The sequence below is a fragment of the Triturus cristatus genome, chromosome 8 (genome assembly GCF_964204655.1).
Source record: "Triturus cristatus chromosome 8, aTriCri1.1, whole genome shotgun sequence".
In the NCBI taxonomy this organism is placed as follows: Eukaryota; Metazoa; Chordata; class Amphibia; order Caudata; family Salamandridae; genus Triturus; species Triturus cristatus.
In genome coordinates this window covers 1049037952-1049110040 of record NC_140591.1, presented here as the reverse complement: position 1 = coordinate 1049110040, position 72089 = coordinate 1049037952, and positions in this window count along the sequence as shown.

The window sequence follows — 72089 nt, the reverse complement described above, 5'->3', positions numbered from 1 at the left end:
CCCTGGGAGCAGAAACGGCGAAAAAAAAACACCGATCTGCCCCCAGAGGGGGCAGAAAAGTCTTCAAATAATATATGGCCCCAGGAAGCGACCCTTACCCAAGGGGTCGCTTCCAAAATAAAAAAAACACACATCCCTGGTGTCTAGTGGGGCATCCCTGCTCCACGATCGCGACGCTGTGCGCGATCGTGGAGCAGGAATGCCCTGTATTGAGACATCAGGGGAGAGGAAATACTCTTTCCTCTCCCCCGATGCCTCAATACACTCAAAAAGGCCCCCGCCGCCCCACCGGAGCAAACAACACTCACCCTGCCTCTGTGGACGCCTGGAAGCAAATGGCTTCCAGGCGTCTGAGCACTTCCTGATGACGCCGGCGTGCGCTGTGCGCCCTGACGTCACCAGGAAGCGTGGGGGGGCTCGGGGGAGGCAGCAGAAACTCTTCCGCTGCCATCCCCGTCTGTGGGGGCACGATCGATGCCCCAGGGGGGGAGCGCCAGCGCTTCCCCCAGGGGCTGTCCTCATGACGGAGCGGTTCTGTCATGAGCACAGCCCAACTGATGCTCATGACGGAACCGCTCCGTCATGAGCATCCAAGGGGTTAAAGTGACCACATATGGCAGTATTTCTAAAAGACCCACATCATTGGGACCAGTAGCCCAGAGGGCATCCGGAAGGGATGACAATTCAGGTGGCATTGCATTTTTAGACAAATACATTGGGGAAATCACTTTCTTACCTAATGTAAGTTGTACTCATGAGGGAGAACAATATAGCGTCGCATGTAATCTTTTTAGCAAATCTAAGCCTAGCAGATTTTCACCACAACCTGTTGTTAGAATGAGGGGTGCTTTTAACTCACAAGGTCCAACAGAAAGTGACATAGGACTAGAAATCGGGTTCCTAACTGGGGCGCCAGAAAAACCTACTGAAACATTCATTTCGCCAGACAAAGGCGCGCCAGGGAGTTTCGAATGCATAAGTGAACTCTTTGCAGCACCAGTATCCAGCAGAAAGGGCTCCGTTACATTTGCTGTAGTTACTTTAACATAAGGTCCGCTCTGATCCACTGGCACTGAAACAACTCCCTCTCTCTGTCTACGGCGGTCCTAGTAATCATTATTTTCTACATTGTCGTCTTCCGCATAATAATCATTATTGCAGTACTGAGCTGTATTGCCAGTCGCATTGGCTTGCTGATCAAAGCTATTTATGGTATTTTGAGGCGGAAGAGGACGCGCGTTCTGGGGAAGATTTCCACGCCCTCTGCCTCTAGGAGCTTGCTGACCACCTCTACCTCTTGCGCCATACGCATTACCGTTACGCTGCATTAATTTAGGGCAACTATATTTAAAATGACCTTCCTCTTTGCAATATGAACATTGGTTGGGACCTACAGGGATTCGCGGTTGATAATACCCATTCATTTGCTGACTATTCTGAAACTGTTGGGGCTGCTGATAGATACCTTGTGTTTGCCTATAATTACTCTGTCCTCCACGTGGCGGATAAGCCTGCTGCAAGAGGACCTTTGTCTTTAGTTCTTTCGTTTTCTTATCTGTTCTATCCTTCTCATCTTTGTCTCTATTCTCATAATACTGTGCAGTAGCCAGTATTTGCGCTGAAGAGGAAACAGCCCAAGAACTTTCTGAATCTTTTAATTTCTTACACAACTCGGGTAGAAGATTCTGCACAAATTTATCAACAAATAACCGTTGGCCACCTTCAGTGCTCATGTCTTTACCACTGTGGTCGATAAACGTTTCTTCAAACCTGGTAAAGAAATCAGACACTGTCTCATCTTTCTTCTGCTTACATGCAGATAGTTTATCCCAATTTACGCGCATTGCAGGCATTATAGTTTTCATGTGGGTAATAATTCTACCAGGGAGCGCTGCTATGAGGGGCTCAGATTTTGCACCACCAACTTGTCTAGCGTCTGCAGCAACGATATTAGCCCATGTATCACCCAATTCTGCAGCGTGATCTACATTACGAATGGATCCCCATAAAGGCTGTGGAACCACATTCCCAAACAGCATATCTATGTCAGCCAAATTCATTACACATGATTCTGCCGTTTGTGACAACTCCTTATAATATCCTGCAGGGTTTTTACGGGGATCAGGTAATGTCTGTTTAAGTGCTAACACCTCAGATCGCTTCCATGGGACATGTACCCAAACACGTTGAAAATGTGCTGGAGCAGCAACAATACCATGAGCGGCATCAGCTGCAACGGCTTCCTTCCATACCAGAGGGACTTCTCTCATGGGGTATTGACGCGCTTTTCCCTTTTTCCCCACAGGGAAATCTGGTTCAAACAACGACTGTTGACAATCATCATTCCTCAAGGCTAATAAGATCGCAACTGCCCTATCGACATCGTGGCCCACAATCATACCTTTTTCAAAATCGAATCTCACTCGGCATAACTCCTGCGGGTTTGGGTTTGCACCATTATCCTCCAATTCCTCACAGAGGAATTCACACATTTTATCAAAGACATACCTCTGTTTTGGGGCATCCCATTGGTGAAAAACGTTAACAACTGATTCCACATCATAGAGTGAAGGGAAATCAATCCACCTACGCGCCAGATGATCTAACACCTCTTTCTCATCGGTACCAGGCAGCTGACTGCGCAATTGCTTACGCTGTAAGCCAGGAGTCGCACTAGATGACCCAAAGAAAGGCGACATTAGACTAGTAACTACATTAGCTAGTCGTTGTCGTGCTGAAGGAGAAGTTGAGGCGAAAACGGGGGGATAGACAGAGGGAAGAAAAACAGGTTCAGATACAGGTACCGGGGTAGTGCAAGAAGGAGCGCCAGAGGAGACCGCTGGCGTGCCAGGCAATGTCGCAAGAAGCGCAGGGACAACAGGTAGCAAAACTGGCGGCCCTTGAGAGGGCTGCACTGCAGGGATAGGAGCCAGCTGAGGAGGAGCTGGCAGCTGCGGGAAGACTTGCGGCATATTTACTGGAGGTTGCGCATTTACAAGCTGTGGAGGTGCGGTGGCATTTTGCGCATACGGGGGTGGCGAACTTAGCAAATGGGACATTAGGATATCTTTCTCTTTCTCTTTTGTCTCATCTTGCACAAGGGGTGACAAAACAGGGTAACATTTATCAATCCCTAGTTTGCGCTGTCTATGTAATTGCTCATTCCTCTGTTCTTCCTCATTATCTTTAAATTGCACAGCTGCTTGCATCACTGACATACCTCTCTCTCTCTTATCTCTCTTCGCTAGCTTAATTTCCTTCTGTTTGGCTTCCTTTCGCCATAGGCGGAAAGAATCAAACATCGCCGGCCGGGCTTTCTTTTTAAACAATTTTACTTCCAAATTATCTAAGATATCTGTATCGAAACTACCATTTTGGGGCCATTTTAAGACACAGTCCTTTCTGGTGTATCGGATCCATACTTCATTATATGCAATGGGGCCCACGCCATGTTTTACGTAAAGCTCATAAGTTGGAGTTCCAATTGGAGGAACCGGACATGAATCCTCTAACTGGAAATCCCTTCTACAACCCAAACAAAACCAATCACCAAATACACTAGCACCAGGCATCTTCGCTCACTAGTCTAGTTTCAAACGTCAAAGGATTATCGTATACGATAGTCTCGTGAATACACGAGTCCTCTGGCTTTGGGACTTGCAAGCACCAAATCAAAATGATCCCGAAGGATACCAAATTCAAACTAGGAGACGCTCCACTGATACTTAACTGAATATTGATGATCGATGGCGTCACCAGAAGACTCTCTCGATTGTTTCGCTCTACCAAAATCGTCAAGGGTCCAAAACAGGGCGATTAATCAGGGCAGCAGTCCTTCGTAGCCGTCGGGATGCGGAGAACCTCGCAGAAAAGACCTTCGGACCACGTCGACATGCAGGGGTCGATGAAGTGGCGGCCTTCCTCCAGAATTTCCACACGAAGCTCCTCACGAACCTCTGGCTTGGACCGGTACCGCTGAAATCGCGCCGAGTTGGGCGCCAACTGAAGTACTGGGTATTTTAAGCCCAGCGGTGCAGGGGAACACACCCTATGACTTCGGGGTTCTTCCTGTTTCAGACCTACAGAAACACAGAGTCTTCTGGGTGAAGTCAAAGATCAGTTTATTGGCTGCAGACCAATTACAGGCGTCCTAGAAGTACAACAGCGTGTATGTTCTCAGGAGACTGCTGAAAATCACAGAAACGAGCTTCTTCTTAAATACAGAATTTCCTGCCTCAGGCATACATTCCTTAGTTTATGGCATGGTCATATAAAGTATACATTACAAACGAAAAAGCAGAGTCATGATGACCATCCCACATTCCAGTTAAGCCAGCCCGCAATTATTTACACAGCAAGGTTCAGATCCCACATCAGATATCGATAGGCCCCAATAAACATGAGCATCTCCTGTTTTGGGAAACAAGCCATAAAGCAGGAACAGTCAGATGTGAAAGAGATTAGCTGGAGGCTCGTGTAGGATGAAAGGACTTTATGGTGTGTCAAGCCCTGATGCTAATCACAGGTGGCCAGAGGACGGGGAACTCGTGAGACCAGTTTGACCTGGGGCAGCGGAGCCAAGCTGCCCAGGTCACAGAAAAGTCAAGGAAAGGCACATGTGCTCTAAAAGGCCCGTATTCGCTTCATGCTATATAGCCTATGTGAGGGCAACCATAAGATGGCCACCGATACAAAATGGAACCCACGTAGTGATGTGAAATAGCGTATACACAGTGCATTCATAGCTAAAACGTTACACAAAGCACTTGTACATACCGCATTAACCATTCGCGGTTCACTATTACCGGGATAGACAGGGGTAGGGCCTTGCCTCCTACGCGGTCCCAAATTCTAAAGTACGACACCACTTCGGATACTGATGTGGGACAGATGGTGATTCCGCCTGTCCACATTAGTGTCCAGGAGGGTGCGGTATTACCGCGACTCCCTCAGTATCGTATTTCCCAGGAGGGGGAGGAGGCACTCATACAGATTGTGCAGGATTTGATTAAGGTGGGAGTAGTGGAGGAAGTTCCTTACAATGTCTGCAACAGCCCTATTTTACCCATTTTGAAGAAGGATACCGATACCAGGGTTTATCGTTTTATCATTGACTTAAGGGAAGTGAATAAGATAGTGATACCTCAGTATCCAGTGGTTTCTGATATCACGACGTTACTCACTTTGGTCCCGCCAACGGCGACCACGTTTTCAGTTATTGATTTGAAAAATGCTTTCTTTTCGATTCCTATTCATCCTGATAGCCGATACCTTTTCGGTTTTACTTTGAATAATAGGTCTTATAGATTTTGTAGAGTCCCTCAGGGTTATACAGAAAGCCCTAGTATTTATAGTCAAGCATTGAAAAGGCAATTGGATTCCTTTGTTCTGCCTGATGGTGTCGCCCTTATACAATATGTCGATGACATCTTGTTGGCGGCCGACACTGCTGAGCTGTGTGAGAAGAGTACATTATCCTTGCTTTCTTTTTTGGCATCGCACAATCACAAAGTGTCGAGGAAGAAATTGCAATTTTGTAGACCAAAGGTGACTTATTTGGGTCACCTTTTGTCTAAGGAGGGGCGTGCACTTACACCAGATCGTATTCAAGCAATTTTGGACACGCCAGTACCGTCCACACAGAAGGATGTGCGTGCATTTTTGGGTCTTGCTTCTTTCTGTAGGCAGTGAATATTGGGGTTTTCACACATAGCTAAGCCATTGTTAGCACTCTTGACAAAAGACACTCTGATTCCCCTTCCCTGGTCAAATGAGTGTGAAATTGCTTTCCAGCAATTACGACAAGCCCTTTGTTCAGCACCAGTGTTAGGTACCCCTGATTATACGAAGCCCTTTTCACTGTATGTGCATGAGAAAGATGGATGTGCATTGTCAGTTTTAGTGCAGATGCACGGCGATAAGCAGCGTCCCTGTGCATATTTTTCGGCTGTACTTGATCCTGTTGCCCGAGCATTACCAGGGTGTTTTCGCTCGGTTGCGGCGACAGCTGTGTCAATACGCCAAAGCGAGGGAATTGTGTTATCTCACAAACTGTTGATATTAGTTCCCCACGCTGTGGATGCCCTGCTTAATCAGACAAAGACGCAGCATTTGACCAGTGCTCGTTTAACGGGATATGAGTTGACGCTCTTGGCTCCTCATATTACGTTAAAGAGGTGTGCAACGTTGAATCCAGCCACATTGTTGCCGTTTCCGGAAACTCAGTCTGAAGCACGGAAAGCACATGACTGTATTCTTGTGACTGAGGAACAGACAAAGGGTCGTATTGATCTCCAGGATACGCCCTTTACAGATGTAGATGGAGAATTGTGGGTGGATGGATCATGCCTGAAGCTACCAGATGGTACGACTTCAGCAGCGTATGCAATTACCACATTACAAACAATAGTGGAGACAGCACGCATACCGCAGAAATCAGCTCAAGCAGCGGAACTGATAGCATTAACACAAGCATGTGAGCTCAGTACAGGATTGTGTGTGAATGTTTATACAGATAGCCGCTATGCCTTCGGAGTAGCGCACGATTTTGGCCTACTCTGGAAGGAGAGAGGGTTTCTAACATCACATGGAGCATAGATAATGTATGGAGAGTTAGTTCACAACCTTTTGACTGCATTAACATATCCAAAGAAGATTGCTATAGTTAAATGTAGTGCACATAAGAAAGTGGTTGATAAAGTTGGAGAAGGGAATGCTTTCGCAGACCGGGTGGCACGAGAGACTGCGATGCAGCCTGATGCTACTGCAATGTATGTTGTGAAGTCACAGGCAGAAAGATGGCACGATGCTAGGAGAGAAGTGCTGGAGATACAGAGAACCGCTTCCAATAAGGAACGGGAACAGTGGTCCAATGATGGAGAATTAGATGACGAAGGGTGTTGGAGAAGTAAGCAGATGGATAAATGGAAGTTACCCACAGCTTTCGTACAACCTATGGTTCAGATGGCACATGGACTAGCGCATGTCGGAGCTTCCGCAATTGTCAAATTACTCACACGAGTTTGGGAGCATCCGGAGATCGCTAGTACGGCAAAGAGGGTAGTACAGACCTGCATGATTTGCCTGAGGTACAACCCAGGAAAGGGTACACGAACTCCAGCAGGAGGATTTGCACCACCTACTGCACCCTTTGAGGTTTTGCAGATGGATTACATTCAGCTTGAGCGCTGTAATAATCTGAAGTATGTTCTAGTAGTGGTTTGTGCCTTCAGTAAATGGGTTGAGGCATACCCTACGAAAGACAATACTGCAATGACTACAGCCAAGATGCTATTGAAGGAGTTCTTCCCTCGATATGGTGTTTTTAGGTTGTTGTGGAGTGATAACGGACCTCATTTTATAGCAGATGTTATCAAGTATGTCCTGAAAGGCCTAGGCATTACTCAGAAGTTCCATGCAGTGTTTCACCCACAGTCTGCGGGATTGGTTGAGAAATATAACGGTACTTTGAAGCTTAAAATCGCGAAGATCCAAGCTTCGACTTCTTTGACTTGGCCAGATGCTTTACCGCTGGCATTATTGTCAATTAGATCGATACCGCATTCTCGGACCGGTCTCACACCTTACGAGATCGTGTTCGGACGCCCAATGAATATTTGGGGTCCACCAAAACCGCAGTTAGTGTGTGATGTACCTTGTGTAATGATGAGTGATTATCTGGCACAGTTAACGGATAATTTGGTTTCTATTCATCAACAGGTTCGAGAAGCGCTCCCTGATCGGTCCACAGGTGAAGGTCATGACCTCCGACCTGGCGATCCGGTTATGATCGAGGTGTTCGAAAGGACGAACAGTCTGGAGCCGAGATGGGTTGGTCCTGAGCAAGTCTTGCTCGCAACGAGGACAGCTGTGCGAGTTTCCAATTGGAAGAACTGGATCCACTCCTTGGACTGTCGTAAAGTGCCGCCTGGATTGGTGGAGCTTGCTGTGTTGACCGACCATCGAGAAATCCTGACTGCGAAGAAAGGCCGTGCTGTGGAACCGAACGACATTGAGGAGCTCTTCCCGGACCAAGCGATTCCTGGAGGAAGAAGATATCACCTCAGACCAAGGAAGTGATTGTTGTATCCAAAGACGTTGTCAGAACGGCCCTTAGGTTAGTGAAACGGAGAGCCAATGAGGCAAGGGGGGGGATCAGCCCTGCATTAGTGTAGTGACACCCGTCTTGGCCCGCTGGTGAAGAAATCAACGGCTGCCTAAGGGGAAGAGTTCTGACAACCTTTTAGTTTCAGGAAGATATTTACTTTTTACTACAAGATGGAAAACAAGAAGATTCTTTGTGCGACAAGCTTTATTATCATTGTAGCTATTGTTGGTATAACCACATGGTTTGTTGAGGATGTGACTCCTGCCCGTGAGTTGTTTGTTTTGACCACTCCAGTGCCTGAGGAGCATTACTTTTATACCCTTCCGTATCAAGAATTGAAGCATCGTCAGTCTTATTTGAATAACACTTTTATCCAGATGTTGCATCATACCCATGTTGCTACAAATGCTACGAACTGTTGGATATGTGGTATGATGCCAGCTCATCAGAAGAAAGGAGGAACGCCGTTCATACCTCTTCCTTTCTCTCATAATGGCTCTTGTAGAGCATGGTACACTTTGCTTTTTGCCACACGGAAACCTACAGTGGGACGATTACTTTTCAGACTTAATAGGGAATGTCATCAAGATAAAGATGGCTATCCACGAGCGAATGGGACAATATGGGAATGGGAAGAATATCGACCAGACAATGAATCGATCCCTTACATTTTCACGAACACCAGAGACACTGCAGGGAAAGAACAATTCGTGATTCAAGTGGCACAAGCTCAAGCGGACCTGTGTGTCCAGAGTGTGGGTTATATTCCTGTTGGTGTTAGCGATTGCATTATTGTATTGAACATAGATGGGTTAAATAATAGTACTTTCTTAGCCTCCCATAATACATACTTTGTATGTGGGAATAAGGGTTATTATCGCTTACCAGCCGGCTGGTCCGGAGTATGTTATGTAGCGTTTTTATTACCTCCTGTATTCTTAGCACCTGCATCTTATCATAAAGATTTGAAGTTGTTGAATAATGTGACTGTAAATAGGTATAAACGTACTCTATCCATTGATGATGTTGATCAAACTGACACTAGCTTACAGCAGTGTATTGATTTTAACTTAGGATTGTTTTTCTTTGTTGGAGCTGCCCTAAATAGTAGGAAGGTTGGAAGGTTAACGAGAGTTGTAGAGGCTGTGACGAATCAGACCGCTGCTGCTCTTGGGAATCTTACGGAAGAATTACAAATTACTAGAATTGTTGCATTACAGAATCGTATGGTATTAGATGTTATGTTAGCTGATAGAGGTGGAGCATGTAAAATTATCGGAAGTAGTTGCTGTGTGTTCATTCCTGACCATACGCCATCAGTTTATAATGCTATTAATAAATTGCATAAAATCGCAGCTGAGATTTAAACAGAAAATGGCACTTGGACCTTTTCTCTGCATTATTGTAGCAGTTCTGTTTTCCTGTTGCATCTGTGTCCAGTGTGGTCCTTTACTCTGTTCTCTATGTGTGTCATTCTGTATTCCTGGTAAAAAGGCTATTGCCAATGTCACCTATCAGAAACATTTGAACAAGGAGGTGGAAGAGATGATGAAAATTGACATATATGATGATTATCCTAATAAGCCGAATGTCTTTAGTAAATGCTGAAAGGGTCGTCTGTTGAAAACTAAAACGGCGATATGATTAAGCATTTACTAAAGACATGAATTCCCCTTTCTGAGAACATGTTTCTTGTCTTTTGTTGACTAATGTCTGGACTCCATCTTGTAATGTCATGTCTCCACGTGCTTTGCACAAGAAGAGTCCTATCTTTTTGTTAGTTGCTCTTATAATCTGCCTAGTAACAGTCCATAAATAGCTCCTTTGTCCGTCTGGCGCATGCCCAGACTTGACCACATCTGTTATCAGTTAGTCCTTGTTTGACCATGTTTTCGCGGGCTCAGGAGATTGTCAACTCCGCCCACATATTGATTCTGTATTGAAAATGTCCATAAAAGGTAATGTTGTTTTGCCTTATGTTGTATCCACCCACTTATGAGCCCCTCTGTTGTGTATAAAAGGGGACCGTGTACGCAAGTTCTTTGTGATACTCTATGCAATACTGAAGAGTGTTGTATAGGTTGTAGGACCACCCTTAAGGGTTAATAAACTTTGTCTTTGTATTTGCAGCTTCCGTGCCAACTTCCTTCTAACTTTTGTTACAGTAGAGCGAACCCTTGTATTCTGCGGGCCTAGCTGGGGCCTGTATTCTTCATTGTGAGTTGCATGATTGTGGATTGGAGGTGTGTGGTGTTGTCATTTAATACTTACCAATGAGCACTGCATTTCCGTAGGTGCCATTCTGGAAGTGCCAGTTGATGATGGATGGTCGGAAGATGTATGAATCATGCACACTGCCTAGGTAGTTGGCGACCACATTGGTGAAGAGTCCCCGGTGTTCCACTATTGCCTGCACATTGATGGAATGCGTGTGCTTTCTGTTGCGGTAATTGTGTGCAGTATCAGCGGGGGGCACAAGTAGGACATGTGTGTAGTCAATTGCCCCCAACACGTGCCAGAAACCAGCTATGGCATAGAAGCCTTACTTGGTCTCCAGCTGTTCCTGTGCAGTGTGGGGAAAGTATAGGTACTGGGGTACCAAGCTGATGATGGTATCCAGGACAGGTTTGAGGAACTTGGATAGGGTGGTGGGTGTTGTTGCCCTGTTGGGGCTCCAAGCTGCATGATGAGTAGCCCCATGGCATCTGTTGTTCTTCCGGTGTGGCTCTGAGCTGGGCTCCCTTTTCTGGTGCAGGATGTTGTCCAACTTTGCACCAGGTCAGAGCAGGTGTTATTTTCCTGCTACTAACGCGCCTTATCGTCTTTTTTGTGGTCTTATCGCCAATCTGGCTGGTTGTTGAGAATGTTGAGGTGTGGTGTTGTTGCGGCTTTTTGCTCGGGAATGCCTACTCTGCATCACATTGGGGATAGTTGCTGGGCTCATTTGTGGCGATGTTTTTTGCGGCTGCTATCACAGGTAAACTGGTGATATCGGCTGTTTGCACCAGCTTCTAAATGGGGCGATAACTTTATCGTGACTTTGGCTGAGATAAAGTGCTGTTAACTCAGCAATGGATCCTTGAGAATATGCCCCCTAGACTTCTATTAATCTTTCTGCTGAACTGGGTTATAGAGAATCCCCTTCCCCAAAGATAGGCAAGGGGGTGGATCCTTTTGAGTGATGTTTTGACATATGAATGGGCAGTGCTGGGTAAATCTCAATTTTCTCTTACTTGTCATGCTGAATGACTGTAATGTCCGGGCCTATGCAAATCTGACACCCATGGAAACTTACTGAACCCAGACATTTCTGAAAATTAGCCTCCCAGTGGTGTCCAGGTTTATGTGCCTTGTGCAGACCCCATAACTTATTCCTACATAAGTGAGGTATAATTTTTAACAGGATTTCAAGTGTGGGATCCATGGGTGGTAGGTCATGTGTGCATCCTCATAGTCTACAGAACTTTCTCTCACACAAATGTGAAGAATTTGTGAGTTTTTATAGCCAAAGTTTGAGGTTTGCAAGTCCTTCCATGTAAGAAAATATCATAGGATCCACACAAGTCACACCACCCTGAATTCTCTTGTGTGCCTATTTTATTTAAAAGTTTGAGTTTTTAGGTTTCCTTAGGCAATAGTGGTGTCTGATCCCAAATTACACATTTACCCACATTGCAAAAAAGGGTTGTGTTTGAGTGGAACAATTTGATCTGTTCATGTTGTGTTTTGGGGCCTTTCATATTTTGGGCACTGGGCCCATCCAGAAAGGTGGGATACTTTTTTATTGGGACAAGTGTGGGAACACTGAGTGGTAGGAAATGTGTGAATCCCTTTAGATTCTGGAACTTTCTCTCACAAAAAAAGAGGAACATTTGTGTTTTTTTCCTATGTTTCAGGTTTGCAATATCTTATGATGGGATCAAGATGAGTCACACCACCTTGGAATCGCCTGGGTGGCAAGTTTTAAAAAATGCATACATTTTGTAAATTTCACCTTTGTAGCACTAGAGCCGCGATCCCCATTTCACAGATACAAAGGGCCATATGTATGAAACGAAATTTTAGTCGCAAACTCTGCTAATCGCAAAAAACAGCATTTGCGACTAAACATTTGCTAAACGCAATGTAAGAGACATTGTCGCATCGCAAAAATAAGGAATCGCTAAAATAGCGATTAGTCATGCTGCGAACCAATAAATCTGCGAATAATAGTGCGAATTCCAAAATTGCGATTTTCATTTTGCTAAAATCGCAATTTGTAAAATTTGCATTTTCAGAAATCGCAATGAAATGTATGAAAAAATCGCAATTTGCGATTACACCAAATTTGCAATTTTGAGAATCGCAATCACCACCAAGTCTGAGCAGGTGGTAACCAGGTGCAAACTATTTAAGGAGGTCCACAATGCAACAGATTTTTCCACAATGGCTGGGCTGTATGTGATAGCCAGGAGGCTGCGACTCAGAGCTGCTGCGCAGAGGAGGAGACGCCAGGAGAGGATCTTTCGTGCACGCATAAACCTGTTCAAGCGGACTGAGGAGGAGACCCATACAAACAGCAGGCTGGATGAAGAGAGCATCCTTGATTTAATTGAGGAGGTCAAACCTATCCTTGCACACCCCACACACAGGACACACACCAGCCCCACCCACATCCAGGTCCTGTGCTCACTGCACCTCTTGGCATCAGGTAGCTTCCAGGGGGTGATAGCCACAGCAGGAGGGGTCTCACAGAGTGCATTGTCGTGCTTTTTCCACGCGTTCCTTGATGCCATGCTACAGAGGCTGCATTACCACATCCACTTCCCCAGCACACCACAGACACTAGACCAGACCAAGCAGGAGTTCTATCAAATAGCACAATTTCCCCACATCATTGGATGCATAGATGGGACACATGTCGACATATTCCTCCCCTTCACAGAATGAGTATGTGTTCAGGAATCGCAAATCCTACCATTCCCTGAACATATAGGTGGCGTGTAATGCCAAGCACATCAACATCAACATTGTCGCAAAATGCCCAGGCAGCACGCACAACGCTTTCATCTTCCGCCACAGTGGGATACACCGTCGACTCACAAGTGGGGAGTTTGGTAAGGGATACCTACTGGGTAAATGCATTTATACAAAGGATACACTAGTAAAGGATAGCATTGGCAGGACAGTGTTTAACCATATTCCTTCCACCCCACAGGTGACAGTGCGTATGCGGTCCATGATTTCATTCTGACTCCCTACCTGAATTCTGCCAACGCTGGGGAGTGGAGGTACAACAGTGCCCACATAGCAACCAGATGTACCATTGAGCTGAACTTTGGGATACTCAAGAGCAGATTCAGATGCCTACATAAGAGTGAAGGGGCACTACAATACAGCCCCCAGACCTGTTGCAAGATAGTGGTAGCATATGCCATGCTGCACAACATCGCCACCAGGAAAGGCACCCCAGTGGAGCTAAGTGAATCGGATTCATCCTATGATGAGGGGCCAGCGCCAGGACGCATGCCAGCAGAGGCGAGATGAGATTACACACAACTATTTCTAGGTAAGAATATATGACACAATGCTAAATATCAGTTGTGAGACTGTGTTTTATTTCCTTAACTTCAGGATAAATGACGGCACACATCCTGTGTACCACACAATGTATCATCCAATACACAGCACATGTTATTATCACAGTGCGATTGTACAATCAGGAGCAAGTGTCCATGTAAACTGGGTTGAGGAACCCATCTCCTGGTCCAAGTTAGTGCACCTCAAGTGAGGCGCTGTCATGTCATGTCGGAGCCCCTGGCAGGGGGTGCACAGTGCCCTCCTCACATGTCCCAGTAGCTCTACTGTGACGCCCACTACTGCGCCTATCCGTGGGGGGTGGGGGGCTGATGCTGCTCCTGCCTGATTATGCATCCTCATCTGTTGGAGTGAGGACTCCTGGTCCAGTAGTGCGAGCTGCCCGTAGCTCATCCACAGCAGATGTGATCTGTACCAAGGCCATTGCCACATCCTGGCTGTTGTGTGCCACCCCACGCTGCATACATATGCTTCGCCTTGACAGCACATTTGTTGCTGAGGACAGCCGGTTAACCGCCCATGTGTAAAGATCTAGGCGCTGCATCTCCCTGTGCCTAGCAGCACGATCTGCCTTCAGTTCCGCACAGTGTGCCTCCAAGGCACCCGTCATGCCCATGAAGCCAGCCCTGATCTCCCTCTGTAATGACTTTATGTTTTTCGCCTGCAGGCGCTATACCTCCAACATGTGCCCCTCCAGCCCGCCGAAGACTGTGTCCTCTCCTGGGGCTGCTGCACTGGTGGATGCACGTGCCCTGCGCCTTGATGGAACTGGCGGGATCGGATCAGCACGGTGTTGTGTCTCTGGCTGTGCTGGGACTGGTTGTACATCGCCATCAGTGTCACTACAATCCGCCTGCAGCGTTTTGGAGGGATTACTGGTCCTCCTCCTCCGTTTCCTCCTCTTGCCCTGGTGCCTCTGGGTTAGGGGATTCGTCCTCTCCTCCTCTGACTATTTCCTGTGTTTCTGATGGTGCTGTGGACGTAAAGGCACACATTAATTTTCTGTCCTGACTTGCATTAAATTTCACTGTTTGGAATTACATGGGTCCTGTCTGTCTGTATTTTGCCTTTCCTGATGGACATATGCTGTTAGGAACTGGCTGGGTGTAAATGCACCACTGTAATGTGCATGTGACTACATCTCCCATAATACATTGCTGTGTGTGCTTGTGTACCTGCACTGGAGTTTTTGTCTTGTTCTGCCCATGGGTCGCTACTGGGTGTGTGGGGGTATTTGGGGGGTATCAGGGGTGTGATGGCATGCTTCTTAACTTGTCTTGGTGCCAGGGGGTCAGAGCTGTCCAGGTCAGACACGCCCATAACACTCTCTGGTAGCAGGGTCCCCTTAACCAGTTCCTCAAGTGTTGTGGAGTCAGTGGCGGTAGAGGTCCCAGCACCAGTCTTCTTGGCTTGCTCCAACCTGGCAGCCACCTTCTCCTTGGAGCGCTGGCGCATATCATACCAGTGCTTTCTTTGATCTTCCACCCTCCTGTGGGTGACGCCAACTGCATTGACTTTGCGCTGGATGTCAGACCAAATCCTCCACTTGCGTGTCTCCGGCACCCGCAGTGACTTTTTGCCAAAGAGCAGTTCGTGACTTATCACCATTTCCTGTATCAGGACTTCCAGTTCAGTTTCAGAAAACTTATGGTTTTTCTTCCTCTGTGTTTCCCCCTGCTGCTGTTTGTCCTGGCTGGCCATGTCTCCAGTGTCTGCCATTGGTTCTTGCACTGCAGAGTTCCCTCACCTCCACTCCTTCTCTCTCACTGTGCTTCAGAAACTCAGGTGCAGCATGGGTAGTCACACTTCCTGGTTGTGATGTCATCATGCTGCACCTGAGTTTCCGTTTCTCTAATTAGCGAATTTTGAAAAATTGCGATTTTTTAGGATAAGGAATCGTTATTTGAAATGTCGCAATGAAATAGCGATTTTTAGAGAATCGCTAATTTATTGCGATTTTTTATATACATCCTGTTTTGCGATTCGCAAAAAATCGCAAGTTGAGAATCGCTAAAGGGGGGTTTGATACATATGGCCCTATGTCATTTTGTATTTCCTTCAGATTTTTTTATGTCTCCACAGCATCTTATGGAGCATTTTGTATGGCCTGCACTATGCTTAACCACAAAAATGGAGCATGGTTTTTATTATTGTGGATCCCTGCAGCTCTTGAAACTTTCTTACATGGGCATGTGAGAATAATGAACGTTTTAGCCGAATTCTGATGTTTGCAAGGCCTTATAGTCAGGGACACATCATGGGAGCTACACAAGTGACACCACCCTTGACTCCCATGTGTGTCAGAAATTCGGGGGATTTCTCTAGGTTATGGGTAAGCTAGGGCCAAAATTCCCATGATACCTACATTGTAAAAAAAGGTGTTGATTTTGCTGGGTGAAATTTGATGTTTCGAGGTCTTGTTTTGGGTTGTTTCATGTGGCGGGCGCTATGCACAGCCAAACAAATGGGGTATCGTTTTATCAAGTAATGAGGGGAAATACAACATAGTACCACATTTAATATTGCCAATTGGATTTCCCTTCTTTACTGTCTTCCAAGCGTAAGGCAGTGTGGAGAAAGAAGACATTTTTGAAAACGCTTTCTAAATCACATGATGATATGTGTAAATCCAAATTCAGAGGTGTCAAAAAGACCGCTGTTCCTTAACTCAGTATCCTGTACACATTTCAGAAATACATAGGTTTTCTTCATGCACATTTTTCATTCATTAAATTTTACCATCTTAAATACAGCTTGGTGAGTACAGGATGAAAAATCCTTATTACCTGCAGCTCAATTGTTGGCTCTGGGTATCATGTGTTTTTGGCAAACCCTACATATTGTGTGACCAGAATGGACTGATGGACATAATGGTATACTGTTTTCATAAATTAGCCAGTGTGCTAAAAAATTAGAGACGAAAAGTGTATCACAAATTGCTGAGTTTAAAAAAATGTATTTACATTTTTTTTGTTTCAACTATCAATTTCTTTGGCAGAGATCTACATAAATGACCCATTGCTGAATTCACAATTTGGTCTAGTTTAAAAATGTTTAGAGATCCAGGAATACCCATGGTTATACACCTGTTTCCTCCACAAACTACAAGTACATTGAAACCCTAAACATTAGGAAAAATTGGCAGCCTCTTATAAAAATGTGGTGAAAAGGTTGTTTTTTGATATTGCTCTGATTGTTCCCGAAAGTTGGAAAGATAGTGATCCTTACAATTAGTTACCATCCCAACTTTAAAGTCAGTACTGGTCCATGGCTGTGACTGGAATTAGAGTTACCAATGATTGATACAGCAGGGTATGAATTTCAATTTGGACGTTTCGTCCAGAGCACCATAGCTGTTAATAATCAATTTCTAAACCCATTTACTGATTTGTAAATATTTTTTTTGAATCAGTAAATATGTAAACCTTCTGAGTTAGGAAATCAGAGTGTTTGTGAACATGAAAACGTTTAGTACAGTAAGCCTCAAGTCTGTTTCCATTATATGTGTGATACCAGGAGCCAAATTGTGCACCAAAAGTTTCCATTACTAAAAAAAAGCCATGCCCCTTTATGGGCCTATTGCAACGCATAAAACCTTACACAATTCCCTGGGTTAGGCCTTTAGTCTTTGTCAAGCCACTCACAATATAAAAGGAGAGGCCTAATGACTTTGTCACCACATTTAATATTACTAAAGGAAACCTATAAGCTGTAATATGAAAATAAAGATGACCATGTGGTCTCTACATAGAGAGACACATCAAACATTTTAGGGATATCAGAGTATGTCTGGACAAGATTATTAGGTCACCCTTTAAGACATCAAGCGTTTGCTGTGGTCACACCTAAAAATGCTCCTATGTATTAAACTATTCCTGTTACATTCGTCAGAGAGTTCATAGTGTAAAACCCTTCAAAATGTTTTTGTGATTCATTTCAAAATGAGATGCTCCTTTCAAGGTTGTTTTTCATGTCAATCACACCGGTCACAAGTAACTCCCTTTGCATTTTCCAGAGGGTTCACAATGTAAAGCTCTTTACTTTAGTGTTTGGTAAAAATTTATAGTGCAAAATCCTTCCCTATTGTATGATTCAGAGAATTTCCTAACGTAAAACACCTTCCTATTGTATTTACAAAATCTGGCTTATGAAGTGCCAGAGTATTTGGAAGTTACTAGCCGCAAATGTGTCAGTGGAGGGCTTTCACCAATGGTGTCCTGAAAACTGAGTACCTCAGATGCTCAAACTGTACCTAATTTAGCATTTCTCTCTAAGGGTATCTAGGCAGAGAGGTCCAAGGCTAAATCAGTGAGGTGCTGCCGGCTGGAAACTTGGAAAACGGGCAAACATAAGATAAATGCTAAGGGGCAGATCTACATGGACGTGCCACAGCGCGGCACCGCAAGCCCTTTGGCTGCGCTATGGAACTTTCAGAGCACAGGAATGCAACATATCCCCATTGATATGTCGCACTCCTGTGATCTCCCCTGCACTAGCGCACAAACAGCTGCCATGCGTCGGTGCAGGCAACCTTGCACCCCTAGAGTGGCGTAGCAAACTGATGCATTTCCAGGTTTGCGACTACTCGTAAATCTGGAAATGTGTCTGGTTCCATGGGTGTTGCTTGGGAACGCCCTCAGCACCACCCATGGAATGCCCATTTAACACAAAGAGCAGCGTGTAATGGAGCCAAATTTACAAGGACAGAAAAAGCCAAGCAGGGTGGCTTTTCCTGTCCTTGTAAATATGGGGCAGAAGAATGCGCTGACATTGCGTCACAAAAAGTGATATACTGGCAGCACAAGGGTCTTGTAAATCTGCCCCTCAGTGCATACATGCAGTGTCAGTGCTTTTTTCTTTTTAAAGAAAAAAGATATGAACTTTAACACACACATAAGTAAATACTATAATCAAAATGGCAAATATTTACACAATTTGAGGTGAAAATATACATTGGAAACCCTCCAATAAGGGCCATGCAGATTAAGAACAATGCAAATCACATTTATTAAAGAAATATCACGAGGGGCATCAAACCCTTTACATTGTAATGTGTGCCTTTTGTCTGTGAGGTGCCAAGTGACAAAGTATGCACACACAGGCTCTTATCTTGAAAACCTGCAATGGTCCTGTATGGGTTGGGTCTGCATGCTTTGTTGAGTAGTTTAAAGGGTAAAATGATAGACATACTGCCTTTGCTTCCACATTAAAAAATCAACAAACAAAGCATAATAACTTTAAAATCAACATAACCATGATCCTGTAATCTCTGCCTAAAAACATTAAAATATTTAGGCAGACCAAAGTAAAGATTGATATGGATATTACATTTTTCTTTCAGACACCTAGAGGCATACTTACAAGAAAATGGCAGAGCACAGTGCAGTGCTGCACTTCTCCATCTCCAAAACGCAGAGTTGCTCATTATTTACAACAATATGGCGCTCCCCTCTGTTTTCTCTACTGCTGGTGCTAAATATAGCAGCCGAAACCAACACAGACACCTTTGCACCATAGTGCAAGGGTGCCTGCATTGCAGGGAATGATTGTTTAGGTGCAGAAAGAATCATTAATGTCGCTTTGCTCTTTCTATGTGTGCTGCAGAATGCAGCTCATGTAGAAAAAGCAAAAACAAGGAGAAATAAAAGTATTTCCCCTCCTTGCGCCAATCTAATCCATGGTGTTAGTTTTGGGCACTTCATCAGTTGTACAGATCCTTATAAATCTGGGGCAACAGCAAAAAACAATGTGTGTTGTGGTGGGACGCCCCCAGCAACACCAATTGCTTGTTCCTTTCAGGTAGATACCTGTGTGAAAGGGGACAATGTATACCAAGCAGAGTTAAGCTACAAAAAGTGGATTAACATCACTTTGAAAATATGGTGCAGGGAATTGCACTGCCGGAATGTGGGTAAAAGTAATGTTCCCATTAGTGCAACTCCCTTGTTAATATGCCCACTAATGTTAATTTTGACTAGTCCTAAAGACAGACTCACTGCTCTAAACCCCCTCACAATGTATTCTGTTAGAAACTTCCCAATTGTAAGAAATTGAGTTATTGGTTGGGAGGGGTTTAATTCCCACTCGAGCAACAACCACAATCCTTGTCAGAGTGAATCACAAAAAGTTGCTAAAGTAAACGTGTAAAGTATTTGTGCAGTACTCAACCAGCAATGAAATTAAATGAATTCACCACAAAAAAACAAAATACAAGAACAAACCAATTTACAAATAGGTAGTAATTCTTCATAAACAAAATGCCACCAAAACAGATCCAATCAGTAGAACTGGAGTTATTAATTTTCAACGTTTGCAGTGAAAATAGTGGCAAAAAGAACAAAGTGCAAGCTGTGGTTATCTGATCATGTGGAACCGGGCCAAACACACAAGTTCATGCCAAACCGTGGTTGAGTGCCGACAAGGTACTGGACTGAGTCCCGCCAACTAGTAGCTGCGCCTTTGTGTCCTTGGTGTTGAAATACAAGCTCTTGAGTCAGTTTGCACCACGCTGCATTGATTCCGGTGAAGCCACTTATAAATCTTGGGTTTTTGATTGTGTGATGTGAAAACCCCACTTATGCAATACCCATAAGTCACTAAATTAACCCACGCTTAACCCTCTGGTAGCGTGGCACAAAAAGCAAACAGGCTTAACTCAGTAATTTAGAAAAACAAGGAACATTATAATTGATGAAATGGCTGGCACAAAAACAAATTAAATCCAATCAGTAGAACAGAGGTATGAATTATTAAAGTATTTAGTGAAAAATACCGCCTAAAAAATCAAAGTGCCAATGATGGGAATCTGTCATGCATGACCGGGCCAAGGTCAAAAGGTAAGGCAGACTGCTATGGAGCATGGGTTGGATAAACTAGGAGGGTTGAGTCAGGTCTCAGCTTACTTTCACACTTAGAGGACATTCTGAGAAAAAGTGCAGGGTAAGGTAGTTCAGTGGGGCAAGCAGCAGGCTGTGTCTAAGGAGGAGTGGTTGTCACAGAGGAACGTTGGACGAGCTCTCGGTGAAGCCATCAACTATGATGGGAAAAGCTCTGAGCAGGAGAAACTGGATTTACATAGCAAGGATGCTGTTGTCATTGATGGGGATTCTGTCGTCATCAAGCTCTGTGAAGAATTTTCCCTATGGATTCGGGCAACCTTTTGAAGTTGAAAACCTCCATTGAGAAGCCATATCAAAAGAGGACTCCATGAGGCCCAATACCGTTGCTCAGAGGTCCTGCTGAACAGGATTTGCTGCAGCTGAGAAGAACATAGCAGAAGCTACTGCAAAGTCATGACGACCAGTGAGTAGATTGCCCGGCAGGTAGTTCTCTGGCACTTCTTAGTGAAAACTATTCTAAGTTCTAACTTTTAGGGTGAGGCAGGAAGAACGAACACTACTGACACCACTTCTAAGGGTCCAGAACCTGGGGGGGGGACATGACTTAGGGGGTTAGGACTCACTCCAGCAGAGCCAAGGTGCAGAGTTTAAGGTCACTGGAGGTTATTATGTCCCTATAGCTCACAGAGGAGAACAACCAACTAACCCTTGGAGTGATTCTGGTAGCCCTGAGCTCAAGTGAGGGTTCTTTCTCCTTTTAGCAGCAAGGAAGGTCTCAAGCAGCAGGGCCCCTATGAAGGACAAGGCAGGCCTTAAGCAGCAAGGCAGTCCTCTGGTAGCAGCAGGGCTGTCATCTGAGGTACAAACCAGGCCTCAAGCATCAGGTCAATCTCATGGAGTACAAGGTAGTTATTAGAAATTGGGTCTCTGGTTGTCAGAGTATGCACCCTCTACAAGCAGGAACCACCCCTCAAGTCAGGGTAAGCTAGATACACACTAAAAGATAACCTGTGCTCACTATCTGGTAGCTTGGCACAGAGCGGTCAGGCTTATCTACAGAGTCAATGTGTAAAGTATTTGTGCAACACACACACACACACACAGCAACACAATGTAAACACCACAAAAAGACTCCACAAATGGTTAGAAAAATAGACAACAAGTGTATGAGTAAATCAAGACTAAAACAACAAACATCCATTAAGTAGATCCTGAGTTATTGAACTTTAAAGATTTAGGTAAAATAGCACATAATAGCACAAAGCGCCAGCTGTGATTATCTGATTGCACCTGTCCGAAACAAAGTTCTGGCCGATTTTTTCGATGCAGTGTGGGCTGGCTACAGGAACCCACTTGGACTAGCTGAACACAGCAACTTAAATCCTGGTGTGACGTCTGCATGACGAGGCTTTGAGGGGCTTGACATCACTTTGCATTTCTCCCAGGCAACTGTGCAGCTTGGCGTTGCCGTGCATCGGTTCTGATGGACTGTCAGGTTTGTGGCAAGGCTTTGCTGGGCTTTGCGTTGCTATGCATTGGTAGTGATGAGGGCCACAGGAGGTAGAGCACCATAGGCCCACTTCCAAGAGTACAGGAGTAGGGTGGCACCACTTGGCAGGATAGACTCAGACTTTGCAGAGTCCAGGTGCAGATGCAGAGTAGAAGTAAGTCGTTCATGGCCCAGATACAGGGGGCAATCCAGCAAACCCAAGGAGTCACTCTTCATTCAAGTGAGATGGGTCCAGTCCACGTCCTCAGAAGGTCAGAGATTGGGAGGCTACAGGGAAGCACAGCTATGCAGAAAAGCAGTTATTTCAGAGCATGAGTCAAGCAGAGTGGCAATCCTTGAAACACAGCTGTCTTTACTCCTGCCAGTGTCTTTCACAGGTCCAGTAGTGTGCTCTCTCTTGTAGGGTCAGATCCCCAATACTTATAACCAGATGTGACTTTGAAGTGGCGGTGACTACAAAAAAGGGTCTTTGATGTGTACATAGGCCCTTTCTTCCCAGTCCTGGCTCCTGTAGGGGGTAATCAACCCTTTGTGTGGGAAACAGGACATTGCTTATTCAGGTGTAGGTATCAGCTCCCCACCTCTTCCTGCCCAGGAAGTGCTTTCAGAATGCAGATGAATGCAGGTGAGTTCTCTGTAACATCTACCCTTCCTGTGTTTGTGGCTGTCTAGAGGGAATAAACAAAGTGTAGCAGTCACCCACCCCAAGAAGTATTGGAGAATCACTGCAGGCACACACAGCAGTAAGAACACAGAAATTCTCACTTTCTAAAAGTAGCATTTCAAAAATAGTAATGTTACATCCAACTTTACTATTAAAGAGGATTTATCATTACCATTCCAAAGATATAAAACATGATACATCTACTCATTTCTAATCAGGAATTACATCTTTAAAGTGTATTAATCAATTCGCAATTGTAACCTATGAGAGGAGTAGGACTCACAGTAGTGAAAATGTATTTAGTTGTTTGTCACTACCATGACATGAAAAACTTACAAGTACATGCCCTACATTTTACTTACACAGCACTCTGCCCTATGGGTTATCTATGGCCTACCTTACGGGTGACGTATGTGTCAAAAAAGGGGATTTTAAAGCGTGGTAAAGGGTTTTAAATGCCAAGTCAAAGGGACAGCAAACTACACACCCAGGCCCTGCAGTGTCTGGCCTGAGACAGGTTTAAAAGGCAACTTGTGTGGGTGGCAGAATCAGTGCTGCAGGCCCCCTTGTAGCATTTAACTCTCAGGACTTGGGTATATCCTATACCACTTTACAAGGGACTTATGAGTAAACTAAATATGCCAATTGTGTATACACTAATGCTACCATGTTTAGGAGAAAAGCACATGCACTTTAGAACTAGTTAGCAGTGGTAAAGTGGTCAGAGTCCTAAAGCCAACAATAAGGTCGGAAAAAGTAATGGAGGAAGGCAACAAGTTAGGCAACAAGGATGGTGTGGCCCTTTATAGTGGGCCATTTTCCAACAGTAGTATTTCTGACATCTTCAATAGATTCAAACATGTACTGAAGAGGTGGTTCAGGAGGGCCAATAAAAAACCTGGTGTCAACCATTGAAGTGGGGATGACATTCTGACTATCCCCATATGTTGTTCTGAACAGTGCTTCTCTTCCCCTGCCAAGACTCCAAGTAGACTGGCATGAAAAAAGACTGGTGCCAGGTTCCTTTGTATATGTGTGCTGTAGGCACCCCTTTGAAATGTAAGTTAAGCATGAGAACAACCCTTCATGACAACACCTAGTCCCCATTTGTCTCTCTGTCTGGGAGGAATACAAAAAGGCTAAATGCCAAGCTATCCACAGTCGTGTGACCCAAGATACAGGCACCAGAAACCAAATGGCTAGTACAAGAAATTGCCAGCTTTCTGGACGAATCAATGAGAAAATTCATTTCAATAGTCGGGTGTATCAAAAAAGTACTGATTTTATATTCTAAAAACCAACAAATAGGGGTGCAGAAATAACATCAAACAAATCATAACATACATTGACAATAGAAAATATATTAAACATACAAAAAGTATCCTGGTTATCAATGTATAAAGACCATCTTCAATCAATTAGTCAATAAGTGTGTCCTATACATAGGATTCAGAACTCAAATCAAGTCAATTAACAAAAGTTAAAGAAAGAAGATTGGGTTAGGCATCAACGTGTCATTCTCTATTGCATCAAATCAGTGGGACCATCTTCAGGACAAAAGGTGGAACATCTGACATTTTTTGACCCCTTGATAAAATAATTGTAGAGACAAACTCAAATTTCCATGGAAGAGATCTTCGGTTTGTTGATTTAAGCACATGATGTAAATCAATTGCCCTTTCAAAGCAAGAAAGAAGAATACGCTTCTTATTTTTTTTTATGAAACTTGTTTTTATTAGGTTTTTTGTGACATTAATCCACAAACATGGTAATGCACTTTGTCCTTATACTGGTATACAGCTATTATAAATGTATTTTCGTGAACAGAGTCTGTCGGGTGATCCGAGTCAATTCCCCTGCAATTGTCTTTTCAGGTATTACCTTTAAGCCTATATTACATTTGAAAAAACAAGGGGAAGAAAAACAAAAATACATTCTCTTTAAATTCAATCCTTCCTTCATCCCTACCCCTCCCCCATCCCACAATCCTATTCCCCATGACGAGTGATTGCGTTACTGCTTCCACTTGAGCTTAGAGAACAAGGGGGTGCGAGAGCAGACCCCAAATTACGTTTCTTATTTTAAGAACACCACAGCATCCATAGTTTTGTTGTGGTTGAACATCCAACCGAATTGGAGAGATCTGATTATTTTTTTAATTCTCTAAGTTATTGTAATGGGTAGCATTAGATGTCACCATATTTAAGACAAAGTTATCTTGAAATCACAGTTTTTTTAATGATTCCCTTGTAGGCACCTTTACCTTCTACCTTGATTACACAAGCCCACAAGGGTTTTTTGGGTTGCCAATTATTTTTTGCTTTAACCTTCTAAAAGAGGGTTTTTCAGACTTGTGACTTAAAATCCCTGTTATGTTTTAAATGTAATGGTATGTTGCATTAAACAAGTTATGTGTTATGCTCTTTTGTTTACTAATATGTCAACAAATACTGCTACATTTCCAGCACATAACTTTAATGATCCCATAGCAAGCAATCATTTGACACTATCTACGGTGGTAAAATAGTACTGCCCCTTCTCTTTAATTACTTAAGATATACCAGTCAGCCCAAAACAGTGATAGGGACTGAGTCTACACTTAGTGCTCCCAGTCTGAATATGAGCACTGAAACTGATAATTTAAAACAGGTCTCTGCCACAGTTTTGGACTGACTGGTGTATTAAATAGTGAAAAATTCCTGCAGCAGTGATTTACCAGCTAATACAAGTATAAATGGTGGTTTGACAAACAGCCTTTAAAGGAGAGTGTTACTTTTTTACTTTAAATGTGGCAGCATTTGCTGACATTTTGAAAGTTAACAACAAATACCACTCAAAGAAATAACACAATGCAAAATAACAATTCAACAAACACTTAATAACACAGAATACACTAAGGCATAAAGAGAATGGCACACAATAACCTCAGTACAATTCAGCAGCACAACAATGTACCACAAAAGCACAACAGTACAAAAGCAACACTACACACTACCATCAAAATGCAATAGAATAAAAATGCACAAACATTGTTTTCACATATTAACACTGCCACAAATTAATGTCATATTATGGTGGTAAAATGTTTGCAACAAGCAGGTAATTAACCATCACCATGGACAGGCAATATCACCAATCAAAAATGTTTTCAGTTCCAGACCCATATCTTACATGAACTGTTGCAGCATTTGCTTTATGTGACACAGTCCAGGTTGTTTAAATGACTCAATTTACTATTATTTATCTAAGAACACCAGTTCAATTTGCCAGTTTCAGCACCTTATAAATTGCCATTTAATAACAAGCTAGAGCTTCACACTTAAAAAAGAAAATCAAAATAAAGATTATCTGGGCGATGTTATGGAGGCAAATGACACAGGATGCTAACTCTACCACTGACATGATTTTCGTAAGTTAAGTTTGCTGTATGCAAGAGGGTTTTGTTGAACACATAAATTGCTCTTTGAAAAAAATATTTTTGGGACCTAAATACCAAAAAAATGCCATGAAGACTACAATGCATACATAGTACAAGCTTTTGTTTTAATTGTGGCGGTGCATGAACATTATGAGATAGGTTTGAAGTTTTCAAGTCAGTCACAATGTTCTGGGCCAAATTGTAGCAACAAGAGTCTATAACTTCTGGTCTCCCGGGGCCACCACTGCTCGGACCCCCAATGTGGGAACCAAGTAACTATTTTAGCATGTAGTTTTAAGGGTAGTACAAGAGAACAGTGCAAGCCTCCCCAGAGAAGTGCTGTGGGCTAGAAACCCAAAGCTTAGCAACACAGCAAATAATTCTTAGTAACTCAATGTACAGTCAGTGCTTTTCACAGATATCAGGCTGAATCAAAAACAGACTTCCTCACTCAGGCAGCATATGGGTATACATGCACTCACAATATGTCCATTTGTACCCAGCATAGAGTCTCTTACCCCAGCTCGGCAGCAGTGGATTTTATTTTAAAAGGTGGGATCTGGCCTTTATAGCTCAGAAATATTTTAAACAGAAAATTAAACTGAATCAGACTGCATTAGGGATATGGGAATGTTGTTCCTGCTCCTGGGTGATTAGATGGAAAAGGCTTCTTTCTTTTCTTTTTTACTTCTCAATCTCCAGTCTAATGGTGGCCTGCCTGCAAGTGTGCTGAGAGCGACTAGAGATGGTGAGCTTGTACGCAAGATATGCAGGGGTGGTCTCATGATGACTTTGTAAATGAAGCATCTGGTTTGCAAGATAGTGCATGCGATCAAGGAAAGCCAATAGAATTCCATCACAATGAGGGTGATATGACAATATTTCTTCTGACCCCAGATTGGGCAAACAGTGGCATGTAGGATGCCTTTCAGGGGTGCCACTGGAAAGTCTGGGAGTTCATGGAGTAGGGAGTTTCCACCGTCCAAATGAATGAATGAATATGAGATTCTGAACAGCAGTTCTGAAGTCACTTTCTGGAAGAAATGGTTTACATTTCTTCTGAAGATAGAGCTGGTACCAGGCAGTCTTTGGGGGATATTCACAAGGATTTATCTCCAATTTATCACCATCTTAGCGCATCAAAAACGGAGATAGATTTAACACCCCATTCACAAGCTGATGCAAACTGCAGACAACGCCAGTATGCCTGTGATAACTGCCCCAAAATTTATCTCCAAGGTGGACACCACCAACTAACCCTAATGAGATGCAGAGTAGGCGTTCCCGTGCAAAAACACACGGAAAAACAACAACACCACTTTCACAACCAACTGGCTGATCCACAATGCGAATCAAAACCACGCGATAAGCTGCGGTAGCAGGAGGTATTTAACACCTGCCTCCTGCAGGTGTAAAGCCGGACGACTACCTGCAGTAGGCAACGGAGCCCCGCACACAGCCACACCCGAAGAACAAACGACGGCATGGAGCTACTCATCATGCAGCTCGGAGCCCCCACAGGGCCACAACACCCACTGCCACCACAACCAGGACCGCCACCACCCCTGTACCCGGACTGCACCCCCAGGACCACCACAGAGGCAGCGCAGAGTAAGACAGCGGACCTACCGAAAACTCACCAGTCTCGCAGACGTAACGCCTGAGGAAGTAATTGCCCACTACAGGCTCAAAAGGACAACCATCATCCGCATCATGACCCACATGGACCACAGGTTGATGGTCCCAACACAGCAGAGAACCAACATCCCTCCGCAGACAAAGCTTCTGGCTGTTCTGCACCTGCTGGCCTCTGGTACCTTCCAACTAATAACTGCCTGAGTCGGGGAGGTCTCACAGCCAGCCTTATCAAAGTTCATCACACCTGTCCTGGATGCCATCCTCAGCTTCATACCCCAGTACCTTCAATTCCCCCACACTGCGCAGGAACAGCATGAGGCCAAGCAAAGCTTCTACACCATATCTGGATTCCCGGCCGTGTTGGGGGCAATATACTGCACACATGTCCCACTTGTGCCCCCTGCAGATACTGCACACCACTACCTCAACAGAAAGTACACACATTCAATAAATGTGCAGGCAATAGTGGACCACCGGGGAATGTTCACCAATGTCGTTACAAACTTCCCCGGCAGTGTACACGATTCCTACATCTTCTGACAGTCCATCATCAGCCAGCGCTTCCAGGATGACACATATGGAACTGGACTGCTACTTGGTAAGTGTCAAATCAACACACCACACACCTCAAAGCCACCATCACACAATGCACAACTGTGGGAATGCACACGTTACCAAGCCACATACATGTCAATCAACATGACCACCTACCAGACACAACAACACTACTCCATGGTGATCCTGGGCTACCCCTGCACACAATACAGCTATCTCATAGCACCCCAGCCACACAACAGCTGAATGTGTGTAGATGTGGAATGCGGCCGTGTGCGAAGGATGCAAGTGACCCATGAATGGGAATGTATACAACGACAAGTGAGGCATGGATGTGCAGGACAGACATGGGTATGCAAACCACAGATATGTCCATGCAGACCACAACTGCTGGTGAATGGAGAGTAGTGAACAGTGGACACAACCATGTCACCCTAGGCCATGGGTCAGATAGCAGAAATGTCACTCGCTGTGTCCCCCCCTGTGTGCGTAAGCATAGTGGGTTGGCTCTGAGTACACCAGGGCTGCGCAGGGGTGTGGACAAAATCCCCGTGGCGCAGAGCATGGTTCACTCCCGGAAAGGCCAATGTCACTGACAGGGCGGTGCCTCGCAGTCCGCCATGAGGACAACGCTGTGAGCAGCGAGGCCTGCGACCCTGTGCGCCTGCTGCACCCCCGGATGCTGATACCCAGACCAGGCCTGCCCACCCCAGCGCCCCAAGGCCACACTGCTCACCTGCCAACAGCGTCATGTGTCAAAGAGGGCCCACCACATGCTGGGGCAAGCTCCAAGCCCCAGTCCCGCGACCTCTGCACCCTCTGCAGACCATCGCTGACACCCACGACGCTGGCCCACATCACTCCTTTTTCATTGACATACTCTACCGGCGTCCTCTTCATACCACTAGGTCCCACATGTCTAACTGTGTCCTGAGTCCTGAGTCCCGAATGGCAGTGACCCTGAGTCCGTGGCAGCGGCCACAGCACTAGACTCCCTTTGATCAGTGAGGCTTAATTCCATATCGCAGGCCTGCGACACGTGGTGCCACTAACCCTGTTCAACGCAAGCCTGCGACATGTGGAGCCACTAACCCTGTTCAACGCAAGCCTGTGACACGTGGTGCCACTAACCCTGTGCACCGTGAGTGACCCTCAGCCTCCGGGGGAACATTGTTGGTATCTGAGCCTGTGGCCTGGGGGTTGTCATCAGCAACGGACAGGTACGACTTGGTGTCTGTGGCATTCATATCCGCCATGTTGCCGGACACAGCTGGCATGTGCCCTCTGCATCATGTCCTGGAGTAGATCTCCCATTCTCCCCGTGACACTCCGCGGAAGGCACCTATGACACATGCGAGACCCTACTCTGTCCTCATGACCCGACCCCAGTCTCCCGCATGTCAGCGTCCTGTTTAGATGGGCCCGTGTCGGCCGCTGTGCATCCGGGGCCACTAACCCTGTGCGACTCAAGTCAACCCCCTTGCTGTTCTGACATTGCATTTCTGTGTGCCAGATGACTGTTGGAGCTGTTGGCAGCACCAGCTACTCCCTGAGGGCTGACTTACACTCACCCCACACACAGCCAGCACAGACATCACTGGATTAGTGGACCTGCCATCACATCCTGCCGAACCATGTATTGACTCTTTTCTCCCTGCAGTGTCACAGGTGATCAAGAATATGCACTCTGCCCTTGGATGATGACACCCCTCCGAGACTCGAACACAACCCCCCAGAGGCAGTACAATGCAGCCCACATACGCACCAGGGGCATCATTGAACGCACATTTGGCGTGTTGAAGTCACATTTCAGGTGCCTCGATGGCACATGTGGAAAGCTCATGTACAGCCCGGACATCATGTGCAAGATGAGTGTTGCATGTTGTGTGTTGCATAACATCTGTGTACGCACCAATGCCCCATGAATCCCAGTTCCAGAAGTACCGGACGATGATGGGGACGATAGGGTTGGTGGCCCACATCCCACTGCAGCTGTGGCAGGAATGGCCCGTAGGAACACCATCATTGACAAATACTTCTCATTTGCACGTGACAATGTGGCTGTCCCTGGAAATCATGGGACAGTACTAAATGTCCATAAGCACAGCATGTGCGAATAAAACATATTTGCAGTTTACAGGTTGTACTTGTACATTGTCATGTCACAGTTTCCTTCTGTGCCAGATGTGATTTGCCATGTTGTGCACATTTGCGGCACCAGTTGTGTCCTGTGTTCCATTGTGGAGGTTTTGCTGTTTGTATCGGGATGTTGTCAATGTCGAGGTGCACTTATACTTATGTGCGTATTCTGCACGGTGGGTGATTCGCTCCTGCGGCTCTGATTTGTCTGCCACTGGACCCTTTCATGCGGTGTGCCTGTCAGTTCTGTGCTTCCACGGTGCTGAGGTGTTGCAGACTTGGCTAACTTGTGCTCTTTGTCGAGTTGTGACCCTTGGGCATGGTTTGTCCACAGATGTGTCATTGATGTCAGGAGTTGTTTGTGCAGGTGGTTGTGTTCGAGTGTGACCTGCTCCTGTCCAGTTGTGGTCCGCACTCAGCCACCTCAGTGTTGTGCCGTGTAAATTGTCATGGTGATTGGACTGCAGCCATGTTACTCGTCATGTGGTGTCTCTTGCATTGTCAGTGTGGCTGACGTATATGCATGTTTACTGTGTTTCGCACGTGTGCATGTGTTGGTTGTGTGCTTGTTGATGTGTTGTTTGGGTGCCCCTTTGGACACATGATGCACGTGGGACTATTTGGTGTTTGTGTGTGTGCTGAAGTGTTCATGTGGGATCAGGGACATGATCCTGAGTCATTGTGGGGGTGCAGTGTGCTCTGCTTAATTGTGCAATCTTAGGCTAATTCGTTCTTATCTGTTCAAGTAATCTGACTGAAATGAATCCTTCTGACTGAGCAATTCCATCCACAGCAACATATACATCTGAACTGTAGGGAGGCCCAGCACTCTCAGGTCAGCTTCCCATCACCCTCTCTGCATATAGTCTCTTCTACAGGGAGTCTTGCACTCTTAAGGATAGGGCCTACTATACCTCTTTGAGTAATCAAGTTATGGAAAGGTGTCGAGTGCACCGTTCCCAAAAGTTTCTTTTTAGATCAATAGTGAAAGCACAAATGATTGGTTTTATTTCAATTCCATGATGTGATCTTTTGTCATAGAATACACCGTTTGGAGTTTCATCGAAATTTCTTTCATTTATCATACAGTATTCAATTATTTTAACATCTCGCAGAACATAAACACTTGATATAATATATTCCAAATAGTCTCTGATGTAATCATTTCCCAAGGTTATTGTGATCGGAGTATTTCCAACAATATCCGGCGTATGTGTTACATAATGGAATTGAATGAAAACTAAGAATTGTACTTTTATTATTGATCTAAAAAAGGAACGTTTGGGAACGAGACACTCGACTCCTTTTCATAGGAGCAACACATGCATTATTCCAAGACTCTAATATGATTCGTATAATATTTTCCCACATACATTGCTCCACAAATCATTCCGTATTGCTGAAAATATCTGCTGCTCGGTTTACATCATTATTTAGACGTCTGCTCATAATGAAAATACCTTGACACCTCCATTTCAAATTATATTTTAATTTCTGTTATTTCGAAGCGTCGCTGGTTTATGGCTTCCAGGCCGCGCAGACTCTAGCATGTTACATTTGTGTTCTCGCGCACAGGCCGCTCTTACCCGACTCATTTATCGTCTTATACTCAAGGACACTTTGTAGTATAGCCATTGACAATTACAATCAATACCTAATTACCAGCAGAATACTGAAGGAATTCAACAGCGTTGAAATGTCAAGCATTGGTTTCCAACAATATACCAAGGGTACATTCAATAACACTGTAAAGATTATACATACACACGATTTGTAAAGTTCATAGAAGCACTGCTCACTGTTGATCTATAACTGGTTTTCTTCTGTCAGCAATTCTAAAGACACATTTACCATAATTTCTGATTTAGCTTCTGGCATTCACTATTCACTGAAACACGTTCTAACTACTCAATGTACATATGACCTTGTTTCTCTACAAAAGTAGCATTCTTATAGAGTTTTAGAAGGATATAGAATGCACTGTGCAAAATAAGACTGCTGCATATATGTGTTCCACGTGAGATAAATAGCCTCTTCCGGAGAAGTATTTGCATTGGGTGCATTATTTGTGAATCTGCAACAGTCCCTCAACATCCACGATCCAATTCAATCCTCCCCAAATATTGTTCCCATATAATTCCCTCTGTATGCGATGACCTCAAGATTGTCCATCCTTGCATACAGTCATTGTTTTCATCTAACAACATCCCTTCCACAAATTCCATGTAATATCTTGTACACATGTACAAGCCCTTGACTTCTATCTACAATCCACAATCCCCATAAATTCCATATTGATGGCTTTATTTAGAGTGTGGCTGATGGGATACTCCATCAAAGCCTTACAGATATCTCGTCCACCATATTACAAGTGCCATAGGATATACAGCACTTGTAAAACAGCGAACGGGATATCAACCATGTTTTTGGAATAGTATCAAATCTGAAAAACACTAATCAAGGACCCCTGACCACATCCCATAACCCATTTAGTGTTCATTTGGTGTCTCATGTATATCCTCCTGTAATAGTCAGCATTGTGTGTTTTAACTTTTCACAGCTGAACAGCTGCAGTAAGGTCTGTGGGCATCAGAACTAGACACAGCCAGGCAAGAAGGCTATTCTGCATGTGCTTTTGTTATGCCCAAAATAGGTGAGCAAGAGAGATACATAACCCTCCATTAGACCAAACTATTCACAAATACAATTTGTGGGAAGAATAGGGATGTCTTTTGTTTTCAGTAAAAACACAGTAAAACTCAAAACACAAAAAGTGATGAAGCATGGATGATTTAGGAGGCATCACACACTACATGCACATTGAGTGAGTGTAAATCATTCCTGTTTCTGTAGATGAGTTCATTTGCTGAGGGGGGACATATGGCAATATGTGTGTTATAAACACAGCCAATTATATTGGGGAACCGTGACACCTGGCAGAACATTAATTTGGTCTGTTGCAGCAATTGGTGGGTATTTGGTACGTATATGTATTGGTTAACTTTGCTAACCATGATGTGCAGAAACCTGTGAACGAACATGAAAAGGACACTTTGTGAAACACCCCCTGCTCCTGATATGACCCCCTGGTAATTGCCAGAAGCTAAGAGGTGTAGGCAACAGGCGCAGCCGAAACAGGTGAGAGTGGTGGGACGGAAGTCGACAGACGACAGAATAGGGAAAATTAAATTTAAAAATATGAATAAAACCACTTACCTTACGCTAGCTGCATCGCCGAGTAGGCAATGCTATCAGCGCAAGGTAAGTTGTTGGTTTTTTATTTTATGTTTCCTATTCCATCGTCTGTCGACTTCCCTCCCTCCCCACCCCAGCACTCTTACCTGTACTGGCTGCGCCTGATAGGCAACACAATACCTGTACATGTGGTGTGATTACATTTCTCCTGAGTGTTCGTTGTCTGAAGCTGAGGCAGTAATTGAGCAATTAAGTCCAGGATCACATCACTACTGAGTCTGCACTCCTCCAAAATCTCCTCCTCTGTGTGTTCAAACAGGGTGACCCTCACCCTAAATAACATCTACTGTCTCCTCCTCCTTCTCTGCCTACCAGCCAAAATCCTCTTCTTCCTCCTCACCAAAACAGAGAAGGCCAACATTTTGAAAGATTCAGCTGCATTTTGGGTGCCTTTTTATAGTTTTCTCCTGGTTACCACCTGATCCAGATTGATGGTAATTGCATTTCCTAAATGGCCATTTTATGACTATTCACAAATAGGAAATCCTTTGTACATGAGGTTATCAAGTCAAGTGGCTATTTGGAAATACCTATTAGCGAATTCCTATTGAGTGATTTCAAAATGAGAAATCTACATAGAAGTCACATTTTGTACCACTGCAAATGCCTTTTGTACACTCCGAAATGGTAATTTGCATTTCCTAATGACCGACATCGTGATTCGCACTTGTAGATTGGAGATTGCTGTTAGGAAATGTGAAATGCCTTCGTACATATGGCCCTGAGCCTCTGTGACACTCTTGGAAGACACCAATGAACAGTCAAGACTTAGTTTAAGTGAGATGATGCAGAGCAAGTCTAGGTGGAAGCAAGTCTAGGTACAGTACGAAATACTTATCACTGTTACAATAAGTATGACAATGTTTTTTCAGAGTTGCACTTAATTCAGGAATATATAAATATGTTTACTTTTTTTTATTTTTTTAAAGGAAAATCCAAGTAGCTTTTATTTTATTGCTACTTATATCTTCAGCTTCTGAAAACAAAAAAATAGATTCAGCTGCTAACCATCTCACTAAGAAGAAACAAATGCAGTAAATAGTAAGTAAAATCACAGAAAATATAAAACACATTATGCAATGGAAATATGGTATAGAACAATATGAAATTAAATTGAGGACCCCTGGCTAGGCACTTTATACATTGCTTATGACCACTAGCTGATCACAAACTTAGGCACCACCCTACAATGAAAACCACAATGAAGGAAAAATGGACTGCTATATGCTTAGAACTGGTCATCCATGCAGCTAGACTGAGGATATGATTTAGCATTCTGGAGATGCCAACATTTGCATTGTGAGTTTATGCATGTGCCGTGATCCTGCTAAAAAAACTAGAATAGTAGACAGGATGAGAAAGATGCCGGCTTAGCCATGGTACTTGATTTCTTCAAGATTGGAAAGATTCATAACCAATTGTGATGGTGGTTTGTCATTTCCTTTCAAGTGACCAAAGAGAACATCCTGACTAAGTGGAAAACGAGACTGCAAAAAAAAAGAGAGACCACTACATTTCCTGAGACTGTTATAGATACCTGACATGGTCTTAACAATTGTTAGGGGTAGAAATTGGAATATTTTCAATGCACACTTTATCCTTTTTTTAGGTCTTGATACTTGGATTCAATAATTGTTCAGTCCCATACCAATAAACGCCTATCTTTCCTTTTCTCTGACCACTTCTCTCTTCCCTCCTCAGTTCGTTCCTCTACACCCTCTCGTAGATTAAGTCAATCTAAGATTACTAATTTGCTGTTCCTCACAGTGTCATTGTTTTTCAATCATATTTTGGACATTATATCTATTGTGTTGTAGCGGTGTACCTCCAAGAGGTTGTGTCTTGTGATATATGCAGTCTACTGCTATCTACCAGTGGTAATGTTCTCCCAGCATGCTTGAAAATATACCTTTTGTGTGACTACAAAATATACTAAAGAAATTTTAAAAAACCATGGAAAATTATAGCAGAGTTGTTAATTATCCATTACAGGAGGGAGGTAGCATTTTGAAGTTTGAAGAGTATATTCACAGCTTCAGTAAAGGTAAACCTACTATTACTTAATCATAAAGTCCATGGAGATGAGATTAAGTTTCAGATAGAAGCAGAATGCAGAACCACACTTGGCCCTTTCCAGTCTGCGGGTCACAGCAGCATCAGGCAAAATACTCACAAATGTCATTCCACTTTACATCACATGAATGAGAGAACACAAACATCAAGACTACAGGACAGAGAAAAGGAACACAAAAAATGGGGCATAACACTCCTCTTTTCTAATGAAACAATAGAAAGATCCAGCTATCCTTCCACAATTTCACACCCAAGCATCAAGTACTACAATAAAAATACAAGGTAACACTTGACCTTTAAAGTACCAAAACTAACCACCTAATCTGAGACTCACACAGGTCAAATATAGATTACATGAAAACATCCCACCACCACTATACAAGACTGGATAAAATATAGAGGGACATCAAACAGGAGTAAGGTCAAAACCAAATCTGATACTAGTAAGTTCTATACTATCCTCAATATCACCTAGGATGATTGAGAGAAACAAACAGACAATACAATAATAAGAGAACTAATGTGTGAAACACTAATGCAACCCATCATGCAGTAATGCACTTAGACTGTCCTGAGGGCTTTCCTACCACCACCAGACAATGATTCTTAACTATGGCATTTCAAGTATGACTTTTTTATCTGTATATTTTACAACATGGTGTAGTAGAGGCATTTTAAAAAAAACATTTTATATATCTTAATTATTAGTTTTATATCTATAATGCAGCGTAGTTATTTGTGATTTCTATGAAACATCTGATTTCTAATATTAGAAATAGAACGTCAACCCGAGAAGGTTGACATTTTCGTAATGGTTACATAAATGGGCACTTTAGCACTGGCCCTTTAAACTAGGAATTGGAGGAAGGTATTAAAAATGCTGCTAAAATATGGTGTGATCACTGTACTGAAACGTGGTGTATCTTCGATATTATTTTTTAAGTTACAATGCTTTGTTGTGTCTATGCACAATTTCAAGTTTTTTATATACCTCCTGTTTGTAATGATTTTAGTTAATCAACAATAAAGGCTTTCTTCTATTCACCACCAGACTGGAATCACAATGTTTGAGAAACCCCTTGCAACATCCAACTGTCCATCACCTGTTTATTGTGGAAAATCACAGAAAATTGGAAAGTAAACCCTAGTGTCATCCTCTTCAGGTACAATTATGGGAAGTTATGGGCATAAAGTGGGGACTTTAATACACCACCTGGCCGTTTTGGTGGAACTACCTCAGAAATAACATAAAACGCCGTGAATCTGATTTGCCACTACACACTTACTGTGGAATTACCACAAACTCAACATTGCTGCAGTGTGAAGCATGCATAATTATTTTTCTTTTCAAACGCTTACTCTCTTTACTACACTAACCATGCTGGGCCCTCAACGATTATGCAGTCTGAAATGTTTTCATTACCACAGAGGCACTGATCCTCTGATAAATCTTTTTCCGCCAATAGCAGGGGTGGAAATTAGCATTACCCAAACTCCATATTAGTTGTTGATTGAGGACCATTAAGTGACAGCCAAGTCACAAGTTAGAAAACAAATTTATGTACACCACTCTTAAGATCATACTGTAAAAATAAAGGATAGCAACTGGAAGATCCAACCTCCTGAAGAAGTTAAGTCTAGTACGGATTGTGTAAAAGAAAAACTCTGTAATCGCAACACAGAATAAATAAAACCTGATTCTCTGATAGGGCCCGTTGAATCTCCCTACAATGCATTTAAAACATCAGTAGAGATGCACAGTGTAAATGGCAGAACAAACAGAACTCAACAATAGACTCAAATAAGATTTGGATTAATTTGGTTATTGTTTTAAACAATCAAAAATTCATTTAAATTAGCAATCTGTTAAGGACTTCAGTCAAGGATATCACAGTTTGCATTAAAGCACTAAACATTTAGGCAAATCTTTATGAAATAAGATTTAATTTGCAAAGTTGCAAAGTCCCACTAGCCTCTGAGGCAGAAGGTTGGTTCAAATTTCTAACAGCTCAGATCCTATGAAACAGGGTAATGCTCAGACTTAACGTTTATTAGGCACAAGCCTATCAGTACAGGGCTAAATATATAATGGAACATTTAAAAATGGAAAGGGTTCAGCAAAGAAGGTCTCAGTCCATGAGCTACCAATTGTATCATCGACAAGCAGTCCAAAAGCAAAAGATCGATCATCATAGCATCCAGGGCTCATGTTGGAAAATATCAGAATGGCAGTTGTCTTGAAGCAAAAATCAATAGCGTTCAGCACCCCTCCTTTGGTATTTCTTCTTTTATAGAGTTTTATGCAATGTCCAGTGACGTGGCATCACACCACCATTGAAAGATTATCACATGTCCATGTTCTCATCAACTCTGAGATGGTTGAAACATCAAGCTGGTTTCCCATGCTAGTCATGAGAAACAAAGGTGTGTAAGCCCAAACAGGACCAAAATTGCTATAAAATAAAAACAAAATTGCGACTCATAGCCATAGCTGAAATTTTATTCCCACAGATATAGTTCACTGTGACCATTCAAAAAACATTCAAGAATGTCAGGGAAAACATATAAGGGACAAAATAAATAAAATGTTACCTTTGAAGAACGATCCCCTGCATTAATTCCTGTGTGAGGTCAATACAAGAAAAAAGGCCTTTAATTTATCATTGTATGTTTAAATGAAATGTGCAATAAACATACAACAAATATAATTAAATTAGATCTATTCAATGAAAGAATGTGTCATAGTTTCACAAATTATTATTACATGGAAATGGCTAATATTAGAAATGCCCTACTATCTCAAATTTTCCAGAACATTCATATAAGTACATGTTTGCTAGAAAATTAGTTTGTATTATTTCATAAACTATAAAGTATCTAGTATAATACTGCAAAATATCAAGCTTGTACTTCTTTACTACACATTTTTGCATCAACTTTTCTAACTGATGCATTCTCAGCAAAGTGCATGGAGAACACTAAGCCACTTCACCCAGCATCTACATTTTCATCAATCTATGTTAATAAGCATCATATGTATTAAAATGTCATTGTTACAACTGTTTATACGCCTTACTGTTGTCTTATGAATGTGTTTCTTTATCTTCACGTTTAACCCCTTTGCTGCGGTGGGAATTCCGCCGCAGCGCTGGGGGGTGCGGGGGGCAGCGCGGTGGCGCTGTGCTCATGATGGAGCCACTCCGTTATGAGCCACGGTTGAGCTGTGCTCATGACGGAGTGGTTCCGTCATGACTCCGCCCAGTTGCGTTGTCCCCCCGCACAGGCGGGGAAACAGCGCCGCGTGGGCGGAGCGGCCACCAACGGTCGTGGCATGACGGAACCGCTCCGTCATGAGCACACGGCAACCGTGGCTCATGAAGGAGCGGTTCCGTCATGAGCGGGGAAGGGGTTAAAGCACGCCTTTACATTGCATCTACAACACTTGCCTCTGTATCATACGTCACTGTGTCTAACGTGTGCAACTTGTACTGATCATCCTCTCGTGTCTACTGAGTATGGACATGTCCTATATTATGATTCTTAAAATCATGCTGTATCAATCTCAAGAATTGAACATGCACAGCTCCCTTAGATAGAACTATGGAGAAATAGCAAATAAACTACAGAGGTGAGAGTTAGCTGCTACGCCAGACGTGTCTCTATCTGAAAGCATCCTGGTCAGAGACACACAACCATGATGAGGGCTGTGGTGTGCTATAAAGGAATCATCTAGCTATCATCTAAAACTAGCAAGAAAAGCCACCAATCATACCAAATGGCAACAATGATTTATTTTATTTCAAATTTTTGTTGTTTCTTAAGGGGTCACATTATACCTTACTACATACATTATCTAATTCATCATCAATACAATTTATAAAGTGCAGTTCTGAAGTTCATACAGAGCAAAATATGAAACAGCACAGAGAATAAACACTTTCTAGTGCCTAAAAGCAGAAAGTGCCCATTTGAGATGTCTGGTTGCGCTTGACCAGGCCAAAGTCAAAGTTTTAGGCTGGCTGTGATGGAGGGAGTGTCAGATACACTTAGAGAGATGGCCTGGTCAAGTTTTTGCCTTTTGACGTAGTCATTTTTGTTTGGAACTTTTTCTCTCGACGTCAAGCGAAGCTCCTTGTCAGGCTGGGCATCAATTCAAAGTTGGCGGCTTGCCTCAGCAGGATGGCCCAGTCAACTCCTGGATGTCTTGTTGATGATAAAAATCTCCAGAGAAACAACAAGGCTAACCTGGATCTCAGGCCGGGTTGTGGTTCAACGTCGCTGATATGACTTTCGTCAACAGGTCAGTCCCCTTATTGTGCTTTTTACCAAAAATTCTCCAATAAGTCCGGGCGAAGCTCGCTGAGTTTCACTCCATGGAATTCTGCGGAGTCACAGAACAACTCCGCAGAATTCCACTGAGTTATGCCGGCAGGTGGAGTATTGAAACACACTATTGTTTTTGATCTAAGGCAATTACAATGAGATTCGTGATTGTGATATCCGTCTCTGGTGTTCACACAAAATTGGAGACAGCCTCATAAAGAAAAGGGTGGGTTCAGAATCTGTAGCAGTTGTACTCATCATTGAGAAGTCTTGGTTGTCTGTGAAACCCATACGTCCAGTCTTAAATAGCCTTGTGACTTAACACTGTCTCTGCGTTCCTGATGCACGGAACCGACTTCGAGCAGAGGCACAGAGGTATGTGTGACCTTCTAGTGGCTCATCTAAGTCTTTTCCCCTCTCTGTCACCTTCTGTCTTAAACTGACCCCCACCTATAGCCATCCTTGACAGCACACTAGCAGGTTAGAAAATGATTGGTATAAGGCAATGAGTCAAGGATAAAGTGTAATGGGTATTATTTAATCAAAGTGCCTGCAGGAGAAGTCAAAAGAGTACTAAGTTGCTAACTCATGCGACCAAGGTGTGCGACTTGTCCAGGTCATCGTAGCTCTCTGTGTCCTCGGTGATGCTAATGTTCGAGCTCAGGGCAGCTTGGGCCTGGTGGGCTGGAGTGAAGGCTGTAGGACCAGGCTCTGCGGGAGCTGCAGGCCCCGTAGTGGGTCATCCAGGCAGAGCTACCCCCTGAGGTAGCTCCCGCAGTGCTGCCCTCCAGTCCTGGGCACTGCAGTAGCTGGCTACACCATCTTCTTCACCTCAGGCGGGACCTCAGGCTGCTGGCAGAAAGAGCGGGTCCCCCTGTTCAAGGAGGACATAGTGGGCTGCAGGGAAAAATGCATTTCTAAAGCTCAACAGCAAGCACAGCAGGCCCATCTCTGGCGTCCCAGCGGCAGCCTCAGGTTGCGCTCCCTCTGCTTCTGCTGGTCACTTAAGGGGATGCTGGGTCTCAGCAGCCGGGCAACCATGGAGGAGCCGAAAGCAAGATGGCAATGACAACTACAGTAATTAAGCAGTGCTCTTTAACCTACACCACTCTTTCACCTGTTTGCTTTTGACAGTTCCAATAAAGGACTATATTAAGTTGCAATCAATGTGCCAAAATCAATATTAGATCGAGAGTAATTACTAACAGCAAACTCAGTCATTTTCTGCAAGCTTCTCCCAGGCAAATCCCTGGCATTATACCACTACCATTCATGCAACATGGAGTCCATGCATGGCTTACTTAAGCGCCATTACAAGATTAAACATTACCATTCTAGTCTTTTGTGACCAGACCATGGTTGTGGAGTTGGGCTACTTGCAGACTACGATGCATCAGCTCTTGTGAATGATGCATCATGCGCTTCAACTACAGCACCCAAACACTGGTAAACTCCAGTAATTTCCATTCCACTGGCCTAGGTGGAGTTTTTTGCTGAACTCCACGCTTCAAGTGGAGCGTGGATAGGCAAAACTTTACATACGTTGCTGGCGGAGCAGCGTTTGCCGCCCACACTTATTCTCCAGTCTTCTTCAAACATCAGGATATTGGGACTGCATCTCCCGCAATGCACCTGGCCAAATCCTTTAAAGTCCTGATGAAGAGGGTCAGCAGGTTTCTTTTAGCTGGAGTATATGCAGGTGGAGCCCTTTTAACTTGTTGCTTTCAGAGAGTCCACTTCTTCACATTTTAAAGCAAGGCAAAGTCCTTAGGGGTGTAGTTCCCAAAGTGTGAATCAGGTGCATTCATTCAGAGGGCAGACTTCTGGGTGGTGGCTGGCGTTGCAGCAGGGCAGTCCTTCTTCTTTTTGTGCTTTCCAGCAGGGATATGAGTTGCTGCACAGCTATCTCATATTTATCTAGTACTATTGGGTGACAAGCAGGGTTGCAACCCTTACACAAGGGGTCCAGGGTGCTACCCAGAAGTATGACAGCTTCTCCCAAAGTATAGCATATTCTTGTCTCAGAAAGCACTGTTCTTTTAAAATGCAAAATGGAGAAATCTCTCCTGGAGGTTAATATCTGGCTAAGCCAACCCACTGGTGTGGCTAAGTTTCCCTATCACTCCCCTTCCAGCCCCTCTGCTAATTCAATTACTGGGGTTCCTGTCTGGCTGGGGATGCAGGAAGTGGGAGTGAATGTATGTCCTGTCCTAACTGGCATTCCCTATTTGAAGAGCAGTTTGGCTACTCAGCCCCCTTCCTGTCTTTTGCTCGGCAGCTCTAGATCTCCTCCCACCAAATGTCATTTGTTCCTATGCAAACCACTTCTCATCTCATCAGAGCAGTGTGGCTCAGCCTGCCAAATTCTGGCCAATCAGGACAGGCTGGTGAAAGGCTGGATTTTAACACATCAGAAAATAAGGTTCTATAACTTCTTTTCTGTGATAGTTATAATAAAGATAAACTTGGCAAGTTTTTGGATTTATTCTAGCCATAATTTTCATACTTTGAAGCATAGTTTCAGCTCACTTCTACCAATAGTTATGCTTTATTAAAGTATTCCCATGTTAGCCTTAGGAGCCATTGTGCTAAAATGGGGAAAAAAAAAATTGGACGTTGGCACCTGGAGGAGACCTTAGGAGTGACTTATATGTAAAAAATAAGGTTGTTTAAGACCTTAGAAGTACCATTTTTTCCAAAGTTGAATTTGCATATAATTTACTTTCAGAAGCAGCCTGCAATGCAGTGGTGCCTTTAAAATGACAGCAGGCAACACATCAGTGCATACGTAAGCGCATTGAATCTGCGGTGCCTCTAAATCTACATGTGCTACCATGTACTAGAGGCTTACAGGTAGGTTGTCATGCCAATTGTGAATACACCTAATTACCATATACCATTTACACAGAGCAATGCCCTGGGTCTGCTTAGCAGAGCCTATGGCACAATCAGGGTTCGTTACCAACAGTGTCAATCAAAAAATGGGGGTGATCAGGGCAAAAAGAATGACTTTCTCTCACCCCCCAAATCAAAGGCAATGCGTAACTAACCTACAGCTTGGTTGTCCTCATCAGCTAAGTGCATTGTCATGGGCCATCCCAGGTCATTGTGTTCCACTGTGAAGTCCATCCGTTTTATAGAAATGAACCACCACAACAGTTTAGATTTGGCCCCCTCATCTGCATGAGCCATCTGAGAGGTTTCCTCCCCCTCAGTCTGGACACAGAAGGGAGTACCAAACAGGTATGAACTCAACGTCTTCAGGGACCAAACACAGCACAGGCTTCCCTCTCAGTGGCACTCAATGTTTGTTCTCTGTGGAGAAGTTGCCTGCTAAAGAAGGCAACTGGCTGATCAAGGCCATCTTCATTTTTCTTTTTCCATCACTGCCCCAATCCCTTCTTCTGAAGCATTTGTCTGAACCACAAATTCCTTTGTGTATCAGTGGCTAGTAACACTGGTGCTGAGCTCAAAGCCTCATTCAGAGTGTCTGAGCTCGTCTGACACTCTGGGTTTCAAATTAATTTATTGGGCTGCTTTTTAGAATACTGTTTTGTCCAATAGTTCTGAACAAATCTTCTATAGTACCCAGTCAGACCAAGGAATGCCATGATCCTTATCTGGGTTGTAGGACCTACACATTTCAAAATGGTATGCATTTGTGCTGAATAGGTTATACATGGCCTTCACCTATAAGATGGCCCAGTTACATCACTAAACTCTGCTCTATCTGGCACTTACTGGCCTTGATAGTAAGGCCTGCCTGATACATGGCCTGAAACACTCCCTTCAGGTGGTCCAGGCAATCCTCTCAGGTGGGACTGTGCACAATTATATCATCCAGATACGCTGCACTGTCTGCTCCAACCAAGGCAGAACCCTGTTCACCAACCTTTGGGAAGTAGCAGGCATACTCTTTAAGCCAAAGAGCATTATTTTGAACTAGCAATATCCCTATGGCATGGAGAATGCTGATCTCTCCTTTGCTCCTTTCCAGAGGGAAATCTGTCAGTAGCCTGACGTCAAACAAAATGTACTCAGTTACTTTGCAATCCCTAACCTTTCAATTACCTCATCAGCTCTAGGTATAGGGTAAACATCAGTCTTAGTGACTGCATTCAATCCTCTACAGTGCACACAGAACCTTAACTCCTTCTTTTCTTCTTGGGGATTGATGTTGGGCAACAGCACCACCAGGCTGGTCCATGGACTATCAAAGAGAGCTCAATTACCCCCGACTCCAGCATCTTGGCAACTTCAGCCTTGATGCTGTGTTATATTTAACCTACTTGGGGGCATATCATCAAGCCCTGGAGATAAAATTATCGCTGCTTTAGCGTCCGTTTTCAGACGGAAAGCGGCAATAATTTTATCGCCTAATCAGCAAGGTCACGCTAACGCGTGAATCCTTGCATTATCGCCCTTTCCCCCAATGCCCATCTTTCCATTTCTAATGAGATAAAAAGTGGGCGTTCCTGCCCTGACATAACTGGAGAAATGTCGCTAAGCGACATTTCTCCAATTATCAATGGGCACACTAACCTGCAGAGCGACAAGCAAAGTAGCGATAACCTCTGTTATCACTACTTTCCTTAAGCCTGCTTCAAAACTGACTTAGCCATGGTATTCTATGTAAGGTTGATATCATGGCTAAGTATGCCTTGCCCTATCAGCAAGCTTTCGCCAAACCTTGTGCAATTATCGCTGTATTTCGCACAATTGGCAGCTTGCGCTCTGAATTTTATCGCTTTGGAGATAAGCGTTGCTGATAGCACTCTATCTCCGCAATAAAATTCAGAGTTGGTCACCGATAATTATCCTCACGCTAAGAGTTCTGAGCGATAATTATCGCATGGCCTTGATGATATGCCCCTTGGTACCTTCCTCCTCCGCTCCCTTACTTTCACATTGGAAATGCTCTCTGATCTGTGACCCGAACATTGTACAGCTGACTCAAGCTGACTGGACCTGTGATGGTAGATGGAAGAAATGAAAGAACTGCTGCACTTTCTTACAGCGTACTCCATATATAACACTGGTGACAATTTTGCTGGGTGGGGACAGCTTCACCACCACCTTCAACCTAGTCTCCAGTGGCAGTTGTTCATTCAGCAAATTAGTCACCTACTGGGTGAGACTTTTTTATTCTACTCTTTACAGCACCACTCTTATGTTTTCATTTACCTGGCTTTGCATTTGACTGGTGTTGTGCCCGCTGTTTTCAAGTGGCCCCTTTCATGCCTATGTGCACAACAGGAATGCATCCCAGCTAGCTCGTCGTTTAATTTTCCCCTGGCTAAGCTTTCCCGCTGGTAGTTGCGGTTGAGGTAGTCAGTAATTTTCCCTTCTATTTCAGAAACATAATCTTCCTGGAACTGCTGAGGAAGTGCCTGGCGTCTGGGCCATGGTTTTGGTGGGAGGTCTGTGCTCTGCACCAGCTTGAGGTGCTGGGTTATTCTTAGGCGACTGTGTTTCATTTGTGCACTCACTATCTGGTGAGGCGTTGTGGGCTGTCCGTGCCCCAGAGAGCTTTTTCCAGACGGGTGGGTGCCAGCGGATGGGAGTCGTCTCACTGGCGCTGCTCCGATAGTTTCTGAAACGAGCCTCTTGATTCCTGCACCGCTGGCTGCGTTAGCCTGGATCTCTTTAAGGTGGTAGGTCTGTTGGCTATCTACTTATTCCCACTTCGCACCGACAGACACAGCTGTCTTTGTTTCCGGTCAGTCCATAGTGTCCTGTGCCTTGAAACGTGCCTTTTGGCTTATATTTTTTTTATTATTTTTTAATTAGGTAGAAGTACCAATTCATATATAATTATATTATTCAGCAAGACAAACAGAGGCAATCCATCAACGTATTTCATAAATACAGAGATTGAATGACAAAGCAAATTAAAATCAAAATAAATAGCAGTGATTTAGAATACATGGCATACTAATGGCTCCCGGAAGTCCTTTTAGGGCAATATACATTAGAAATCTTAAAGTGCAAACAGTAATAGATTCTTATTTCGAGGATAAAATGTTTAAAACACCATTGACTTATGAGCTTTTACATGTAAAATCGTTCAATATCAGAGCTATAAAACTAAGAAGAGAGTTAAGAACAAAATAATCCCCTCTTAAATATTATTCAGCAAAATTCAAAACCAGGCCTAGATAATACAGGATGTGGAGAGGTGATCCTGTTTTCCTGAGGTTCCTAAGTTTGTCCCTTGTTATATTTTTTAGACCCCTATTCACAGTTTCCAACCATTAATCAACTGAAGCCCAGATCAGGCTACCCCGCTTCTGTGCGCTTCTACCTTTTTGCTTATAGAGGCTTTTCTCCATATTATGCATTGCCAAAAATTGTGATTTCCACTCAATAAATGTCAGATGGACTAGATTGACCATCTAGTTGCCAGACACATTCGTGCCATAGTCATTGCTACAAAGATCAAATTCACCCCTATACAGTTCCTCACTAACCCCCAAGAGAATTACTTGTGATGTTATATTAATATGTTGAATTAAGATCTTTATTTAATCAAAAAGGGGGAGTAAGAAGGAGCTGTGATCCATTCAGCGTCCTTGTCGTAATACAAAAATATCAAAAGAGGAATGGATCACTTGTACCTGAGTAACCAGGGTTCAATGTACTTGCTGGCTTTTAATAAAAACCCTCATTCACGTCCACAGGCCGTGAGGCGGTATAGCTTGGTTCTCCGCCTTGTTAAAAACGTGACAGCAGTGATCACTACTGTAATAACCAGTGTTTTTTAATCCTGGTGGAGGGAAGTATACAAGAAAAGAAACCCAATGATGATGCTGTCACATTTTTAACAAGGCGGAGAACCAAGATATACTGCCTCACAGCCTGTGCACGTGAATGTTTTTTTTTTTAAAAGACGCCAAGTACATTGAACCCTGGTTACTCAGGTACAAGTGATCCATTCCTCTTTTGATATTTTTGATTTAAGATCTTTCCCAAAAAACATGAGATCTCTTTGAGATAATTAGCCGCCCGGGGGCAAGTACTAAACATGTGCACAATAGCAGCTTCTGGTCGCCAAATCTCTGACGTTTGGAATACGGTCTCCTTCCCTTTTTAAATAACTTTTTGGGCGTATAGTATAAATCAAAAGTCATTTTATAATATTGTCTCCTGAGGCTGGCCATCAGGAGCGTCTCCTTACAGAGGTCCAGAGAAGTTTCCAAAAGTGGTCCCTTTGACCCTACCCTTACTTCCCACATCAGGTTCTGTAGTTCGATATCATCTGGATGATCACCTATCAGGGCCCTGTAAATAGGACCAATACGTCCACCCTGATTTATTATATCTATTATTGGATACTTAGCACCTGACCATTGGTTATCATCGAGCTTACCGAGGTAATCATGAATCTGCAGATATTTAAAAATGTTTTCCTTAGTTAGACCAAACTTTGCCAGCAGCTGTGTAAATGAGCAGAGCTGTTCATTGTTTAAAAGATCCCCAAATTTTAAAACATCACAAGCCCTATATCGATTATAGGTGCCATCTTGAAATATATTTGGTAAAATTGTTGCATCCCACAAAGGGTTTATCGATTTATTTTGGTGATATGATGTCGCTTTTTGATCTTACACCATATTGTGAAGTCTGCGTCAACTGTTTTAAACTTTGTTTAAACTTTGTTTTTTGTAGAAACTCTTCTCTATATTCATCAGAAAGTATCCTCTCACATCTGTACTGAGCTGATATATTGATGATGTTTCAGACTGGCTTGCCTCCCAGCTATTTGCAGTTATTAATGTTCTCCAGTATCACAAATGTCCAATATTATCATACAATACTAGGCACTCCCTTCCCTCCTCTGTCAGTTGGTAAAATCATAAATTTGGAAGCCCGTCGCGGTTGCTTAAACTGCCATGCGAAGCTATTGAACAGACTATTCAGCTTAGTTATCCAGTTCTTATTAATCTCCAGGGGAATAGTTCTGAATAAATAAAAAGATTTTGGGAGTACCACCATCTTGAATCCATTGCACCTACCGTCCAGAGTTAGCTGTAAGTTATTTATTCTATGTAAACCCAGCTTAATTTTATTAAATAATGGGGCCAGATTTAATTAGGCTATCTTTCCAACATCAGGCGTTAGAGCCACTCCCAGATATGTTGATTCTCCCACCCAACGGTGGTCCCCTGATCCACCTTCCCTACTAACAATTTGTGTCTTACCCTCATTGAGATGATATCCAGATATTACCCTGAATCTGCATGCCTCCCCTTCCATCAGGTTTATGGCTTTACCGGGGTCTGGCATTAACACAACCACATCATCTGCATATGCTAGAACCTTGTATTACCCTTGGAAGGAGATTACTGGCTGGATCTTTGAATTTGGCTCCAAACGGCTTATAAACAGATCAATGTACAAAACAAGCAATGGAGGTGAACAAGAGCACCCCTGTCTTGTCCCCCTTGTAATGCCAATTTGATTTGAGCTCTTACCCATTACCTGTATCTTTACTTTTGTGCCTGATATAGGGCTTTGACAGACCTTCAAAATCCCTGCCAAGTACCTTCCATTTTAATACCTCCCACCGATAATCCCAAGAGACTTGGTCAAACGCTTTTTCAGCATCAAAAAATACCAGCCAAGTGGCAATTTAGTCCCTTATGCTACATCTAGCAGTGTTACTACCCTGCGTACATGATATTCAGTGCCCCTGCCTGGAATAAAGCCATGCTGATGGGGGAGGACCAAGGTTGCTATTACTTTAGTTAATCTTGTTGACAATATCTTTGCATACATTTTCACATCTGCCTTTATAAGAGAAATTGGTCTATACGACCCGGGATTTAGTGGGGGCTTACCCTTTTTTTTTAGAGATGACGGGGACGCCCATTCTATTGCCACTACTTCTGCTGCTACTGGGGCCAGGGCAGGGCCAAAGAGACAGCAAGATCCAGGCTACATCACGGCCAGTTATCGCGTACTTCATCAGTAGCAACAGGAGGTGCTTTAAAAATCGCTGTGGGCTCCCGCAGCGTGGGATGCCCGTTCTATCACTACTACTTCTGCTGCTACTGGGGCAAGGACACGGCCAAAGAGACCTCAAGATCCAGGCTGCATCGCGGGCAGTTACTGCGATTGTCATCAGCAGCGCCGGGAGGCGATTTAAAATTCGCCGCGGGCTCCCACTGCACGGGATGCATGCGGGCCGCGCCCGGGCAAAGCCCAGGCCAAGTGCCAGCCTGTCCTTGCCCATCACTGGCCAGAGGAGGCCGAGCTGGGCCCCATCTGTAACATATATAGTTGGGGTGCTGCTGAAGCTCGTATTTACTTAGATTCCTGATCGTGATGATGCTGTAATGTCGTTTTCCAGGGTTATTCGGTTTTTCATCTATTCCTTCAAAAAAACCCTCATTCACGTTTAAGCGGTTCGTAAGGCGGTATATCTTGATTCTCCGCCTAATTTTCTAAAAACGTGACAGCATCATCATTGGGTTTTATTTATGCTTCCTCCACCCGGAGGGAACCACTGGAAATTTACAGTAGTGATCAGAGATAAAAACAGTTATGAAGTGCTCGTGTTAAGTGAGAGAATATTAAAAAAGTAAATTCCTCATGCTACCTGGACTGTATTTTATTTTTGTCTGGAGCACGGGAAAAGAATAAAAAGGGGGGGTGCAGAAAGGGCGTATAATGAGTCCACTGCACAGTCAGTCCGAGTGATGGGTCGACATGTTTCAGCCCTTAATTCGCCCCGAAGTGTCGGGGGGCTTTCGTCAGGACCTTAAGAAAGTTGAGTGGGTGGTGAAATAAAGGGAATTCGGAGTTCAAATGTCATTCTGTAGAGCTCCAAGGAAGGTGTTTACCTTCTGATGCTTGTATTCAAGGCTTCGGTAAATAGGTACGGGCGCGTATCTACTGCGGGATTTCGCAGGTTGCACAACTTGTGCTGACGCTCTCTTCCTGTTTAATATGTAATGGTGTAATAACCTGGTTCCGCATAAGGAACTGAATTCCAAAAGAATCGTGAGAGATTAACCTGACACCTCCTTCAGGCTTCAACGTTTCTGAGTGAGTCGCATTCTCTCTCTATTTGTATTTCTTTTGTGGGTTACGTTGTCCTTAGGGGAACATTTTTATTTACAACATGGGCAAAAGGAAAGCTGGTGAGCTCCCGTCGGCTGAAATTAATGCAAAAAAACCTAGGAAACCAGGACATAAGAAGCTGATAGTTGACTTGCATGTAAATGCTGATATCAAAACGCTGGCGGACATCGACTTATTAATTGAGGATGTTGAGTCTCTATTAAATCCATTAAATACTGATAAGGGGAAGGGAAAGGATAAAGTGCCAAAGGTTTCGGCCATATTTGAAAATGAAAAAATCAAAAAAACTCAAAAGTTGACTACTGTACAACCTGCAAATCCTGCTATTTCAGATCATCACCAGCGTGAACTTGCAGAGGATACAGCTTCCTTACTGGCTAAAGATAAGGAAACAGAATTTACGGAACAATTGAGCTGTGCTCAATGTCCGTTTCTCCAGGAGGTTATCATTGCTCCCAATATCCCTTGTCAAAATCGATTTGCACCTCTTCAATCTCCTGAGGGCACCGGAAGGTTACATTCACATTTACCGCAGGCCGGGCCATGGATGAATCATGTGGGTCAAATTGAAAATAGGACTCAACAAGACATCAGGACATCTGTTGAGACTTTACTAACATTACATTTAAAACTGAACCATCTTAGCATCATTGTTGTCTCATTAGTGGATCAAGTTTCTTTGATGCAAAAGATGAGCTCCCTTTGCTGTTGTAAACAAACAAGCCCAGTTGAACTGTTTGCGACACCTCATACAGATCAACATTCTCCCAAAGCGGCAGCAGTGTCTAATGGCACAGAACGGGCACAAAAATCCACTGCTGCTTCAACATCCATTCAAATGACTAAAAAGGCATCGGAAGCCACCCAACCTCTAAGGGCCACTAATGTAAATCAGTTTATGCAACCCCCAAGGCTCTCAAATCAAGAAGTGTCTAATAGCAAGATCGCTAATGTTAAACTGGTCAAGGGTGGAGTAGACGGTGTTAATGTAACCTTTCCCACCTACCCGGATAATGTACAAGAAATTGCCTTTGTTCCCAGCGAGATTACCCCTCAAGAACTCCAACTGTAAATAGTCAATGAAGATCAAATTGAGATTTTAAAATTTTAATTTACTTGACAAGAGTTCCTAAACTACACCCTGGAGCTTATGAAGACACTGATGCACTACTTAACAAAGTACATTTTTGGTTGAGGTCAAAGCGCAAATGCCTTTCAGTGATTAGATCTGACATTTTGGGAGCCAGGCGGTGTCCCTCAGACATTGTAGCCTTTGATTGTATACAGGTCACCCTGTGAAACAGACAGCTAGTGGAGAACCTGATTAATTTCGAACATCGCACTTGCCATCTTTTGGGAAACAACACATCTGGGATTAGGCTGAAACTGTCTCCTCCAAACATTAGAAATCTTAAATGTTTCTCAGTGCAATCTCGCAATCTAACTATGCAGGCTAGCCACTTAGCACCTGTCACTAATCTGAATGCATTTGATTGACAGAGTAATGAGCATGTATGGAATACTTGTATAATCCCTAGCACAATATCAGCATGTGGGATAGATAACCCTGTTGGTGATGTCTTAGATCTCCCTAGTGGAGGAGGAAAAACACAGGGGTGGTGGAAATCATAAATTGTGTGATTTCAAATTTGAATGGAGCAAGAGGCTGGGGTGAACCACTTCCGGATGACCCCTTAGGCCTGAGCAGGATTAGCGAGTACCCTGGCAGACTTTGTCCTGATGGTCAAGAATGGATGGTACTCCAGCTATTATACCTGTGGTTCCTAGCTTAAATCTTCCATAAATATCAGATCCTGTGGTCATTCAAACACAAACCGATATTAGTTTAATATCTTGGAATGTGGCGGGGATTCCACTCAAATTGGGTGACCCTGATTGGCTACTGTATATAAGTAAGCATGACGTCTTTATGTTTCAGGAGACCTGGCAACAAGAAAAAATCTTGTTAATGGTTTTATGACCTATAGTGTGGAAGCCAAACCACCAGAACATTTCGGGAGGGCTTCAGGGGGTCTCTTGATTCTCCTAAAAAATAATTTATTTAAGTCATGTACTTCATTACAATTAGAATGCTTAGACCTAATGGGGGTTGTTGCTTTGTTACCATCGGTACTGGCTTTGGTCTTTTTAAATTTATGTAAGAACTACTGCGGTTAATATTGAATCCCCTACTCTCGCTATTCTTAAAGAAACTTTAGACTCACTTCACCCAAACTCAAAAATATTATTAACCGGAGATGTTAATACATCCTATGAGCCATCATCTTATATCAGTGAGGTAACAGAAGAGGAGGATGAACAATGGGGTATTAGAGAACTAACTGGGAAGCCACAAACTAACTTTACAGCAACAGGACGTAAGTTAGGCTTTATAATAGTGGACAGTGGACTGAGGGCATGTAATGTTCACACCACCTCAGATCCTGATCAAGCACCCACTTTTAGAAGAGGTAATTATGCAAGTGTCATTGACTTTGCGATCCTAAACGTGAGGCTATGGCCACTTTTAGCCGACATGAGAGTAGATAGGCGATCTGACATTGATCATGATCCCTTGGTAGTGTCACTGGTCAGAGCCCCACTAGCTAGGGTAACAAATACATGTTACACTGTCGTGCCCGAACCTGTTTTATCCAACTGTAGACTCTATGTTTCCTGGCCCAAAGTTATGAAAAAACCCACTTTTGCTGGGTAGGATATATGGGCTTTATGTCAATCATTTTAAAAACTATGAAAGGATAAACAAATTGAAAATCCCAATATTGAATATACATAACTTACTCTTTGAAGAGCTGAAACAGGTGTTCTATAAAGAAATAGCCAACAAGAAGCCAGCTCTGGCGAAAAATATTAAATGTTATGATCTTTCTTGTAAACAAGCCAAATGTTTCCTAAGGACTACTGTCCTAGGAGGTGAAAGGAGTCAGATAGCACAAGCCAGGCATACTTATAAAGTCTGGTTAAAGCAGGTTTAAAAGAGTTGGGACAATAGAATCTGCGAGGAGCTACCAACATCATATATCAGCTGATAAGTGGGTATCTCATTTTTCTAATCTGTGCGAGTTACCGACTGATGCTCCCCAAGTTCTTGTGGTAACACAGGACCTTTTATGGATTTTTCTTGTTCTGATACCTCAGAATCTTATGGATCAGCTATTTCTTTTAGCTTAGAAGACACTGCTAATGCTATTTCTGTGTTAAAAACTGCTAAGGCACCAGGACCTGATAAGATCCCTGGGAATTTATATATATCGTAACCTGAGATTTGGGCATTCTATTTTAATTTACTTGCCAATGCTATAGAACGATGGGGAGAGATACCTGATTCCTGGAGAGGGGCGGAGATTGTTACAATATAAAAGAAGGGCAATGCCTGCAAGCCCTCTAATTATAGGCCAATTAGCCTAATTGACAATGCCCAGAAGTTCTTTGCAAGGCAACTGCTGGACAAGTTGTTACATTGGGTAGACACAAATAACATCATGTCAGCCCTTCAAGCAGGATTTTGCCCTAAGAAGAGCACCATAGACCAAGTTTCCAGATTCGCCACATTATACTGGAAATATATTTTACTTCAACAACAGAAGCTCTATGTGGCGTTATAAGGGCTGCTTTTGATCTCATCCCCCACTCCAACCTGTGGCATATCCTAAATAGGAAGGGAGTTCCTGGGAATCTGATCCATCTCATGTCCAAGTTGCACAGTAATAACTTTGCTCAGTTGGGGTGTGGGCGGCACGCAGGAGAGTTAACCGAACACATTCCTATACAGCGGGGGGTGCCCCAGGGGTGTGTCCTTGCTCCTACGCTCTTTACTCTCTTTATAAACGAAGTGGCTGACATTCTGAAGAACTTCAGAAATGATTCCCCTACACAGAACAGCAGCAAGGTACCGATGTTTTTATTTGCCGATGACTCCCTTCTCATCTCCAAGACTCCAATGGGACTCCAGCTCCATGTTGACAAATTCAGAGACTTCTGTGTGTCTGGAGCTCAATGCTAGGAAAACAAAGTTCATGGTGTTGGGAAGGCAGTAGCAAAAAACATAGTCATACACGCGAGGGAGGAAACACTGGAGAGGGTGAGGAACTTTGATTATTTAAGGTAATGGAGAGCTTGAAGTGGAAAAGCATGTTAATACTCGAGCATAGAGCAAATGCTATTAGTAGATTGCATAGACAAATAAGCTCTCATGCTGTCTCGCTGGCTATAGAGGTTTATCACGGCAAGGCATGAGGGGCTGCGCTTTATGGAGCTGAGATATGGGGATGCGCTTATGTTTCCTTACTCACTGTAACAGAAAATAGATTTGTAAGACGGTTGGTCTCTGTTCCTAGCAGTAAACTGCTAACTACCCTGTTCTTTGATTTAGGACTCAAAAGAATTGCAGATCTAGCCTCTCTAAGACCACTTGTTTACTGGATTCTGCTTTGGGTGACCCCTGAACTAAGGGAACTTAGAGATTGACCCCTGAGTTAAGGGAATTTAGAGATTGGCTTGTTTGAGTGCTCTCTATTAGAGGTGGCAAGTCGATATCCTAGGTCAAACATGTTTCCAATTGGTTTAATTAGCTGGGTTTAACAAGATTATGGACTAACCCGGAAAAAATTTGCAAAATTGATCTTAATATTATGAAATCTAGCTACTGGGTTTATATCAAAGACAGTTATCTTAAAAACCAAAAAGCAGGTACATTGACAAACAGATTTTTAGATTTGAAACCTTTTTCCTGTTTTGAGGAATTCTTAGATTTTGTTTCCTCTCCTTTAGCTAAAAGCCTTTATATTTGTTTCCGATTTGGTACTTTACCCTTGAGATCTCTAACTAGTAAATGGCATAAGGTTTCAAGTCTCAGTATTTGCCCAGTATTTGGCCTGGAAGATGAGGATGAGGTACATATACTATTTTTCTGTCCTCACTATCATGGCCCACGTTGGAAATGGATTATTCCTTTGTGCCATAATTTGAAGTTGATCAAATATTTAGTGGCTTTTAGAATTGTAAAAAGTGATACCACTCCCGTTATTGTTATTGCTGTGAGCAAATTTCTACAGGCAGTCTGGCACAAACGTAGCAGATTACTGAATTTGATTCTTAGTGCTTCGATTAATTATTTTTAACCATTGTTTGATTTTAATTGTGCCAATTTTATGTATCTTATGTATTAAGTAGAAATGTAAATGTTACATGTTTTAAAGTGTTTGCTCTATTTGCACATAGCCTAGCCTGTCCACAGATTTTGTTTTTATGTGCTAGTAATAATGGAAGAGAAGGAATTTTGAATAACTTCTATTTGTTTTACAAAAAAAAAAAAAAAACGAACTGGGATGAAAGATATTTTAAAATGCACTCTGAGGTATTTTTGTAATGGTATGTGTTTGTATACTTTGATGGTACCTGGCTACTGAATAAAGTTTATTACTACTACTACTAGTGTCTTCCCGGATGGGGTTATAACCCCGTCCTTCTGGGCATTAAAAAAACACTAGAGATGATATTTTGATGAGTTCTGGGAGAAATACTGCATAAAATTCCAAAGGAATTTTATCCGGCCCAGCAGCTTTCCCCTTTGCCATATCTTTTACCAGGGTCCCAAGTTCAACCATAGATATGGGTAGCTCCAAGATCTGCCTTTCAGATAGATCTTTTGAGGGCCCCTTGGTGGTACTGAGGAAATTGTGACTGGATTCTGGCAAATAGATTGTGGGGCATATTCTCAAGAGATATCTCAATATTATCAAGGCGCCGCTAACATGCATTAGCGCATGTTAACAGCCGATTTTGAAACGCATCTCATGACAGCGATAGATATCGCTAATGAGATGCAAAGTAGGCATTCCCTCCTAAGATAACATGAGAAATGATCGCAAAACCAACATCGCGGTATGAACAACGCGACCCCTGAACAGCAAAGCGATAAAAAAAGTCACGCTAAGCCCCCATTATCGCATGATTCTAACGCCTGCAAAAAACTTGACTTAGCCTTATTGCCTATGGGAGGTGGATTGTATGGTTAAGTATACACTATCGTATCAGCGAGCTTTTCTATTATCGCTGCTCAGTTATCTCTGGATTCCTCGCAATAATGGGTGTTTTTGCCGCTATCGCTGGATCTCTTATCGCCTTTGAGATGAGCGTTGATAATACTGTGCTATCACGGCAATGAAATCCAGCGATAGCCGGCGATAAGAAAAACAGTGCTAAGTGCGCTTTGCAATAATTATCGCAACTTGTTGGTAATATGCCCCTAAATCTTCTGACTACAGATCTGCATAGGTACTCATGAAAGACCTCTGGAATTTCTGTAGGTACTTCTGTCTTTCTTCCCTGTATGCCTTGTGGCTTCTGAATTGCCAACTAAGCTCTAAGTTGGATTTTGCTTCCATGCTTAATGATGAGGGGCACATGCTGTCTTTGAGTGCCGGTCAGTTTATGCTGCATTGTGCTCAGAAAACGTGTTTTGTGGTTTATGCACCGCAACTCTGCTCTAAGATGGATCTCATCATGGCGAAAGGTCTGTTGTGGATCCACTTGTCTTCTCTTCACACTGATGGGCACAGCTCTTTTGTGTTGCCTGTCTGTCAGTGGGATGTGTGTGCTTCAATCTGCAATTTCTGGGTGAACCTTGATGCCTACCTTTTCAGATGCTGGTTTGTGGTTACTTCCTGTCACCCTGACAGGTACAGCTTAGTGTTGATGTTTTTGCCTGTCACTTCCCGCTGATGGGCAAAGCAGTAAACAATAATTTATCTAAGTCACCCAATTTAAAATCTACATTCCTGAAACTGCCTCAACGCTAAGTAGGAATATAACTTTTTCACCACACATTGTAAGTGTTTGGTCCCTTCTGAGTACTGACATATTGAACTTTAGTAACATTGGGAAGGTGACTCTTGGTCACATCCTAGTGTCGGAAATCAGTTTTTATTTTTAGTTACCTTATACGTTTTTTCTTGGTACTGCAAAGCAACAAGTCCATTAAATTTGTCTTTCTAGTTGCTTGGCCATAGCTGTGGCTAACATGTCACAACCACCCCCTTTCTTAAATGAGGTAGGGGAACCTAATTGACCTTGGAAGCAATAAATAGGACTACTAAAGTCCTACCTCATTGCTATAGAGGAAGAAACATTCTCCCCATTGCTGAAACTACACACTCTACTTCATAATTTAAGAATTGAAGGTCGTAATACTTATAACAACATATCAGTGTCTTCCCAGGATGGGGAGGACAGTGATGGGGATGAAAATGTATATCAAGTTGTTGTGAACAAGTTGGAGAAGCATGTTGGCAAGAAAATTAATTTGGTGGTAGAGAGGCACAAGTTATTTTCTAGAACTCAAGGGAAAGGTGAAAAAGTAAAGTTGATCATTGCAGTGATGAAAGTGTTGTCTAACACTTGTGAGTTTGAGAATTTAACTGATTCGTTGATCAGGGATCAATTAGTCAGGTGTACTAACAATCATTTGGCAAGGGTTTGTCAGGAACAGCGTTCCAAACCGATGCTAGCAGTAGAACAGGATAAACCTGTGGGAGATACGGTGGTATTTTTAAGTTCAAGAGGTCAATAATATAACACAATTTCCGACATGCAGAATCATGCTTGACAATAAACTGGTTACCACATTTGCAGACTCATGTTCACTTCATACCCTAGTTGACAAGCACTTGTTTTCTAAAATGTTCCCTGACACACAGAAAAAGTTAGAAACTCTGGATATCAAACCAGGGAGTGATAATAGTGATCCCATACCGCTGCTGGGCATGACAACTATGGACATTGGCTTCAAGGGAAGAAACACAGTGGGGAGGATTTACATCACTGAGTGAGGGTCCAGCTTGCTTGGTTGGAGACATCAGAAAGTGGTGGGTATCAAATTGGACCCCAACAGTCATCACTAAGTACTGCTTCTAGATCCTTCTGTGTGTGGTGATAATGTGTGCAATGATTTATCTGAGGTGTTCACAGAGAAATTTGGCTTACTAAAAGGTTATCAACATTGCATTAAATTAAAAGTCAAGGCCAAACCCGTAGCACATTAGCATAGACCCATTCCTCACATGACGTTTTCCCTGTTAAAAATAGAACTGAACAGGTTGTTAGAGTTGGGAGTGATTAAGCCTACAGATAGCTCACAGTGGTTGGCTCCAGTGGTCCTAGCGAACAAAGCTTCCAACAAAGAAACACTAACACATGGGTTGACACAACATCCTCTGCTGCATACATGAGGTCCTCACCTGATTAAGGGGGCTAGCTGCTTCAGTGTGTTGGACTTGTCCTCTGCGTATCACCAGGTAGAGTTGTATCAGGAGTCTCACCACCTCACCTCTTATGTAACTCCGCTGTGGGCATTCCAATTCTTATGGATGCCTTTCGGTCTAGTGTCCACAGAGGCCGCTTTCCAAAGGATCATGCAACATGTTTTAAAGGACATACTTGGAACATTGTGTTTCCAGGATGACATTTTTATTCATAAGAAAGATGGGAAGGAGCATGATGAAATGCTTAGAAGAGTACTGACAGAATTATGTAAGGCGGGGCTCACTCTCAAGGGAAAAAAAGCTGCATTGAGGTGGGTTCTGTAGGATATTTAGGACACACAACTTTCCATGATGGCATAAAACCTAAGTTGAACTTAGATTGGCCATCCAGAAAACAAAGGACCCCACCAATGTAGATGAGCTTAAATCATTTTTAGGGCTTTCAGAGTACTACTCCAAATTTGTGCAGAACTATGCTAGCATTGTAGGTCCTTTACGTAATTTACTTAAAACCAAGATTCCAGTTATATGGAACAAAGAACACCACAGTGCTTTTTCCACTGTGTAGGCATGTATTTTGGCAGCTCATATCTTGGCAGCATGGATCCCACTAAACCCACCAGTTTGAGCACAGATGCCAGTAACCGGGGTTTGGGGGCCAGTTTGACACAGAAAGAGAATGGTAACAAACAAATAGTTGCTTTTGCCTCCAGGGCTCTTAAGGGTGTGGATATGAACTATTCAGTCATGGAAAATTAGACCCTCACTTGTTAATGGGCCGTCATGCATTTTAAATTCTTCTTGTAGGGTATAACCTTTACTATCAAAACGGACCATAAGCCTTTAATGTTTTCTTTCACTTATAGGGCTCTGCCAGGACCACACCTGGGATCTCCAGATGGGTTTTAGGGTTGGAAGGCTACAATTTGATTGCGCAGTACGTACCTGGAGCATAGAATGTGGTGGCGGACTTTCTATCCCACACATCCACAAAGGCAGAAGAAGATTGTGACATGAAAGAAGACAGAGAAACCGTACTCAAAGTAACAAACTTGAACAGACAGGAGTGAGAGGAGTATCTGACAATTACAATGTTTCCCTAAAAGAGTACATACCTAATGGGCTGCTATTTTAGAAAAAAGGGGTCCACTGCAATAGCATAACTAGCCGAGAGCAGGGAATAGTAAAATACATTTCCCAAAAATGACTTAAGCAAATAAATATACAGACAAATTGTGGGCACAAAACACATCAATGACAATTAATTGAATGAGTCAAACACATAACAAACACAAAACACAACACGAGGATTCATGTGTATTTATAACCATAGTAGAAAATTATTGAATTAATGAAAAAGACTATAAATATCAATGCATAATCTAAAAATAGTAGAAATATTCTGCAGACATACTCACACTCGTACTTTTTAACATCTTATGCTAACCATGCTAAATGTCCATACGTATGGTGTCTTCAGGTTACTATAGATATTAAATATAGAATCATACATTATTGAGCTTAATGTTCACAAGCCATTGGATTTTAATGTTGTGAGCTTATGGGGTAATCTTTTCAAAATTTAGTTATCATACCTTTAAATTTTAAGAGCGAGCCAGAACATTTATTCCTTTTTCGATCACATCTTTCTGCAAGTCTGATCAACTGAGCAGCTTCCACATACAATCATTTCTTAAGTTTACTCGCCTCAGAGTTACTCGTTATTTCTTTTTATTTTGTCAGATTCTATTTTGGATTCTTTTTATGGCTCCTCTAGCCAGTGAACCACATCTATACAATTCTGTAATCAAATACAGGTGCCATTTTCTGGTCTCCAATTTAGAATGACACACACCAATTTCACCTGGCCAACGGTTATCGTGTGATGTGTCTAATACAATTCTCACATGCTGGCACACCACATACACTTACACCAATGTTCTCATCACATTTTGCATGCAGTTTACCGCAAAACACCGGTAGAGAGATAAATTTACATTATCGCCTACTGCACTTCCACCTGCTATCATTTTGGTATAAATTACAGGCCACTCTGCTTGAATGGCTTTTTCCACTCCTGTTCACAAGTTATACATACCATAACAAAGTGCACATTTTATGGATATGTTGGTGCAGTCATCTTATCTTACATAAACCGTGTATAAATTATCCTTTTGTGGGTTCAGTTTATCGATAAGAGTATCCCCACTCTAGCTGTTTATCCACACACATTTCCCTGATGTCTTCCTGATGAAGGCATATTGCTGAAATGCACTTAGAAACATCAACACCCTTCAGTATTATGTCCTATGGTTATCACACTTCCAAGAATTGGCAACATTGATTATTGTGAAATTAAGCTCAATAATGTATTATTCTATATTTAAATATCTATTGTATCCTGAGTACATCATACTTATGGAAATTAAGCATGATTAGCATAAGATGTTAGAAAGTATGAGTGTGAGTATGTCTGCCAAATATATTTCTACTATTTTTTGATTATGTATTGATATTTATAGTACTTTTCATTAATTAATTTTCTATTATGGTTATAAATACACATGAATCCTCTTGTTGTGTTTTGAGTTTGTTATTTGTTTGACTAATGCAATTCATTGTTATTGCTGTGTTTTGTGCCAACAATTTGTCTATATATTTACTTGCTCAAGTCATATTTTGGAAATATAACTTAGGGCTTGCCAGCTAACGAAAAGGGTGTCACAGAAACAGTGTCCAAGTTTTGGAAGGTCAGGTTTGAGATAAGTGTGCAAGACAGTATTGTATACAGAGGGGAGAAAATTGTTACCCCAGGTGAAAACTAAAAGGAAAATCATTGATTTAGCTCATGTGAGACATTTGAGGTGCAGCCTAACTAAAAATAAAATATGTCAGGGTTATTGGAGGCATGGCATGGACACCATGGTTGACTCTAAAGTGAGGGATTGTGTATACTGCATCAAAAGTGGCAAAACGCATCAAGCTAGAAAGCCTCGCCTCTTCCCGTAGAAGTTCCTGATACTTCTTGGACTAAGTTAGCATTCAACATAATTAGGCCTCTTAATGTAAAAGCATTGAATGAGAGGTTCATTTCTGTGTTAGTGGATTACCACACATGCGGAGTGGCTTTTAAGTGTGTTCATCAAATTGATATCAATTCTATGATACATTTTCTACAGGACGTGTTCTTTGAGGAGGGCATTCCTAACATTTTAGTGACTGACAATGGGGTCCAGTTCACCTCTGATTGTACGAGGGAATTCTTAGCCGATCTTCAAGTACAACATCGCTAAACTGCTTTCTATTGTTCCCGTGCGAATGGATTGGTCAAAAGGTTGAATCGTATGATTAAGGAATGTTTGCAGAGAGCTGAAGTAATGGGTATTCCCACTATGTGGCACTTCAAGACACGTTGTGGGCTTGTCGCACCAGGACCAATAGCATCTCAGTAATCACTCTGTTTACATCACTGAAATGTAGAATTCCTAAAACCAAACTATCAGACAATTGGCTCAAAAGGAAGAGTAAGTGTTCATGAACAGGGGTGACATATCCAAGAGAATTCTTGAGCTTCAAAGGAAGTACACAAAAGGTATGACTGCACCAAACATGTAAGGTCTCCCAACTTTATTGAGGGACTGTTGGTCCAAGTAGATCTACCTAAACCACATAGAACAGGAAGTTCAGTTATTCAGAGCCTTTCAGAATAATCAAAGTGGGGCATAATGAGGTTCAAGTGGAAAATGGTCAAACCTGGGGGATGGACAAAATTGTTCCACGTAGACTTTTTGTGGCATGTCACTGTATGCAAAGAGTGGGCATGGGAGTAGAAGGTCCAATCTCCTTCTAAGTTTGTAGGCCAAACTCTTGATCATGCCCTTTATGCTTAAACTTTCCACCAGACCATTAGTCTGGGGATGATATGGGTTAATGAACTTGAAGGTAACACTACATTCGTTCCACATCACCTTATGATAGCCAGACAAAAATTTTGTGCCTCTATCTTAAACCACCTCCTTTGGAAAACCCTCTCTGGTGAACACACCAAGTAGGGCCCTAGCCACCAACGGAGCAGTGACTGCCCTGAGAGGGGTTGCTTCAGGGAATCTTGTGGTATGTTCCACTGCCACCAAGAGGTACTTGTTCCCTGATGCAGTTGGTGAGTCTAGGGGACCAACAATGTCCACCCTCACCCTCTCAAAGAGAGTTACAACCACTGACAATGGTATCAGGGGAGCCTCAGTTTCCCCCCTGTTTTGCCACTGGCCTGCCAGGCTACATAGGAGCTGCAATTCTCCTTCACTTTGGCAGACAAGTTGGGCCAATAGAAGTGGTTAACCAACCTACTCCATGACTTATTCTGATCCACATGACCTGCCAAGGGGATGGCATGGCTCAATGTGAGGAAGAATTCTCTATACTTTTATGGGACCACCAACCTCCTGGTGGCTCCTTCCTTGAGGTCTCTGGCCTCAGTACATAGGGCACCCTCATCCCAGAAGCCTTTGTAGAATCCAGTGACATCACCCTTATCTTTCCTGGAGGCAGTCTGCCTAGGCTCTCAAGAGTGGGACACTCTCTCTGCCACTGACACAACTCCACTTTGGAGGTTCCGCCAGCTACTATCAAGTCTGCCAAGTCAGACAGATCTTGCAGGGGGAATGCCTACCTCAGATGTCAATTCCTCCCCTTCAGCGTAAGAGTACTCTTGCATCTCTGGAGTTTTTTAGGCTCACCATATCCTGTGCCCTTTCTCTTGCCATTAGATGCTTGGCCTCTTGTTCCAGGATCAAAATATCCAGCATTTCCCTTCTGGGCAGCCTGTGACCTGGTCAAAGCACATACCCACTCAGGGAGATACAAAATCCGTGCATGGACCATTCTCTCCAACCCTGACCAGTCAGGTGCTTCAAGATCATTTCCCAATAGACACTCTACTGTGAGTGCAGGAAATACACCTACCTTTCTAGAGCGTGTCACACCTCCCCATTCCAAACTTACCATTACTATGGGATGACGTTTGGCTCCGCTGTCTGCATATGTTACCTGGTGATACACACCAGGTATGATCTGCCCTGGGGAAACAAGTTTATCTATGATCATAGTCACACTGGTTCCTGTATCCCTCAGGGGCTCAACCTCAGTTTCACAGACTTTAAGCATCTGCCTATCAGGAATTCTCATCATCACCTTCGAGGGATTTCCCTTCCATGTTCTTCGAGCCGGCTCCAACGAAAGAGCAGGAAATGAGCGGAACACAGGACATCATGCGGTCAAGCTAAGTGTTCATTTTGTGATTCCCACTTATACTGCACTGCGTGTTCAGGATATTGCGCCTATTTTAAAAATACTTTGTTTCCTAACAATTCTTGAAATTGACACTAACTCTTCTTGCTGAGTTTTGGATCCTGGTGACTTTGGTGTCTTTTGGTTAATCTTTAACCCGTTAAGGCATTTGATAACTAATTTGCTCTGACAAGTTATAAAACAAGATTCAGGCTCATTTTAGGTTCTTGAGCATAAGATAAGAAGGTGAGAGTATGAACCATTGAGAGCATACTAGGTCCAAATCATGTTATGGGCATAACAGTCTTATATGTTTTTAAATATTGTTTTTTATAGAACCAGTTGTTCTTTTCTCACACAAGCTTTTTGAAAATCATCCTAAAGTAACGTTTTACCTGAGTTCATCACCACACAAGGAGAGGTAATTTCTGGAAACACTAATAAGACATACATGTGGCAGTGGGGGAGTCCTTGAGTCTGTTTAGTTGGTAATTACCATTTCTGTTCCTAGGGTAGATGAGTGTTGCACCTGCATTTCCAGAACACAGAACCCAGATCCTGGCTGGTCCAGGTGGCAGAACATAGCAGTGCCTTCTCTTCTCTTTGTCTCTCATGAAAATTCCCTTCGATCTTTGGATACCTGCCAGGACTCCTGTTAATCTCAGTAGTTCTGAGAAGTGTTCAGGGCAGGTTGAGGAACAGTCATTGCCCCTGCAGATGATCCTAAATTTCAGGTGAGTGGCTGGACTCACATCTTACACAGCCTGTACATCTTCAAACTGGGAGGCAAGTCAGTCAGGGTTGTAATTCCCACCCCACCCAAAGACCGTGATATCCTTTCCCATCTCTGAGACAATCTCCACCCCCACACTTACGCTGATAATCCCCTGGAGCTGCTCACCAGTGGGGGGATTCTTTCTGTAGACCTCTCTTGTGTACTGGCTGAAATCAGTCACAACACTTCCCTGTCTTCATATGGTCAAAGAACTTTCCTGCCTTTGCAGGGTCAATGGACTTTCCCTGATATCCACTCTCCTTGAAAGTGGATTGGCTCAGAGTTTTCCTCCCTGCACAGGTATTTGTGTATCTTTAGCAGACTCTTTTGCTTTTTTATCATCTTTTCCCTAGGCTTTCCCATGGGGAGACCTGTCCTCCTTTATCCTTCTTCATCCGCCCTCGTGTTGATTGGAAGCCCTGGTTTTCAACCACTCATCAACTGTCTCCACAAGTTCCCTGGGACTGGACGGCTTTGAGTCCACTAGATAATGGTACAACGTCTCTTAGACACGAGTCAGGATGTGCTCTTTAAGAAATATAGTGTTTAGTGAGGAGCATCATCTTGCCATTAGATGGAATTCTGCATCTAGTACCAGAATGTAGGGAGGAGTTGTCATCATCCTCCTTCAGGAGGTTTTTGGAGGGGTCCTCCTCCACTTCCCCTTCATCCCCTAGAGCTGACTCTGCCCAGGCCTTAAGGGACCTAACCATCTCTGCCTTTCTAATTCAGCTAGCAGCTGGCAGCCCCCTATACCTACATTGTACCCGAATCTCAGCTTATGTGAGGTTAGTCAGGTTAGCCATATAAAGCTCCATTGTATCCCTAAATGTAGGTTACTAAAAAACTTTTGTAAACAGAGGTAGAAAAAGTTAGAAAAACAAATTTGAATTAAAAACAGTTTTGCTCCAAATTTAAAAAATCAAAAATCTATTTTTCTTCTAAGTCAATTTACTGGATTTTTAAAGATCTTCACTTGTATGGCATGGTCAAACTGAAGTACTGGATCCCACCACTCCACACCAAATGTAGGAATGTGGCTTATTAGCATCTGTAGGTAGGTACCTTCCACTATTAATAAGGCCTCAATCATAATAAAAAGGTCCAGTCAAGGTCCCAATAAGTTATTACCTTGCTCAACCCTTGGTAGCTTGCTGTGAGCAGGCAGCCTTAAGTTAGGAGATAGGTGTGTAAAGCATTTAAAAGCACCAATATATTGAATAAGTAAGACACAACATTTTTGAAGAATAAACACTTTCTAATGACTAAAAACCTAAAGCGCAACTTTGGGACAACTGGTCGCGCTTGTCCAGGACAATGTCAAAGTTTCAGGCTGACCGCAATGGAGTACGGGTCGGATAAACGAAGCAGTAGGGATCGGTTATAGTATTACCCTGAGAATTAGTCACTTTTTGGAGCTTTTTCTCTAGATGTCGAGCTAGGCTCTTCTTAGGCGGGGTTTCTAGTTGGCTCAGCAGGATTCCTTGGTCAACTCCTGAAAGTCTCATTGATGAGAATGAAAAGCTCAGGAGCTTCATCAGGGCAAACCGGATCTCAGGCCGGGCCACGGTTAAACGTCGCTGGCTTGACTCTCATTGACAGGTCGGTCATCTTTGGGAGCTTTTTTACCAAACATTCTCCAATCTTCTCCAAACATCTTTTCCTTCTTCTAGTTTTGGAATGACAAAGGGTCCACAGCACCAATCCAAGGTTCCAGAAGGTCTGAGTTGCTCCTTGGGATGTTGGAACTACATCTCTCACAGTGTAACTAGCTAAATCCTCTAAAGTTAGGCTGGAGGTGGTCAGCTGGTTTCTTCTTGCTGGAGATGATACAGGTGGTTGAAAAGTGGAAAGCATGATAAAGGTCAGATTGGTATATATTTCTGTTTTTAGAGTGGCATAGATAGTCTACATTTTCTGGACAATAGACGTTTATGTTTTATGAGGCAAAAAAAAGTTCCAGAAGGAGGAGCATTTGTAATGCACCTCCAAATGAGTAGACCCACTTAGCACTTTTGAGAGGCAAGCCTTAAGTGTTGATTCAGCTGTCAGTATGAGAATTAAGGGTGGGCGTAGTTCGCGAAGTAGCACTTCGCGAAGCTACGCAAAGTGAAGTTCGCACTACGCGAGCTACGCGTAGCACTTCGCGAACTGCGAAGTAACATGTTCGCACTGTGCAAGATGTTGTTTTCAATGATTGCACAGTGCGGACAAGCAACCGGCACTGTGCAATCATTGAAAATGGCATCTTGCACAGTGCGAGCTGTAGTTTTCTGCTGCTCGAGTAGATTTTTACTCGAGCTGCAGCTTTCTCAACACGAACTGGTAGTTTCTCATCGCGAGCGGTCGCGAGCATACACGACCCCTCGCAATGAGAAACCTGACCTTCTCGCGTTGGGAATCTCGCCGGGAGGTTTATTTTCCATGCTCGCGAACAAGGAAAAAGTCTCACCAGGATGTCATTTTGCTTGCTCGCGGTCGCCAACTTGACGTTGAGGACCGCGAGCAAGCAAAAAATGACCGCAGCACTACGCAACACTACGCTACGCGTGTTCGCACTGTGCTACGTGCAGTTCGCGTACTGCGAAGTAGCGCGGACTTCGCAAACTACGCGAGCGTAGCGTAGTGGTTCGCCCAGGCCTAATGAGAATGCTTTAATAAGGAAGCTAAGTGCCCCGCTAAACAGATGCAAACGTCCTTGAATTAGCATATTAAAGATTTTCAATGCACTGCGAGAATCCTCCCTCTTCAGGCAAAAGGTGAAGCATGCAAAATTGTGTCAACTATGACAAGAATCCAGGCACATTTCTTTTCATTTCTGTAGTCAAACATGAATTTGATAAGGCAGGCACCAATACAGTTACAGTGAAGTCTTAAATTGTAGAAAGTAAATGGATGACTGAATTCACTTGTGGGCTGAAAAATATAAGCAGCAAAGCTGATCTCTATTTGTGAATCAGTTTCAGTTTAAATTTATTGCATGGGTTATAAAATCAATTACAACATTAACTCATCACTCTTGGAAACATGTGCACCTAAAAGCAACATTTAAAATAATATTTATAAAAATGGAGGCCACTATGATTAGTCCTAAGTAGAAACAGATCCTAAAACAAACTCAATATTAACAATCAGAGAAGTAACTCTCCTGAATCACATAGTTTGCTAATACATAATAAATTATCAGCATATTTTCAATGCATCCTATACAAATCTTCCCACAAAGCCAACCTCTTTATTGTAGAACCATAAAACATACTTTTAGGGTATAAGAAATGGCGTGAGAGTCTGTAGTCTTCAATATTGGCACACAATATATACACAGGGAGTGTTGTAAAGTTTTCTTCGATTACGAGCAGAGTCTATATCTCGTATGAATATGATGAGTCAAATGGGATATTCCTTCAAACTGTTTTACTCGCAGGTACAGAAGACAGAATCTGAGCTGTGCAGAGATTTATGTTATATTTAGAGGGATCAGTACAATATTTATGTATCAATGTTGAACATTTTGATATTTATACTTAACATTGTGTCTATCTATATTCATCTTAGTCTGCTAAAAGTGTTGCTGAGTTCCTTTTCATTACCAAGTTTTAACAAGATTTGTTTCTGTAACCTTTTTCCTCAAAATGATAATTTGACACTTAATGGCAGTCATTTCAATAGTTAAGAACATTGTACAAATATGGCGATTATCAAATGGACATGCACGAGCGATCATGTAGTCCTTTGTCTCTATTTACTAAGTTGGTGATAGCCAATCAGAATGTGAGTGGGATAATTTCAAAGAAGTGAACTATGCATGCTGGTTGCATTTAATCGAATAACACTGAGGAAGGCATTTTATGCCAAAACGCGTCTGTTGAAATTAAATAAGAATAACTTACACACCATGTGAGTGTTCCTTGTCCATTTAGAGCAGCAATATATATATATATATACATATATATATGTATATATATATATAAAGACTCCAATGTTCCTTGTTTACCAGAACATACACCAGCACTCATGTGGTAAATCCAAAAAGACTTTTATTTTCTTTCTAGCAACAACAAACGCGTTTCGGGTTCCTCGCCTTCGTCGGTGTTACTGACACAGCGGCGGCAATCATTTTTAAACCATGGCCATGGTTACAAATTAACATGAAAATAAAAGGACGGTATAATTCCTTTCTTTAAGCGCCATCTTTAAATGTCCAAATGTTGGGACATTTATAAACTTAAACTATGCCAAATCAATAATGCTTGTTCAATATTACGCCGTATATCGGCAAACATTCTTAGTTTTGTACGTGACATTCAAAACAAATAGTATGTTTTGGGCCATTGCAGATACCATTATAAATCCGCAGTCAAACAATCACGTCGGATTTATGCAATGTCAATGTATGCCTTAACTTGTGCCCATAATCCATTCTTTTATGAAAATATTATTGTTGCCAATAAGAGCAATGTCAATGTATATTCAGACCAAAGTAAACTTACCGTTGACAACCCCAGTAAGAACAATGTCAGTGTGCAAGATGGCAACTGTATTCACAATTTTGGTAATGTCGATAACAATTATACCAGTGGCTGCCATATTATTCTTAGGAATTCAAATGAACTCACATCATTGCTGTCAGATTCGCCCAAGGGCACCTCCCAATCTTCCCCTTGTCAGAGATATGTGGTCAGGCAGGTCCTGCGACCCATGTCCATGCTTATAAAGTTACAGGTCACAGGTGGGGTCCCCCATAAATTACAGGCAAAAACGCAACCAGGGAAAACTCTGATCAATTCCCCAGATAGATAGTTGCACCACAAACAAGTCTGAGGTAATTGGTTCCATTTGGCAAAAAGCTTGCTTTCCCTGGAAATACCACAAAGCTATTGTTGGGATCTAGAGTGTGGATGCAAAGGGCATGTGGGAGTTCCCTGTGTGGAACCTTGGGGGTGTGGGGATGGCACTTGCTGTTGGGAGCTAAGAGACGTTGGATGAAATAAATTGGAGGCAACGGTACCTGGTGACTTGCATTCTTTCAGTGGCAATGTGTTGTGGCATCTCCAGCATCCCCCCTGGACTCCTGTTGGATGTTCAGGGCTCACTTCAGTTACCCGTTTTATTCATGAGCCATCAACATGGTCCAGGCTGTGTGTGGGTTTCATGTGCAGTATCCCCCTGGTATGGCGTGTTTTAAACCGTGGTTGGGTCCCCGTTTGGAGTAACATGGAAGTTGAGATGACCCAACCACATCATCGAGGGGAAGGTGTACAGAGGCAGAGCATGGACACGTTCAGTTGCCTAACAACCAACCGCGGTGATTGGAGGTGTCAGTGTGCGTGTTACCTTAACAATGCTTGAAGCGTCTACACACACACCACGCAAAGTGACTCTATTTTGTCCTCCTGATACTCGGTATGAGCTGATCATCAAGGGAGTTTGGCTACATGCACACTGTGATGCACACACCTTGCATGGTAATTATTTACAAACGTGCTTGCACTTCGGTGACACGCACACTCATATCCTTATTTACAATATCCTTTAAGGCAATTGTCACATCGGTGATGTGTACATCTGTGGTTATTATTTATTGTGTGTGCATTTCGGTGACACGCATAGCTGTACCTCTTACTAATTTTTCCTGGGGGCAATTGGACTCAGTGCTTTTGGTGATGCGCACACCAGGTGTTTAGTAATTAAAGGAGCAATGCACTTTCAACCAGGTGCACCCTTAGGCGATCTACTATTTCTGGTGTGAGGTATTCGTGCGCTATTCTACTTATATGTGCATATTCTTGTGGTGCATACACCTCACATTGTGAAATGTTCTGAGATGTCTTCATTTTTGTGTCAATGCTGGGATCTTGAATAGGTGTAATTTTTTTTTTTTAACTGGTTTCTGGTGTAGTATCAAGCATAGCAAGCACAGAAGTATCATGTATCTAACATTTATAGTTAGCTAGCCTTGTTAGTCATCCGGGTTAGTGTTGGTGTGGGGCAGCAAGTCACCCACTCACGGTCATCCAATGGATCATGTATTAGCACCACCACCGTTCCATAAATCAGCTGCTTCTCCTCCATTAAATTAGCAACAACGGAAGGACACATTTGATGTCTATTTGGAAGCCATTGATGGCAACACATTCACATCAAAGACGAAAAAAGCATTGTTAATTTACAATTGGGTTTCTAAAGGAAGGAACATTTTGAAAACTCTACCTCTAGAGGTTGTGAGCACCAATGTGAGTGGTGGGGATGATGTTGATTCCTTGATAATTGACGACTATGCATCTGTCAGTAAAACTTTGGGCGAAAGATTCAATCCTAAGAAGAACGTAGTATTAGAACGCCATACATTTCTTCAACATGCTCAGATTCCTGGTGAATCCATTGATGATTTTGTTGCTGCACTTAGAAATTTAGCTGCAACTTGCAACTACAAGGAGTTTAGGGATGAAATCATCCATGACCAGTTAATTGAAAGAACATGTAGTGGGAGAATCCAGGAAACGTTATTATCTTCCGATGACCTTGATTTGGAAACTGCCCTCACACTAACTAGGCGCATTGAACATTTTCATTTCTGAATGGCGGTTATGAATGGAATTGTACAGTCTGGGAAAGTCAAGCAACTCAATGTGAAGCACAATGTCACACCTTTAAGAGGGACTAGCATGGGTCCAGCATGAATTCCATTAACAGGATTATCTAGCAACAAAACTGAGAAAGTGGAATTTTCATGTTTCCATTGTGGGAGCCAGTCGCATCTGGGGAATGCTAAGTATTGTTTTGCCTTGAATCAAACATGTTATAAGTGTGGTAAAAACTGACACTTTGCTCAAATTGGCAAAGCCACTGCAACACAGAAAGTCACTGTACACATTGTCAAAACCATTGAAGAGGACCTTGATGACTCTGGCGATGAAAACAATACTTCATCCGTACAAGCAGTGGGGGTTGTAGAGATAGCATCCATGGAAGGTTTGCGTAGGAGAACATTTCCAGCTTGTTTTGATCAGTTTGAATGACAAGAAGATTAATTTCTTAGCTGATTCAGGTTACCTGTTTACGCTCACTAAGATTTTGAAGGGTTGGGTGGCATTCAGTTGAACCAGTTGAACACAAAAATGTTTGCTTACAGAGATAAGAAGGTGGAAGTCCTTGGGAAATTTGAAGCTAATTTAAATTTAGTGAGGATCTTGCAACTGGAACTGTGTATATTGTAAAGGATGGAGCAAATGTGTTGGGGTGGGAAGAACATGGAAATCTCTGGGTTATTTTAGATCCCAACACTCCTGAGATGGTTCTGTCCACACGAGAGGTGAAGCAATTTTATTGCACGTCCCTATTGGCTGCTCCACCGGATAACGGTGTGGTTGGATGTTTGACAGGTGATGAATGGATTCAGAATTATCCTGAAATATTCAGGAAAATGTTGGGAAAACGAAAAGGTTTCCAACACCGCATTATCCTTGAGGAAGGGGTAAAGGGCGCAACTCAAAAAGTGTGCTAGGTACCGTTAAGTCTGCACAACAAACTGAATCGAGAATTAGAAAGATTGTGTGTTATGG